Here is a 72,089-nt window from a genome sequence, read left to right as displayed (position 1 = left end):
CGCTGCAATCCAGGAGAGCTCAAAGGGTCTTGCTAGAATCGCTACTTATAGGATCTGAGATAATTGACTTTTGCCAGGTATTTTTCCATTCTGGCCCAACTCGGACGATGGAATATTCCAGTACTTTCCACCAGTTGTGCAAGTCCAGAACTTGCTAGATCTGCAAGTTCTGGTATCATCTCCCTTTGGGCCATGATCCAGGTACAGATGTACTAGGTTGTCAGGGAGTGAAAGTCCCAAGTGATAGGGGAAGCAGGAGCCAGGTGCGTTAAGGGAGTGCCTTAACGCTCTGGTCCTTTCTCTTTTGCAATTCATGCCTGACATCTCCTAGGTTGGTATGCGGCCCAGGGATCTGAAATCACACCAAGTACCAGGGGGAGCGGGGGGGTTGCACCACCACAGTGTGTCAGCAGATTACAGGTTGTTAAAGCTCCTACAGTAAAGAATTTCTGGTTCAGTATAAGTACACACCTTATAAATCCTCATGTAGGTGGGAAAAAAGTGCTTCTGTGAAATTATTCTGTTTCAGTAGGAAAGTGTCAATATCCTCTTCAAAGTGGTAATGACCTTGCATAGCCCATTTTAATGATGATAAATAGGTGTATACACACTATGGAAAAAAACGGAGAAGTTACAAAGTGTATACTAAGTGGTTTCTGAGCCAAATGTTTAATAGGCCGTAGGTTTACATTAATTTAATCTTTTCAGTTGCAACTATATGTTTAAAACTTAAGGCACTAAAATCCTTTCAGAGAGAAAGTTATCTCCAAGCCTCAAAGGAGGAAGCAAAGAAATACATCTTTTTGTAAAGAGATTAGTTCAATTTATCTTGTTGGGGCTAGTGAAGTTTAGATAAAATGGCCAGTGCCTCAGATCCTGCCCAGAAATCTTGACCCTGTGTGGCTGGTAACAACAGAGACATAATCACCCACAAGAAGCCTCCATATTTTCTGCTTTAATCAATACCCTCAATGCAATACCCTCAATGCAATACCCGCTGCATCCTCTTTTCCATCTCCCTTTCCACTTTCACCTCATCCCAAAGAAAACTGGATAAAAAACAGGAATGCAAATAGTACAAGGAGGTGTCTACCCTAGACAGCTGATAGCACAGTATATCCTCTGCTTTGAATTTGTAGTTTCAAATTCATAAACTCAGATTTGAAAATGAACCATCAAGGGAGCTGCAACCAATGACGAGTGGCGTTCCTCAGGGGTCAGTACTGGGACCAGTGCTGTTTTTAACATCTTTGTCAGAGACATGGACAGGGGGATTGAGTGCACTCAGCAAGTTTGTCGATGACACCGAGCTGTGTGGCATGGTCAACACGCTGGAGGGAAGGGATGCCATCCAGAGGGACCTGGACAGGCTTGAGAGGTGGGCCCGTGCAAACCTCATGAAGTTCAACAAGGCCAAGTGCAAGGTCCCGCACCTGGATCATAGCAATCCCAGGCACAAATACAGGTTGGGCAGAGAATGGATTGAGAGCAGCCCTGAGGAGAAGGACTTGGGGGTGCTGGTGGACGAGAAGCTCAACATGACCAGGCAACGTCGTATTGGCCGTTGATATGGCCAACCGTATCCTGGGCTGCATCAAAAGAAGCATGGCCAGCAGGTCGAGGGAGGTGATTCTGCCCCTCTACTCTGCTCTGGTGAGACCCCCACCTGGAGTACTGTGTCCAGCTCTGGAGCCCCCAACATAAGAAGGACATGGACCTGTTGGAGGGGGTCCAGAGGAGGGCTAAAAAGATGATCAGAGGGCTGGAGCACCTATGCTATGAGGACAGGCTGAGAGAGTTGGGGTTGTTCAGCCTGGAGAAGAGAAGGCTCCAGGGAGACATTATAGTGGCCTTCCAGTACCTAAAGGGGGCCTACAGGAAGGATGGGGAGAGACTCTTTATTAGGGAGTGTAATGATAGGACACAGGGCAACAGTTTCAAACTGAAAGAGGGTAGATTTAGATTGGATATTAGGAAGATATTCTTTACTGTGAGGGTGGAGAGGCACTGGAACAGGTTGCCCAGGGAAGTTGTGGAGGCCCCATCCCTGGAGGTGTTCAAGGCCAGGCTGGATGGGGCTTTGAGCAGCCTGGTCTAGTGGGAGGTGTCCCTGCCCATGGCAGGGGGGTTGGAACTAGATGATCTTTAAGGTCCCTTCCAACCTGAACCATTCTATGATTCTATGATTCTATGATTAGATGTTCATGAGAAAATGTTCTATCCATGGGGTGACTTTTTTCCCCAATTCCACTCTGACAAGTTCTGAAACAGACCCGTGTATTTGTATTCCTATGTTGTGAATGATGGTACTAAAACACACAGGAGCACTAAATTATCCAAGACAGACATTAGATAGATAGAAGAAATTATTTAATTGAGTTGGCAAAATCCACTGTTTGTAGAACAAAAGAATCTAGTCCTGTTGCACGCAGCTATGGTCTGTAGCTATGTAGCTGTATCGGACGTGATATGTATGTACAGGTACAACAATGGATATCTGTTATTGGAGGACAAGGTATGATGCAGATTAGTTATGTGATCTATTAACATAACTCTCCTAGTGATGAATGTGTTCACAATGTGCTGGGGCTCTGCTTAATGCTGAAGTACTGAAAGTGGGAAAAGAATTTGTTTGCTATGTTTAGCTTTAGATAAAAGACATCAGGGTCATGCCAAGACTATAAAATTGTAGCCTGAAGCCTGAAAGTTTCAGAAAGTTATGAACAATGAGTAGACAAAGGTGTAATGTAAATGTCTGCAGACTACAAGTATAGCTCTTGCTAGCTCTCCAGCTGCAATGCTTATGTGGAATAATATGATTTGTATTTCTTCGTTTTTTAAAGTTATCACAGATACTAAGAAGACATAGGAAAGTAACAGATTTGAAAATACACACAGAAAACCAAAACAAGTTCAGAATCACAACATGAAAATAAGAATAGACTGGAATTATAACTAAAGCTATGTAATTATCAATAGTATACTTGCAATTTATATTTTTATGTAACAATGTTAATAGCAAATTAATTTTATATCAGGATACTACTGAATTACTGTTTATTCAGAAAAAGTTGGATGGCTGGATGTGGGATTTCCTCCTCCTAACCCCCATCATAAAGCCTATCCTGAAAACCTCTCTGGGAAACCGAGAGCAAAGTCATGGAGTTCAGTAAGATTCTTTTCCCACATATCTAGCTATCTTTCTTTCTCTGAGAAAAAAAAAAATTGTTATGGTTGGGATTTATCTCACTTGAACCTCACTGCTCAGTGTATAATAGTGGGTTTTATTTCCTTTAGAGTCAGAAGTAAGACAGATGTCAAAGGGGTCTTATGCTATCTCAAAGTACATTTCTAAAATAAACTCTCCACATTTCTCTATTGCTTAAAAAGGAAAACTGGCTGACTAATTTCAACTGGACAGATGAGTCAAATCTTCTAAGTGTTAGGTGTGTTGATGGATGCAATCGCAGTAAGTGTAAAGATCAATACAATGGCATCAAGTAAACCCAAGGTAAATGAAATTGAGAAATTATACCTGAAATATCATAAGAACTAACAATGTAACTTTGCTTATGCCAAGACTATCCAGTACCATCAGCTCAAGTCCTACAGAGCTATTTCAGCTCATTCTAAAGCAACTGCTACATCCAAGAAGCCCTCTATCTTCACAGACTCAACTAACCACCCTCAGTCAAATTCATGAGAACTTAGTCCTTGGAATACATGAAGACCTCTAAATGGACTCTGAGGAGGATCCCATACTCTGTATTGAAAATCAGAACTGGAATAATCTATCACGCTAGGTCTAACCAGCTTACAATTCTATTGAAAGAGCTTAAAATGAGAGGCTACAATCAAAATATTTGCTATTTTTTGAATTGCAGAGTTCAAAACCTTTCCAGGGAAGGTGCAATTGCTGTATAGAAAATCTGAGATTCTGGGAAACAGACTTGCCACTTACCTGTCCTTCATGTTTAGTATTGTCCTTTTCTCCCAAATACCTATAGGTTACATGTTGAAAACCACTGAACTGCTAAATTTTACACTGTTTTTTCCCCTGTTAAAGCCTATAGCCTGTGACCAGCAGCTTTCAGTAATTTCTTTGTGCATTTCTTTCCTTTGACTTCTAAAAAAGAAACTTGTCAAGACAGCCTTTGCTTCTCCTACTTTTTATACAGTCTAGACAATTGAATCCTTTGAGGCTATATGACACTTCGATATTATTTCCTCACCATCACCACTGTCTCCTCATTGGAATCAAAACTAAAAAAGATAGGGGAGACCTGGACTTGATATATTTAAATGCTTTTTCAACACAGTGTATTCCAGAATGCAGAATGAAACAATTAGGTTTGCAGCATAATAACTGTTCTGTAGGGAATTTCATAAATCAATCAGATGACTTCCAGACCATTAAAGACACATTCATTTATGGCATATGTAGCATTGCTTTTGCTCTGTCTAGGATGCTCTTCCTGAGCACTAAAAAAAAACCCAAAAAGCCAGAAAGCATTCAATGAGAAAAGGTAAGTTTCTTTATGTCCTGGTTTGAGTGACGCAGGACTAATTTCTTTTCTAATGCCTGGGAAAACTGCACTTTTAGAAGACTCTGGTGTCTGAATTAGTGAAAATATTTACTTTATAGCCAGCTAGGCTATGTGGGATTCAAGGTCTCAGTGTTTTTGAGCCTTGCCAGGTGCAGGGAGGAGGAGGAGCGAGAGCTGGGCACTTGACCCAAGCTGGCCAACAGAATTATTTCATACCATGAACCTCACATTCAATATAAATTAGAAAGTTTGCTGTGTAGTGCTCTCTCTCCCTTGATGGTGGAAGTCCAGAGAACTTCTTGCCCCGGTGCCGGACCCCTGAGGCCTTCCCTTCCTCCCGAAGCAGTAGTGCAACATTTACTGTCCACTGCTGGGAGTGCATAGCTTCCTACTGATATAATTGGCTGAGTATAATCCTTTGTCGTGGTTTAGCCTCAGACGGCAACAAAGAACCACGTGCCGCTCGCTTGGGCCTTCCCAATACGGGAAGAATCAGAAGAAAAAGGCAAGACTCTTGGGTTGAGACAAAGGCAGTTTAACAGAACAGCAAAGGGAACAGGCAAACAACAACAATAACACGGATAGAGGAATATACAAACACGATTACGGAACCGCCGCTCCCCGCTGCTCACCAACCGGACCCGGGATGCCCCAGCCTGCTCCAAACAGCGACTTCCTGTCCCCTCCCCTGGCAGCCCAGAGTGGGCATGGCTCACATGGCATGGAATACCTGTGTCCTGGGGACAATTAACCCTGTCCCCACTGGAACCAGGACATCCTTGTATATTTTATATTGGTATCGGGATCAATATTGGTTCTTTAGTATTATTAATGTTAATTATTTAGTCTTATCCTATTAAATCTATTTATATTTCAGCCCTCGTGTTTTCTTGTCTTTCCCTAATTCCCCTTTGTGGGTGGGGAGGGGTCTAAACGACAATAAATTGTTATGGGTTTCTCAAACCATAACACTGTATAACTTCTTGTCTATTAGGAACAGACTTGAGTTTGGTGAACTGGGTATTTTAGCCAGATAGGGAATAACACGGAAAGCAAGAGAGTTTAAAACAGTGAAGGATGATTCTTGGGCACAGGATGGAAATGGAGATGTTTTCTCTAAATGAGTGCCTCTACTAGAGCTGATGTGAGACAAAGAGGAAAAAGGAAGACTATGACCTACTTTCTTATACAGAAGATAAAAGAATTCCATAGCCACTTTTTGAACACCAATTTTTTTTGTGGTAAACAAAAATTATTATTGCAGTGAGGTAGGCACAGCTGCAGTGGGAGTTCCCTTAAGAATGCTACACTCTGAATACTCTACCTTCTTTTACTGTCTCAAAATAAAAACAGGGGAAAAAAAAAAAATCAGACTACACTTAGAGGAGTGATTAATTAAAGGAAATAGAGGGCCACTAAAAAATAATAAGATGTAGTTTCTTTCTAGTGAAAGATTATTTGAGTATGACTAAATTGAATGTACTTGGACTATTGATCTATTTTATAGGGAAGACAAGGATTTGACTAGGAAACTGATGGAAACTCTGATTCACCGTTTTCTCCAAATATTTATTTATATTGTGCAGTTCAACTCACAATTAGACACAACATCAGACACTTTAATGAAGCTGCACTAAAGCAGGAAAATAATACTACCTTACTTAGCCAATATCTAAGCCAGTGCATTGAGAACCTCTATATGACTTTCCTGAGGTCTTTGTTGAGTCAGCAAGAAGCCTAGCTGAGAAGAGCAACAAAGAATGAATGTCTCAGCCATAACACTGGGTTTGTGGCCATTTATTTATTTAGAAAATAACAGTGGAATAGTTGAGAACTCATATAGTAACAGCTCAGTGTATATCTATCTACAACGGACACATTTATCCATTTTCCCAATCAGTTATGTAGGACACTAGCTTTCAGAGTTCTTTATTTACAAACATTAAAACCATTCAAAAACATCCTTTACTGAAACTCTTTTTGTGTTTGTTCATCTATCCAAATAGAGAGGATGGCATTAGGCCAAACACATTATCCATAATGTGTTAGTTTAATGCCAAGCACAATTTAAGCCATTTTACAGTTTGGTTCCATTTGAATTTAACACAAACATAGCTACTCTTTGCCGTTCCGATGATTTGCTTGGCTGTTATGCAGAGGAAAATTATAGCTCCATGAGTGATAAAACCAAAAATGTTAATATAGTTAATTAAGAGAGAAAATATTTCTCTTTACACCTTTTGCAACTTTGAGACTCACCTCAGCCCTTAAGATGCAAAATTATGATGTTTGCTTCAAGTAGAAAGCCAGAACGGACTTTTTGTTATTGGTGGGGCTTGGTGATTGGATATCACCTTCTGTAATAAGTTTCTTGCATATCAAATTGCTGCTACAATAAAGCCACTATGATCCCATTGTTTTTCACAAACCTATATAAGCTCAGCAAATTCCAATTTCATTATTTTATTATTGACATGTCTTTTTAGTGCAAATATACTTGTAAAATTGACAGAAATTTCAAGCACTAATAACTTTTCTGTGTAATTTTTGAGAATAATTTCTCCAGAAAAATTATACTTTAATTATATCTCCTTTGATTGTCTCTGGAACTAAGAACTGGAGTGCCCTTCTGTGGTCATTGAATGTCACTTCCCATCAAAGGCATCCCATACTGGATATGGCTTCTCCTGCTTTTTCAGCATGCTGCCTTTTATTTTGTTTATCACAACTACAGATGTTGTTATGTAGTTTCTAAATACCCCTCCTTATAAGCTTGAAAATCTTAAACCTCTGCTGAATTCCTCACTGTTATTTCATCTAGCTTGTGCAACATGGAAGGGGAGCAACATAAGGCTAGAGGTAGAGACCTGTCCTGTCCAGTGGAAAACATGACGCTTAAATTAGAGGAAGGTATGAACTACATCTTGTCCTTTGTAATACCAATTATACTCATAGAAAGAGGATCTACTTATCTTTAGGACAGTGTAGACTATTCTATGTCAACTTGCTTTTTAGTTAATAAAAGGCAGACAGCTTCATACCTCTCAACCGTCCTTGCTGTAGTATTCTGTTTCATTGCGGGCATAACTAGAGTGCAAAATGAGTCACTTCTTGACATTGCTTCTCCCAGTTCATCCAAGTAATGGCATAAATGTTGGACACATCTGATCTGAAAAAGCAGCATCTTGTCTACTCCACAAGAAGACATAAAAAAAGTGAGATACGTGCCTCCCATTAAAAGATTCGTTAGTATCATTCTGTCATAATTTAGACCAGGTTGGCCACTGATGGATGACAGATGCTCTCCCCCACCTCTTGCTCCAAGGAGAGGAAGAGGAGGGATAAAGAGATTTATGAGTTTAGAAGGAACTAAACTACTTTAATGAAATATTAACAATAAAATAATAACGAAATAGATACAATATATACAAAACCGTATTAAGCTCCCAGGATGACATCACCAGCAGGCACTGGGGAAGTCCCAGACTGGACTCAGTGACAGATGGGAACTGGATTCCACAGCTGGAGTCAGGAACCCACACAGATCGGGATCAAAGGCAGACGAACAAAGTGAGTCATCCTCGGACATCAGCCATTGAAGAAAGACAGCTTTCCCTTTCATCCCTCAGCTTTTATATTGAGCATGGGGCAGATGGGATGGAATACCCCTGTTGGTCAATTTTGGGTCACCTGTCCTGTCCGCTCCTCCCTGCAGGTGGGACCCCTCTACGCTTTTCCGTTTCCGACCCTCCAGCGGGGCAAATAATGAAATTAGCTGACCTTGGTTGTTATAGCAATAAGTAGAAGCAAGAGCCTCTCTGCATACCATTCCTTGGCGTTAACTATAAACATTGGCCTTATCACTCTGAGAACGAACCATTTTCTGCACAATATGCTGTTAAATTTGAGAGTTACAAGAGGCTTAACTAAGAAGTAAAAATACCGAACAGAAAGTTGGTCCGGTTCTACCTCAAACTAAGACATTCCACGCCTTATTCCATACCATTTGCATTGTGCTCAGATCACTAATGCTTTTATCTATCAAATCTATAAACATATATATATATAGATAGATAAACATATATATAGATAGATAGATAGATGCAGGTTATTCAGTTATGATTTATCTTTATACACTAAGTCCATTTACTCAAAAACTGCAGGATTTCATCTATCATAGCAGATTCTCAGGGTAAGAAAGATGGTATGAAATTCATTGTAGTCCGTGCCCAGAGGTAACATGTCCATCTCGAAGAGTTTTCACAGAATCACAGAATGATAGGGGTTGGAAGGGACCTCTGGAGATCATCTAGTCCAACCCTCCTGCCAGAGCAGGGTCACCTAGAAAAGGTTGCACAGGAACGCGTCCAGGCGGGTTTTGAAAGTCTCCAGAGATGGAGACTCCACCACCTCTCTGGGCAGCCTGTTCCAGTGCTCTGCCACCCTCAAAGTAAAGAAGTGCCTCCTCATGTTTAGGTGGAAATTCCTATGTTCAAGTTTGTGGCTGTTACCTCTTCTCCTGTCCCCGGGCACCACTGAAAAGAGCCACACTCTTCTTGATGCACCCCAGGATGCCATTGGCCTTCTTGGCCACAAGGGCACATTGCTGCCTCATGGTCATCCTGTTGTCCACCAGGACTCCCAGGTGTCTTTCCACAGAGCTGCTCTCCAGCAGGTCAGCCCCCAACCTGTACTGGTGCATGGGGTTATTCCTCCCCAGGTGCAGCGCCCTACACTTGCCCTTATTGAATTTCATAAGGTTCCTCTCTGCCCAACTCTCCAGCCTTTCCAGGTCTCTCTGTATGGAGGTACAGCCTTCTGGTGTGTCAGTCACCCCTCCCAGCTTTGTGTCATCAGCAAACTTGCTGAGGGTGCACTCTATCCCTTCATCCAGGTCATTGATGAATATGTTGAACAGGACTGGACCCAGTACTGACCCCTGGGGAACACCACTCATCACTGACCTCCAACTAGACTCTGTGCCCCTAATCCCGACCCTCTGAGCTCTATCTTTCAACCAGTTTTCAATCCACCCCACTGTCCATTCATCTAGCCCACTCTTCCTAAGCTTCCCTATGAGGATGCTGTCGGAGACCATGTCGAACGTCTTGCTGAAGTCAAGGTAGACAACGTCCACTGCCCTCCCCTCATCTATCCATCCAGTCATGCCATCGTAGAAGGCTATATCAGGTTAGTCAGACATGATTTCCCCTTGGTGAATCCACGTTGACTACTTCTGATAGCTTTCTTTTCCTCCACATGCCTTGAGATGATGCCCAGAATGAGCTGTTCCATCATCTTTCCAGGGATGGAGGTGAGGCTGACCGGCCTGTAGTTTCCTGAGTCCTCCTTCTTGCCCTTTTTGAAGGCTGGAGTGACATTGGCCTTCCCCCAGTCCTTAGGCACCTCTCCTGTTCTCCAGGACCTTTCAAAGATGATGCAGAGTGGCCCAGCAATGTCTTCTGCCAGCTCCCTCAGCGCTCTCGGGTGCATCCCATCGGGACCCATGGATCTGTGGATATCCAGTTGACTTAATTGATCTCTAACTTGATCCGCCTCAAGTAAGGGGAAGTCTTCCTTCGTCCAGACCTTTCCTGTTACCTCCGAGTTCTGGGACTCCTGAGGGCTGGGCCGAGCAGTAAAGACCGAAGCAAAGGCAGCATTCAGTAACTTAGTCTTCTCCCCATCCTCTGTCACCATGGCACCTGTCTCATTCAACAGCAGGCCCACATTTTCTCTAGTTTTCCTTTTGCCTCCAATATACTTGAAGAAACCCTTCCTGTTGAGCTTGACATCCCTTGCCAGGTTTAATTCCAAGGAGGCCTTGGCTTTCCTCATTTCATCCCTGCACGCTCTGACGGCATTCTTGTAATCTTCCCAAGTGGTCAGTCCCTTCTTCCACGTGCTGTAAACTCCCTTCTTCCACTTGAGCTTTTTCAGAAGCTCCCTGCTCAGCCATGCAGGTCTCCTGCATCCCTTGCCTGATTTCTTGCACTTAGGGATGCACCGATCCTGAGCTTGGAGAAAGTGGTATTTCAATATCAAAGAGCTCTCTCGATCCCTCCTGCCTTCCAGAGCCCTAGCTCATGGGATCTCTCCAAGCAGTTTCTTGAAGAGGTCAAAGTTAGCCCTCCTGAAGTCCAAGGTTGCAACCCTACTTGTTGTTTTGTGCATACTACCCATGATCCCGAACTCTATCTTCTCATGATCAATACAGCCAAGGCTGCCCCCTACCTTCATGTCCTCCACCAGTCCCTCTTTGTTTGTCAATACTGGGTCCAGTAGTACACCTCTCCTTGTTGGCTCCTGCACCACCTGAGGCAGAAAGTTGTCATCAATACACTGGAGGAACCCCCTGGACTGTACATGCCTGGCTGTGTGGTCTTCCCAGCAGATATCAGGGTGATTGAAGTCCCCCATGAGAACCAAGGCCTGTGATTGGGAGGCCACTTTCAGCTGTCTGTAGAAGGCCTCATCAGCTTCCCCATCCTGATCAGGTGGCCTGTAATTAACACCCACACCAGTGTCTCCCATAGTAGCCTGCCCCTTAGTCCTTACCCACAAGCTCTCAACTCTCTCTTCATCTGCCCCCCAGGGAGAGCTCAATACATTCCAGATGCTCTCTCACATAAAGAGGAACTCCACCACCTTGCCTGGCTGGCCTGTCTTTCCTAAAAAGGACATAGCCATCCATGACAGCGTTCCAGTCATGTGAGCTGTCCCACCACATCTCAGTAATTGCAATGAGATTGTGGCCCTGGGACTGCACACAGGTCTCCAGCTCTTCCTGCTTATTCCCCATGCTGCGTGCATTGGTGTATAAGCATTTTAGAGAGGGAGTTGTGTGTGTAGTTTTCACCCTTGAGGGGTGGTAGGCCTTCTGGCTCTCAAAAATACTGGCATGCTCCCCCACAAGTGCTGAGCTCCTCACTGGCAAGCCCAGTACCATCCCCACCTCCCTTCTAATCTAGTTTAAAACTCTCTCAATGAGCCCTGATAACTCTTGTCCTAGAACCCTTTTCCCCCTGCAAGATAAGCTATGCCCGCCCATTACCAGCAGGCCTGGTGTCTTGTAAATCAGGCCATGGTCAAAGAACCCAAAGTCCTGCTGGTAGCACCAGGCTCAGAGCCAGGCATTGATCTGCTGACTCTTCCTATTTGCCCCCTCACCATTCCCCACAACTGGGGGGATAGAGGAGAACACAACTTGTGCTCCCCATCCCTTGACCAGTCATCCCAGGGTCCTGAAATCTCTCTTCATTGTCCTCGGACTTCTCACTACCTCATCACTGCCTACCTGAAAGATCAAAAGGGGGTAATAATCTGAGGGCCATACCATGGAAGGAAGCTTCCTCTTCACATCCTTAACCTGGGCCCCAGGGAGGCAGTAGACCTCCCTGTGTAGCGGGTCCAGTCTGCATATTGGGCCTTCTGCTCCCTTCAGTAGCAAGTCACCTATGACAATGGCCCGTCTTTTGTTTTTTACTGCAGAGGTTTTAAGGCAGGGGGTGGTCGAACTAGACCTCGCTGACACCTCCAAGGTGGAAGAACTATCATGCTCATCATTGTCCAGGCTCCCTTGCAGAGCACTGTACCTGTTATACAATGACATCTGGGAAGGTGGGGTAGTTGCTAGGTAGTTGTGACTGCGGCACCTGTTGCGCCAGGCAGGAACTTCTTGCCATTGCCCCCTTTCCTCCAAGTCACCACATTCAGTCGAGCGCAGAGAGGACAGGGAGTTCTCTGTTTTGCTGGATGCCACTTGATGAAGCTAGCTCAGGTTTCAGCACCATTATGTTATCCTAAAAAAAACACTTATAGAACACTGTTGGTATAATATACCAATTAACATCATACAGCTCAGAATTAAGTATTCTCACCCAGGGTCAAATTTCCTTGAGGCACACATTGAGCTTCTCCGTTCTTCAGTATCGCCCACCAAGTACATCCAGGTCCTCGAGCAAAAACAGTCCCACCAATGGGTTTGCCTTTGCCTGAGGCAGGACAAACCCAAACAGTTTTCCCCAGCATATTCCTTTCATGCACCACAGGGACCTTATCCCCTTCTATATTATGTAAAAGGTCTGATTGAGCAGGACCAGCTCGATTGATGGATCCCCTGGTGTTAACTAACCAGGTAGCTTGTGCTAAATGCTGGTCCCAATTTTTAAAGGTTCCACCCCCCACTGCCTTCAGGGTAGTTTTCAATAGTCCATTGTATCGCTCAATTTTCCCAGAAGCTGGTGCATGATAGGGGATATGATATACCCACTCAATGCCATGTTCTTTGGCCCAAGTACTTATAAGACTGTTTTTGAAATGAGTCCCATTGTCTGACTCAATTCTTCCTGGAGTACCACGTCGCCACAAGACTTGCCTTTCAAGGCCCAGGATGGTATTCCGGGCAGTGGCATGGGGCATGGCGTAGGTTTCCAACCATCCGGTGCTTCCTTCCACCATTGTAAGCACATAGCGCTTACCCTGGAGGGTTTGAGGGAGTGTGATGTAGTCAATTTGCCAGGCCTCCCCATACTTATGTTTTAGCCATCGTCCTCCATAGCACAAAGGTTTTAACCATTTAGCTTGCTTGATTTCAGTGCATGTTTCATAATCGTGGATAACCTGCACAATAGTGTCCATGCTTAAATCCACCCCTTGGTCACGAGCCCATTTATATGTTGCATCCCTTCCTTCATGACCTGAAGCGTCATGGGCCCACAGAGATAAAATTAGCACACCATTATGTTCCCAGTCCAAATCTGTCTGGAAAATCTTAGCAGCCTCATCCACTTGCTGATTGTTCTGATGTTCCTCCGTGGCCTGACTCATGGGTACGTGGGCATCTACATGGCATACTTTCACAACTAGTTTCCCTAGCTGGTCAGCAATATCTTGCCATAATTCAGCAGCCCAGATGGGTTTACCTTTGCGCTGCCAGTTGCTCTGCTTCCACTGCTTTAATTACCCCACAGACCATTTCCACCATCCATGAGTCAGTATAGAGATAGAGTATTGGCCAATATTCCCCTTCAGCAATGCCTAAGGCCATCTGGATGGCTTTTACCTCTGCAAATTCACTTGATTCTCTGTATCCCTCAGCAGCTTCTGCAACTTATTGTGTAGGACTCCACACAGCAGCTTTCCACCTTCGATGCTTTCCTACAATAAGACAAGACCCATCAGTGAACAAGGCATACTGTTTCTCATTATCTGAGATTTCATTATATGGTGGGACTTCCCCAGCACAAGTTACCATCTCCTCAGGTGGCATTGTGAAGTCTTTGCCTTCAGACCAGTTTGTGATCACTTCCAGAATTCCTGGACAATTTGGGTTTCCTATTCAAGCTCGCTGCATGATTAATGCAACCCACTTACTCCAGTTAGCATCAGTGGCATGATGAGCAGAAGGAACTTTACCCTTGAACATCCAGCCCAGGACTGGTAATCAGGGTGCCAGTACCAATTACCTCTGAAGCAGCTCTAACTCCTTGCTTACTTTGCTCAAAGGCTTGTCGTTGCTCAGGACCCCACATAAACTCATTTTTCTTTCGAGTCCCTTCATAGAGAGGGCTCACAATCTGACTACAACCTGGAATATGCATTCTCCAGAAACGCACAACACCTAAGAAGGCTTGTGTTTCCTTTTTGTTAGTAGGTGGGGACATAGATGTTATTTTGTTAATCACATCCAGTGGGATCTGATGACGCCCACCTTGCCATTTAATTCCCAAGAACTGGATGTCTCCTGCAGGTCCCTTGACCTTACCTCTTTTTACAGCAAAACCTGCTTTCAAAAGAATCTTGATTATCTTCTTACCTTTCTTGAAAACTGCTGCTGCTGTATTACCCCACACAATGATGACATCAATGTATTGCAGGTGTTCTGGAGCTCCACCCTTCTCCAGTGCAGTCTGGATCAGTCCATGGCAAAGAGTAGGGCTGTGCTTCCACCCCTGGGGCAGTCCATTCCAGGTGTACTGGATGCCTCTCCAGGTGAAAGCAAACTGTGGCCTGCACTCTGCTGCCAAAGGAATAGAGAAAAAGGCATGAGCAATGTCAATTGTAGCATACCACTTGGCTGCCTTTGACTCCAGTTCATGCTGCAGTTCTAGCATGTCTGGCACAGCAGCACTCAGTGGTGGTGTGACTTCATTCAGGCCACAATTAGTCTACTGTTAGCCTCCACTCTCCACCAGACTTCCACACTGGCCATCTAGGGCTGTTAAAGGGTGAGCGAGTCTTGCTGATCACTCCTTGGGTCTCCAGCTGACAAATCAGGTTCTGGATGGGAATCAGGGAGTCTCAGTTGGTGCGATACTGTCATTGATGCATTGTGGCAGTAGCAATTGGCACCTGCTGTTCTTTAACCTTCAGCAGAAGGGTCATCTGAAAGGCCAGATAAGGCAGACAGCTGTGTAATGTCCTCAGTCTCTACAGCTGCTATACCAAAAGCGCACCAATACCCTTTCAGGTCTTTGAAATACCCTCTCTTGAGGAAGTCTATTCCAAGGATGCACGGAGCATCTGGGCCAGTCACAATGAGGTGCTTCTCCCATTTCTTCCCATTCAGGCTCACTTCGGCCTCTAACACAATCAGTTCTTGAGACCTACCTGTCACTCCAGAAACAGTGACAGATTCTGCCCCTTTATGATTCAATGGCAATAGGGTACACTGTGCACCAGTGTCCACCAGGGCTTTATACTTTTGTGGCTCTGATGTGCCAGGGCATCAAATACACACAGTCCAATAAATTCAGTTATCCCTCTCCTCCTCCTGGCTGGAGGCAGGGCAACCCTAATGTTAGAACATCTACAATTAGCAGATGAGTTCCTACAGGGACCAGAGAATCACTTACCATGGACTGGAGCAGCCACCCTCCTGCAGAAATTCTTTCTTTTATCTGCTTTACCTTGCAACTCACTTACTCGTGCCTGTAGGGCTGGAGTAGGTCTTTTATCCCACTTACTCATGTCCTCTCCATAGTTGCAGAGGCAAAGCCACAGGAAATCTCTGAGCAGGTCCCGTTTCCGTTGAGTCGGTCTCGTAGGAGGGCGTTTTTTCTTAATGACTGTGACATGGGTCTGTTCAGGGCAAGAGTGGGATACTTTCCCCTTCTCAGACAGTTTTTCAAGCAGTTCGGTCAAAAGTTTATCATTTTTCTCATTTTGCTCGGCTATCGTCTTAGTCATTATCTCTATTGTCTCAGCCATTTTCTCGGTAGTCTTAGCCACTTTCTCAGTTGTCTCAGCCATTGTCTTGGTTTGCTCAGCCATTTTCTCCACAGCTGCTACATTAAGGGGACGAGAGAGACTGTCTTCATACTGTCAAACCTTGTTAGCCACCTCATTTACAGTTGGTGTATCAGCATCAGATCACCCCCAGACCATTGCTGACAAAGTGTGGGAATAATTTGATGGTGCACTCTGCACAAACTTCCTCAACAAAGATTGTTTGCATGGCATTTCATCAGGGTCTATAATCCGTCTGCCAGTTGCTATGAATCACCTCTTGCACAGCCAGTTCTCTCAGGTACTTAATACCTTTCTCCATGCTGGTCCATTTGGTTGGACGGCATTCGATATCATCCTTAAAGGGATACCTGCCCTCTACAGCTGATAGCAGTCACCTCCAGAGACTGAGGGTGTCTGCCTTTCTCCCAATGGCTTTATCAATCCCTCCATCTTTGGACAGGTTTCCCAACTGCCTAGCTTCTCTACCATCTAAGTCTATGCTATCATCCCCATTGTCCCAGCATCAGAGCAACCAGGAGACAAGTGTCTCCCCTTCTCGATGACTGAAGTTCTTTCTTATATTTCACAAATCCTTCATAGTGAAGGATTTAATGACTATCTCTGCATCTGATTCCTCCTCCTGCATTAACGCTGCCTGAGAAGGACCCTTTCCTTTGTCTTCTTTAGAAGGACCCTCTCCTGGATCTTCGTCAGAGGAACCCTCTCCCATGCTTTCTGGCTTGGGCTGGTCTTTGTCATCAGAGGCAGGGGAATGAGGTGATTTCCTTTTCTGCTTCCTGGTCACTGGGGCAACTTGTGCCGGTTCTGTTGGAGTTTGAGTAGCAACAGCACTCATTGTTGGAGCAGCTGGAGTAGTGACAGTGCTCCTTGTTGGGTCTAGAGCAGCTGGTGCTATTACGGGTAGGGGAGGGGCTTGCGATATAGTTTTGGTGGGGGGCAACTGGTGCAGGCAGCAGAGTAACTTTTACCGCAGACTGCTGAGTGACTGGTGCTGGGATGGGCCAGGGCGTGGCTTTTGCCAGTGCTGGAGACGGTGCCATGGCTTTTGCCAGTATGAGCAGAGGTGTGAGTCTGGCTGGTGCCTGTGTCCTGGCTTCCGCCGGTACGGGAGGGGCTGTGGGCCTGGCCAGGGCCAGTGCCGGTGGGGGGGGCAGCTGATGCCGCTGGCTGTGGGGTGCCTTGGGCTGTGTCTGTGTCTGTGCTATCTGTGATTTTGCCAGTAGGGTTTGAGTAGCAATATCACATGTCACATAATACTCACTCCTGCACTGATATTTAACAAAATACCACCCCTGCAACATATTCAGGAAAACTAACAAAATCTTGATCTTATGAAAGTAACATGCACTCTCTAAATAGCCCGAAGGTTTTCTAGTTCTGATGGTGTCACTTTGGCATAATCATTAAAGGGTGAAGTAAACTTTCCCCAGGTAAAACCGGAAGTGTAATTAGTAAAGGAATCCATCATCTGATGCCCAAGATATGCAGGTAGAACCGTTATCCAAATAACCATTTTATACATCTGAAGGCAAATCCACACCAAAATAGCATGCTTAAACCACCGCATCCAAACACAAAGAACAAATAAACCATGCAATATATTCAGCCAGTTAAGCACCACTGCATCAATTAACTTCAAACTAGGCTCTGGTCGAGCTCCGTTACTGCCCCATGTTGGGCGCCAATAAATCTGTTGTGGTTTAGGCTGGGTTGGCCAATGATGGATGACAGATGCTCTCCCCCACCTCTCGCTCTGAAGAGAGCAGGAGGAGGGATAAAGAGATTTACAAGTTTAGAAGGAACTAAACTAATGAAATACTAATAATAAAATAAAAAGGAAATAATGAAATAGATACAGTATGTACAAAACCATATTAAGCTCCCAGGATGATGTCACCAGCAGGCATTGGGGAAGTCCCAGGCTGGACTCAGCGATGGATGGGAACTGGATTCCAGATCCGGAGTCAGGAACACAGGGATCAGGGTCAAAGGCAGATGAACAGACAGGGTCCTCCTCGGACGTCAGCCATTGAAGGAAAAGAGAAGCTGACCCTTTGATCCCTCAGCTTTTATACCGAGCATGGGGCAGATGGGATGGAATACCCCGTTGGTCAGTTTTGGGTCACCTGTCCTGTCCACTCCTCCCTGCAGGTGGGACCCCTCTATGCTTTTCTGTTTCCGACCCTCCAATGGGGCAAATAATGAAATTAGCTGACCTTGGTTGTTATAGCAATAAGTAGAAGCAAGAGCCTCTCTGCATACCATTCTTTGGCATTAACTGTAAACATAGGTCTTATCACTCTGAGAACAAACAGTTTTCTGCGCAATATGCTGTTAATTTCATAGAGTTAGAAGAGGCCTAGCTAAGAAGTAAAATTACTGAACAGAAAGTTGGTTCTGTTCTACCTCAAACCAGGACACATTCCAATAAAAGCTTTCTTTAATAGATTATCCTTGATATTTTTTCTTCTGGTATTAGATATTCATTAATTTCACAATCCCACTGAAAGAAAAAGCCCAAAGAAAACAAAGTGTCTATTTCAGTCATGACTGTAATGTCACTTCCCCTCTATGAGGAAGCTGGTTAAACATGACCTTGTAAATCTACATGAGTCTCTGATAAAAAGGTAATTTAGATAAAGGGGATCCCTAAAGGGGATCCAAATTGCACACTCATTAAAGGTAGTATAAAAACCTCTAAATAAGGTCCTTAACATTGTTCTGCAACAGCTTTGATAAAAATATTTTCCCATCTGAATACAGCTGTTGCAATGAAATATTTAACGCTTTTAATATCATTAATTCAGTATATTCATTTTAAGATGCAAACTCTCACTTTATAGTATTCTATAATCATTCTATAATATTCCTGTATTGTACTTATTATATGTTTTCTAAATATAACTGCTATGGTTCCTGTCTTTCTACTGAATTAACAATTATGTGGTTTGGTTGTCTTTATGAAGAATTCATGTAGCCATGATGACAATCATCTCAAATGTAATTTTTATTTTTTCAGCCATCACTTCAGTCAGAATCCCACTCTAAATGGAGCTAATTTTCAAAGTTATTAATTTATGGTGTGAAAAAAAATGAAACTGTTCTTAAAAACAATGATAACTTGCAATATCATCCTTTTATTGCTTTACCAAGTGTCTTTTATAAAGCTGTTCCTAATTCCCTTTCAAGTACATCATTCTGGAAAATAAATGTAGTATTTTTGTTAAATATTATCAATAGATATTTTGTAAAGCCAGGAAAATATGGTTTTCTATTTGATTAAAACATCAAGCATTATTTCTCATACTGAATGGCACCCAGTGTATCTGTTATCTGTCTAGCAAATGAGAAAGAAGATTCATCCAAGATGCAAAAGCAAAAAGATTTTGTCTTACTTTTCTGATGCATTATATAGACAACTACCCTAACTATTCTGTCTGATGTTAGTGACTGGGTTATAGTTGAATTCCTTCTCTGAGCAGGGGGTAAAGAATGAATGAGCTTATAAAGAGAACTTAATTTCCAAATTGGCATTGTCTTAGTCTCCTGTGATTACTGGGAACACTTCAAATGTACAGAGACCTATAAATTCATGCAGAAAGTCAGCAGAGGAAGTTGAGAAGTTTGTAAATTAATTTTAATGTTGTACTTGTGTTTAAGTGATAATGAGCTACAGAGAGTGAGTAAGTGTATTAGGATTATGAATGCTTTCCCTTTTAAATTTCATAAAAATAGGAGATTTCCTACACACTCTGTCTCTAATGACCAATAACTTTCAGGCTCGCAGTTGCCTAATGCATTATTCTTTCTAAGGATCTGTTCTGATGATATTAAGGGAGAGCAGTGTCCATATATTTGTGGTAAACTTCAATGATGTTGCCTTTTAATAAATGAGGGCTAATAAAGTTTTGAATTGCCAGACAGAAAGACCAAGAGAAACCATTGTTTATGTTGCTTATTTTGCTCTGCAGTGCGCTTTCTTTCTTCTATTCAGCTCATGTTATCAAATCCATAACTGTGGCAATCAAGAATGTCTGCATTTTCCTCCTTGAATAAATTTTTGTATATTGTATAAAAATCAAAAACATTAATGCAGCAATTTGGGAGCCCAGTGTTTTATCAGAAGTAACAGTATAGCCCCATGTAAGTAATGTTTCTTTCTGGCAATGAGTTGATAGCATACACTGTATTGTTAAAGTGCTATATCTGAGAAAAGAAACAGTAATCCTTCATTTTGAACTCTAAAATGAAGAACACTCCTGACAATCCAAAAGCACCACCTGAAAAGTTTTCAGTTATGTTTTCAGATAACCATCTGCTATAGCTCTGCTGACTTCTATTCATCTACTTCATGATATAGTGATAGAAATGTATGTGTATTACTGCTGTATTATATGAAGGAACATTGCATAACAATTTAATGTTAACTCCTATCTTGCATCCCCTGAGGCTCCGAGTCCTGTTTCATCACCTTTTTGAAGGGCTGAACACAGGGACACCATAACATCTCTTTGTTAAGCCACTGGGCTTCAAATAGTCAAGACCATATGTTCAGGAATCCCTGAAAATTTTGCAGAATACTTTATGTCTCAGACCCCTTTGCCCTTAAGGAGAAGATAAGAGAACAGTTAGGTTTCTTAACCACGACAGCAAAACAAGCTTGAGTTCAAAGACACAAATAAATAGCAGTGTTCCAGCCCTGAACTCTGCAAGTGATATCTGTGTTGCCCCTAGGAAACACACCCATCAGAAGAGTGGTCTATAAAGGATGGGGCTGTAATCACTTTAAAAACGTGAGCTTGCCCCAAAATTGTCTATTCCAATTTTTACTACATACAGGACAAAAGATAAGAAGGCTTGTAATTCGGATGCTGTTCTTTTCCCTTCTAGACCACAGTGCACTAATATGTAAAAATGCTCTTGGAAAAGCCCTGGAAACTAAGTAGTTCCTTGAGGCTGTTTACATCTATACGCTGGGGTTCATTGATCTTACTTTAAACATGTGTCGTGGTTCAAGGTAAAACAGAAACAATTTTCTGTTCAGTCATTTTACTTTGAAGCTAAGCCTCTTCTAACTCCATGAAACTCTCAAAATTAACATCATATTGTGCAGAAACTGTTAACTCTCAGAGAGGCAAGCTCTACACCGCAGCTGGGGACAATGGGCCTACCTGGAGCCTCTGGCAGAAAGCACCAGGGGAGACTCGAGGTTGACCCCTAGGACTCTGGAGTTGAGGATACAAAGGCTCTGAGGCCCAACTGACAAAAACATCTTGGCAGCATATGAAGGAGTTAGAGCTGCTTCAGAGGTAATTGGTACTGAAGCACAGCTCCTCCTGTCACCCCGATTACCAGTCCTGGGCTGGATGTTCAAGAGTAAAGTTCCTTCTACTCATCACACCACCGATGCTACCTGGAGCAAGTGGGTTTCCTTAATCACACAGGAAAAGTGGACAATACTGTATCTCTATACCGATTCATGGATGGTGGAAATGGTCTGTGGGGTAATTAAAGCAGTGGAAGCAGAGCAACTGGCAGCACAAAGGTAAACCCATCTGGGCTGCTGAACCGTGGCAAGACATTGCTGACCAGCTAGGGAAACTAGTTGTGAAAGTATGCCATGTAGATGCCCACGTACCCATGAGTCAGGCCACGGAGGAACATCAGAACAATCAGCAAGTGGATGAGGCTGCTAAGATTTTCCAGACAGATTTGGACTGGGAACATAATGGTGTGCTATTTTTAGCTCAGTGGGCCCATGATTCTTCAGGTCATCAAGGAAGGGATGAAACATATAAATGGGCCCGTGACCGAGAGGTGGATTTAACCATGGACACTATTGTGCAGGTTATCCACGATTGTGAAACATGCACTGAAATCAAGCAAGCTAAATGGTTAAAACCTTTGTGCTATGGAGGACGATGGCTAAAACATAAGTATGGGGAGGCCTGGCAAATTGACTACATCACACTCCCTCAAACCCTCCAGGGTAAGCGCTATGTGCTTACAATGGTGGAAGGAAGCACCGGATGGTTGGAAACCTACGCCATGCCCCATGCCACTGCCCGGAATACCATCCTGGGCCTTGAAAGGCAAGTCTTGTGGCGACGTGGTACTCCAGGAAGAATTGAGTCAGACAATGGGACTCATTTCAAAAACAGTCTTATAAGTACTTGGGCCAAAGAACATGGCATTGAGTGGGTATATCATATCCCCTATCATGCACCAGCTTCTGGGAAAATTGAGCAATACAATGAACTATTGAAAACTACCCTGAAGGCAGTGGGGGGTGGAACCTTTAAAAATTGGGACCAGCATTTAGCACAAGCTACCTGGTTAGTTAACACCAGGGGATCCATCAATTGAGCTGGTCCTGCTCAATCAGACCTTTTACATAATATAGAAGGGGATAAGGTCCCTGTGGTGCATGAAAGGAATATGCTGGGGAAAACTGTTTGGGTTTGTCCTGCCTCAGGCAAAGGCAAACCCATTGGTGGGACTGTTTTTGCTCGAGGACCTGGATGTACTTGGTGGGTGTTGCGCGAAAAGGGGCAAAGCGGTTTTGGCAGAAAATAACCCCCCTTGCGTTCTAACACTCCTCACCGAGGTGGGAGGCCAGGTGCGGCTAGGTTTAAATTCTGAGTGATGCCCAATTTAGCACTATCAGTCCAATCGCATTTAATATGTATTAAACTATTACGATTTGGATACACTAATAGTGGACTGCACCTTCAGTCTAGTCGTGCTCATGAACTAGCACGGCCACTCTCGAGTCTTTGGTCGCGTTCAGTGAGAAACCAAAACAACTAGCTACTTAAAAAAAAAAGTGCAGTTTATTTAAACAACAGGTATATAGGTTCTTAGGATTGCCGGTGATAAATACACTGTCTGCAAAGCACGTGCAAATGAAAGTATTGTTACATATAGAAAACGCGCGACAAAGTTATAAACGATACAGCCTGGCTATAAATGTAGCAAAGAGAGTCTCTAGAGAAATTTCTAAATTCCTCGAGGAAGCACTCGGTATAATCTAAGTCTTACCCAAAGGCGTCCCTACGAGGGGGAAGAGAGGCTCAGCCCGTCGACTGATCCCAGAAGTCAGTGATGGAATTCTTTGAGATGGTGTCTTCCCTGGGTATCCCCCCTCTCTCGGGCTATTTTTATACTATTTGTTATCTTCAAGGTGGAGTTTGAGTGACTGTAGTCATACATACTTTTATCATGATTGGTGTAAATTTTTCTCGCTTCACTATTAAAGGTATAGTTGACGAGAAATTCAGGGCGCAGACTCAAGAAGGAGTGGTCGCACCTTGGAGGCGGGTAGCCTTCGGGATGGAGGTGTGTTTTGGTATTATAATGACATTGTAATGAGCAAAGTTCGCACAAAGGACAGCATTTCATCAAAATTTGACAAAATGTTGGCTCCGAGTATCGAGCAGGCAGCTAATTGGCAGCTTATCTGTTTCATGGTATCATCCCATTCCCGTATCCGCTATACATCATAAGGTAAAGCCGCGGAATAATTGCATCCCGTCCTGTACCTCATGTAGCTTATCAAGGAACCACAGGTGGTGTATCCTTCATGCCAGCTGCGGCTATTTTCTACCTCAGAAGCCTCTTGATTTTATACTTTTCCTTAATGTGTGAACAATGCTGTACTTTTGTATTTTTTAGCCAATTTAGTATTTATTCCATAGTGGGCGATACTGAAGAATGGAGAAATTCAATGTGTGCCTCAAGGAAATTTCACCCTGGGTGAGAATACTTAATTCTGAGATGTATGATACTAATTGGTATATTGAGCCAGAAAAGCAGCAACAGGAGTCCAATATTCAGTACTGGGCCATCCTGGAATATAGGAAGTCATCTCAGTTTCCCCCCCCAACCCACCGTTTTTTCCTCAGCCACGGCATGATTGTTCCTGGAGCTGCCAACTATGCCAAATGTGTGAGCTGATGCAGGCAGGATGCAGGAACAACCACAAAACCACAGATGAAAGGCAAAGAACAAGTTTAATCTCGATACCTCACAGACCGGGGAATCTCCGAAGCAACACCCGGGTAGAGGCACGCAAGCAGGGGATGCGGGCACTGTGGAGTGAGAGAGAGTCCTTGTTAGCAAGAGTCCTTGCGGTGAGAGAATCCTTGTTAGCAAGAGTGCGCGCGGACTCCCTGTTCTTGCTGGTATTTAAAGGGTTCAAACAGGCATAGTTTTCCCACTGTGCTTTGATCTTCTTCCACAACAGGCCAAGATTCTCAAGTGGCCAGATAAGGTGTGCCCGAGTCCATCACAGACTTCTGTTATCTAAGTGCAAATGTTTTACTTGCAAGCACCCAAGACTGAACAACAATTAGTGTGATATATGTTTCCCAGCACCCTAGGTGCAAGTCACTTGAGCATATTTACAATCCTCCTCGCCAATCTTCCTTTGCTTCCCCACACCATATTCTTGCTTTTGTTATTCTGGTTTCTAAAGACTGCAGTGACAAACTTCAATATAATCTGATTTTACTCTCTGTTCTGAACTAAATACTCTAAGAAAGGTCTGGTTTTGGTGTGGGTTTTTTTTGTTTTGGTGTGGGTTTTTTTTGTTTTGGTTGTTTTTTTTTTTACTTGTGTGAATTGAACTATTTTCTTAGCCCACAGCATCTTCAGACTGTTACTTTTCTGCATCAAAACATTTGTCATCTTCTAATTCTTATTAATTACTATTAAGTTAAAAGAAGGGGGTAAGAAAATCTTGTATCATGTACTTAGGCACTTTTCTGAGCTCTGGGTGGCCTAGGCCCAACTCTCTGCTCCTGGGAAATTTCGGGGAAAGTTTTGAGTAGTTCCAGAGCAGAGTACCATACAAAGCACAAATATGAAGGTGATGCCTCTCTAAGTATCCAGTGATCTCAGAGATAGGATATTTACCTGAAACCGAGGCAGACAGATTAACAACTTGAACCAACATGCTTCAACTCAAATGCCTTAACCATTCAATTAACATAACAGACATTAAAAAATCTAATTTCCCTGCTTCAATTTAGGTCTAAATAACTCTCCCTCTGAAAGGTCTATGAAAACTGTTTCCTTTCCACAAACTATACTGGTCTTCTAACAGGAAAATAAAAAAATCACAGTAAAATTTCCATCCCTAGAATACATTTCCTGAGCTTCATATAATTTTGGTAACTGTTTTCCACTCAGAAAACTGCCTCCAGTAGAACGGTGTGTGAAGCTTGCCTCCACAGGCAAGGAACACAACCCCTTGGGACAGAGACAGGTACAGAAATCAGGCATACTATGTGACAAGATTTTTCTATCCTGCATGAATGTGAATATTAAAAAATATCAATTAAAACATTCTGCTCACAATGAAGCTGGTGAGCAAGATACTGCCTCTCCATAAAGGATATTCTTATATCATTATTCAAGGGACAGTCATTTGGTCACTTCAAGGTGCCTTACTCTAAGATTAGGCACAAGTTTGGTTTTACCTTAATTGCATTTTTATAGTTTTAATCAGAGATGGATGAACTTTCATTTGTGAAATCTCAGAGCTGCTCCAGCTTTGTGGACGAGGACTTTCCACTGAGTATTGAAGGATCATTTGTATCTTGATCTCTGGCTATGTAATGTTAGGGAGACAGGTAGAAAACAGAAGTTTGCTGTTGAATATGTTACAGTAAGTAATGTATTTTTTTTCAGAATCTATGCATTAACTGCGATGTAACAGAGTTCATCCAAATTGAGAATAAAGTAATAAATATAATTCAACAAGGACAGGCTAAGGAAAGATTCAAGACAGGTACAATTTGAGCCACATAAATGAAGTGTTAAGAGATACTGTAGCTTTATATAAATGCCTCTCAAGGTATCTCTCAAGGCCCTAAGGGCATGAATAGGCCTTAGTGGCCCTAACCAGTCTCATCTAGGAGCCTCACCCACACAGACCCGTGGCTGATCCTAGCTGCCATTGGCAGGCTTGCCTTGCTCAGAACTTCAGGGACTGGTCCCTGCCCTGCTGACCATGTTCCCGTGCTCAGATGCCCCATACCTGAGGGCACAGCTGGCTCTTGCTGTTTTCTGACAGTACCTATGGACTAGACTGAGGGCCACAGTGTTTCAGAGCTGCATCCTGGGCTGCATCAAAAGAAACTTGGCCAGCAGGTCGAGGGAGGTGATTCTGCCCCTCTACTCTGGTGAGACCCCACCTGGAGTACTGCGTCCAGCTCTGGAGCCCCCAACATAAGAAGGACATGGACCTGTTGGAGTGAGCCCAGAGGAGGGCCACGAAGATGATCAGAGGGCTGGAGCACCTATGCTATGAGGACAGGCTGAGAGAGTTGGGGTTGTTCAGCCTGGAGAAGAGAAGGCTCCAGGGAGACATTATAGTGGCCTTCCAGTACCTAAAGGTGGCCTACAGGAGAGATGGGGAGGGACTCTTTATCAGGGAGTGTAATGATAGGATGAGGGGTAACGGTTTTAAACTGAAAGAGGGGAGATTTAGATTGGATATTAGGAAGAAATTCTTTACTGTGAGGGTGGAGAGGCACTGGAACAGGTTGCCCAGGGAAGTTGTGGATGCCCCATCCCTGGAGGTGTTCAAGGCCAGGCTGGATGGGGCTTTGAGCAACCTGGTCTAGTGGGAGGTGTCCCTGCCCATGGCAGGGGGGTTGGAACTAGGTCATCTTTAAGGTCCCTTCTAACCCAAAACATTTTATGATTCTATGATTAATGATTTAGATCAGAGCTAAAATGGTGCCTAATTTTCTCCTTTTACTAAAAGGCAAGACAAACTAGCTAGTCTTTTAACACAGATATCTTGGACACCAAGAATCCAGGCCTAATTGTTTAACATAACTTTCTATCCTACAAAAGTGTATGAACACACAAGGAACATAACAGTTAATGTTAGGACCACAGGCGAATAATTGGCCAGTGACTAGGCCTTGGTCTGAGGTTTAGCCAATTTAACAGGAAAACTACTGAACATGACATAAGAAATTGCTAAATACAACCAATGTAAGAAACTGAGAAAAGTTGCAGATAGCATTGTGAGGGAGGGCTGGACTTCACAAGCGATTAAGGGGGAGTTATAGTCAGAAATGGCTAAACTTCACAGACAATTGAAGGAAAGCACTGGAGACCTTTGCGGGAGTCAAGTTTTGAAGTGCCAGCTGTATCCAAGAAAAAGTATCAGTAAAAGTATGTAAGGATTAGGTTACCTGGATAACTGTATCAGAAATTCCAAATTTTGCTATGGATATAGCAAAACTGGGACTATTGAAAATGAGGGTGGAGGGAGTAACAGAGGTAGGTTGTCTATTTGGGTGAAGATGTAGGCAAAGAAAAGGATGTACCAGGACAGCAAAAACAAGGGTTGACAAACGGGAAAAAGAATAATAAAGGTATGCAGGTACTTATTCAGAAAACCTAGAGCACAACAACAAACCAAACCTCTTGTTCTGACCATACCTGAGGTCAAAACTCCCCTCTTTGGTCCTCCTGACCAGGAATGAAAGCAAAATGCTTTCCCTGGATAGCAGAGGAACACCTGAGACAAACAGAGCTTCCTGGTATCACCATATCAGTCCAGACCTGACAACATCACCCTTGTCCCAAGCACTTCCTAACAGCAAAGCCTTGGCAGTTCTTAAGACAATTTTTGTACATATAAAGAAATGCAATACTCAACCCTTGCAGCCCTTATTCAAATTCAAGACCAATCACACATAGTGAACTTAAAGTTAGAACAAATGCCCATTAACTGATGTGAATCAAAGCAGGCTAAAATAAGAGTGTATTGCTTTCATTGAAGGAATAAGGGGGAAAACAATGATCACAAAAGTGTATGAGAGGCCAACTACATCTGTTTTTTCTTGTTCTGAAGAAGTATCAGACTTCTACCTCCTTTCCTCTGCTGACAACATTTTACTCGTGCACTTTCTGCACATTGATTTACTTATCTCTAACTTTTACTGCAGCTTAATATCACTTCTGATTTTAGCCTGGGATAATTCTTTATTGTTATATGCCTATTTGTGATTCACAGCTATTTTCTTCTCCATATATATCCATTGTGGCATACAGCTCTGAGGTATTTATCTCAAGAAAATGCAGTCCCCAGAGCAGCGTTACAACCCTGAAGAACAGTGAAAATAATAATTCATAACAAAAGTTAGTACCTACTATTGATGTTGTTAAGCTTTATCCCATGCTACTGAAAAGAAAATTGAGGCTAGAATACTGTTTATTTGCCCCACAAATCGATGTACATAGGCACCTAAGATGCAGACATACAGAGGTTTCCCAGTCCATCTATTACCGTCCAACTAGAAACTTTCATTCACACAATCCTAAAGGCAATCTCATTTGGAGAGTATTACTGAAACGTAATCAATATTGCTAGTGATACTGTGAAATACTTCTTATTTGTTTCCATAAAACCAGTTGTTTTTTCAGAGACATGTAAAATATTTACAGCATCTGTCAGAGAAAATTCATGGCTATCCCTGTGATTGTCTTCAAGACTAAATTAAATCTTGCAGCCACCATACAGCACCCTTGGCTGGTTAGAAAAAAGAACTGTAACAGCAATGATATTGTTTTAAAATGATACTTCTTCTCTAACGATTTCCAAAGAAAATAATCTTAACATGCTGCTTTGTGCATTTTGACCTTCTGCATTTTGGATTTTGTGGTTTTTTTCTGTATTCTACTTTTTGTTAGAACTAGAGCCTTTCATAACACAGTATTTCTTATGTGGAGGAAAGACAGGGATCTTTTTGCAACATTAATTTTTACTGCAAAAATTCTATTCTAATTTATATTTGCCAATTAACTCATATTCCAGAATGCTATAACTCAGAACTACTACACACGACTACTACCTCAATCCTATGCGCAACCACAGCCCTAGTGAAGCTGCTTGCAATAACATAGCACTTACCTGTCACCCAGTGGAACCTTAAATTCCTGCATGTTTCACTTAAAACCAAACTCCATGCCGCATCGTCCACTTACAAAGATGTAAAACCACGTGTCTTCTTACAGTTCAGTCACCTAAAAAAAACCCTTGAGAGACTGCCCAAAGAGGAAGAATAATATTCAATAATGAATGAAACCTCCTTCATCAGGACAAGAGGAAGCTGAGCATTTTCCAGTCAGGCTCAACCTGTTCTTTAATGGCTTAAGAGCATCTTACTGTCAGAAAGGTTCATAATGAGAGATCCCACTGGATCTACAGGGTAAGTGACATCCTGCTCTCTAAAGAGAAGCAGGTTAACAGTTCCAGGAACTTTACAATACCTGGGAGCTCCATGGCTGGGGCTGCTGCAGCTTCAGGCACAGCAAGGGTGGGGAGTGGCGCACGCCTGGCCAGGTTTGCAGACTTCTGAGAGGAGATGCAGATGGGCTGGGGGGGACAGGAAGCCTCACCTTGGAGCAGTGACATTTGGGGGCGGCTGTGGAGGAACTCCTCTGGAGGGGCTCCTCAGGGTGCCCTGTGGCCTGGGGACTGCAAAAAGAGGTGCTGCCATTAGTGGCACGGTTAAAATAGGCGGGTGGCTGCTGACAGCTGGTGGTCTCTGAGCATGCAGCAGTAGTTCTGGGCTCTGCTCCCAATGATGGAAGTTGCCTTTGTGTTTGGGCTGCTGCTGGGGAAGTTTGGTACCTTACAGGGGAAGGTCAAGCAGCAGAGGGGGACACGGGAGTCACAGCAGCAGTTAGCATAGCACAGTGTGCTGAGGCCCCACCCTTCCCCACAGGACTGGGTAGGGCTGCTGGGAGGTTGTGCAGCAATGGTCTCAGTACACCAAAGAGCATGCTTTGCAGCACTAAATGGTGCTAATTATCTTGGCCTAGATACAGACAGAGCTGGGGAGGGGTCTGGCATTTGTTGGAGAGTGGCTTTCAGAGTGGGGGAAGCTGGAAGCTTGTGACTTCTGGCAACAGCCACAAGAGCAGGTGCAACTTCAGAACAGGTACCTTGCCCTGGTCACTGAGAGGAACAAACAGGGATTTATCAGAGCCAGCTGAGTTCAAAACTTGTGTCTTCACAGAGGAGAAAAGGAGTGTGATACTTACTGGAGACACCCTCCACCTGGGAATGGAGGTCCAATCTTCTGATCTGCCCTGATGATGTGTTGGGTCTGGTGTTTGTCATGAGGCCAGGATCAACCCAGGATGTTGCCAAGGCTTGTCCAGCCCTCGAACTATTACAGCTCTTCCATGTGGGCACCAACAGTACTGCTGGGTAACCCAAGGCATGTCAAGAGTGACTGCAGAGCTCTGGGAGCAGGGGGAAGGCATGGGGGCCTAGGTGGTGTCTCCTTGGTCCTGCTACTGAGGTTGAAAGGCTCAAGCAGAAGTCAACTCATCTGACAGGACAATGGTTGATTGTGTTGCTGGTGGTGTAATCAGAGCATTCACTTCTGTGACCACAGGACGTTCTCTGGTCATGCACAAAGTACTTCAGACACACAATAGCAAAACTAGCATAAGAATACAAACGAAGGGAAAAACTTCTTTACAGTGAGGGTGACAGAGCACTGGAACAGGCTGCCCAGGGAGGTTGTGGAGTCCCCTTCTCTGGAGACTTTCAAGACTCGCCTGGATGCAGTCCTGAGTAATGTGCTCTAGGCAATCCTGCTTTAGCAGGGGAGTTGGACTAGATGATCTCTAGAGGTCCCTTCCAACTCTGAAGTTTCTGTGATTTCTGTGATTTCTGTGAAAATAACATAGCAAAGAAATTAACTCCTCCCATTTCTCTTCTTATTGACTTTGATTCTTTCTTCTGAACTAAAAGGTGCTGCCATGCTGCAACTATAATCAGTGGTCAAAGCCTTTAGACCCAAAGTCATGTTGCAACAGCTTTTTAGTGATGGAAAATAAAAGATATTATAGAGAAGCCTATGAGAACTGGGTAGAAATTTTTGAATGAAGGCAATTGCTCAGGAGTCATCAGCAGAGCAAAGAAAATAAGCGTCAGTACCAGTCACAGCAGCTGTAAGAGTGCCATGAGTTGTTCAGCAGCTTCATGAGACCCCATGAAGCAGAGAGCACAGATAGAAGGTAGTAGCTTACATGGAACATATTTGAATCTTGTTTGAGGAAAATAAATATTGTTCACAATCATCTGTGGTTAGGTGTTATTACTGTGTGTGCAGCATGTTGCTATCTGTGATATTGTATAAATACAAGGGGCTTACAGAATAGCGTTACACCTCAGGAATCACATCTCCTGCAAGCAGGAGGACGTCTGTAAGGGCTTCTGTGAGGTCTCACAGGACTTGTCTGTTGCAGCAATTTGAGATACAAATAGCAATCAGGACAGTAGCCTTGAGACTTCCCCTGAGGCTCAGCTGCATTATAGTTGGAAAACCTACAGACATTCTTGATCTCTGTCCTGAAGAAAGTGGTCTGAAATGTGACACATGTGAATCACCATTGTTTGAGGAGAACTGTACAATGTAGGGAAGAAAAAAGAAGTGACTGTATAGGATGGAAAAGAGCAGTCTTTCACACTTGATACTTGTCTCTTGGGGACAGATTTGCCAGGGAAAATATGCCAGCTTATACCCATGGAAGATGTTCTGTGTCATGCATTTGGCAAGTGGATCCTGTCATAGTTTTTATACATTGATTTCTGTGACAAGGATCAGGGATCCCTTTCAGGCAATCGGTTATAGGCTCACAATGGGAGTCATTAAATGGCAATGTGTATCCCAGATGCAACTGCCTTCTTCCTTCCCTAGCTTTAGGTTCTGTGATGGTAAAATACTCTAATAACCTTAGCAGCAAAGTTCGTATCCACAAATAACCACAGCAGCAAAGTTTGTATCTGTGTATAGCATTTGAAGGAATGCTTTCTCTACCTTAACTTCCAGACTCACCTGACAAGTTGGTGCCTGACATGACTTCCTTACATCAAAGAAAGTAAGAGTGATTGTCCAAGGGATAATTTTTGCTTATGGAAAATAAATGGATTGTCACCAGGATTCCAATAGTAATGTGACTTGCATTTTCCTTTTTACATCTAATATGCTGGAATCCATTCTTATTTACTTCTGTATATCAGTCCCTGTAGGGCCTATGTAGGGCTCAGATTTTCTATCATGGACCATATCTCAGGTTCTTGTCTGGGTGTACAGTATGATTCAAGACAAATGTAAGTATGCAGCAAGAAGCTATGAATAAAGAACATGTGATATGCCCAGGTAGTATTTGGCAGAAGTCTAGTCCATCTCTGTGAGAAGAGGAAGACTTTGCAAGGCAAATGTTTTTTTGATAGAAGCATGAGAGAGTAGACCATGAACACAAACAATAGCAGAAATCTCTGGAAAAGATACATTGGTGGGATAATTGTTTTGGAATGAGATGAATGAAAGCAGCAGTTTATTCTTGTCTTACACACATGGCACAACATACAGAACCAGCACAAATAACTTACAAAATCTCATACACCATGCTTCCTCTCAAATAGCTTCTATTAAGTTACAACACCATAACGAATCAGGTATTTAGGTACAGCAGATCTCCAGACGTGGATAATCTCCCATTCAAGGAGTTACTATTTTTGTAAGCTACTTAGACAAACATAATTTTTTTACATGTTTAATACAGTACAACATCCTTAACAGAGTTCAAGATATTCACAATGAGAATTGAATTCTTTATAAAACAGCAGAATTTCTCATCTCGGTACAGGTCTACATTCACTCCTGCCTCATCTGGCTTACAGATATGTTACAAGTCGTCTTTACTCAGTTTTCCAAGATGAACATTGTTTTAAATGAAAAAAATTTCTATTTACAGGGTTTTTTTAGATTTAATAAAAATTTCTTTGCTTCCCTTTCCCATTCCTACCCTCTACCCCCACCAACTGCCATTTAGCTGGTAGAAATATTAACCCTCAAGCTTTTATAGAAACTCGAAAAAAAAATTGATGACAACTTGTTGGTTGCAAAATGAAAGATGGTCACAGCCCATCATTAGTTCAAAAAGGTGGATTTTTTACTCCTAATGTTAGAATTTGTGTACATTGGAGACAGATGACTCCTGTCATCTCATTTGTAGAGATAATGTACTACTTATGGGCCAATGTACAAAACCTCAAATTTTTTTTTAAGTTCAAGCTGTTCCACTCTCTTTCATGCAATCACTTTCAGTGTAAAGTTCTTTCCTTACTAGGAATTGTAACGACTCTGGTTGTGTGGTAATAACTTAAACTCTCCCAGCGTACATCAGATCAAACTGTGTCTCCCCTTATCCATGGTCCCATTGATATTGCTGGGTTGACTCACAAGAAAGAGTTTTGCTCTGTGATTGCACTTCAAACCCCACTGAAGCCTGTGGGCATCTTTCCTTCAACTTGGTGCCTTTGGATTAGCTCTGCTTGAATGTGGCTGGCAAACTTTAGCCCTTAAGCAGTTAATTAGCTTTCTAAAGAAATAAGCAAAAAAGATTCCTCTTCTTTATACATACAATATGCAGGTTTTTTACATTGAGCATTATCATAAAAAGCATGTTTATGTTATTTTGAAAATGTATTTTTACAGAACTTTATAAACACTGTTATATCAAACACATTCTCAAAAGCTGTAGAAAATACTGACACAAAATCTGGAAGAGCCTCAATAGAATTCTTCCAATACTATTTGTCTACTTGCATATTTCATATTTCAGTGTCCTTTACTGCGAACGTAATTTGGCCATATGAGAACAGGTAAAGTCGACAACAAATCTCCAACAGTTTTGAATAAGACCTGTATCTGTTGCTTAATGAGACTAATTTGACATCCAACGTATGGTTTTTTTACCTGGTGTGCCCGATCTGTTACCTTTATTCACATTGAGCAATATCTTAATTCTCAAATAGTCTCATTCACTTCAGTGGGATTACACGTGACAAAATGACATATGCAAAAATACTGAAAATGGTTTTCCACTTTTTAAATCCTTCTTATGTCAACAACTAACGTCATTATATTCTTCTTCATATATATTGTATAAGAAAATGATGTAAGATAAATATTTGCAAACAATTCTGTATCAGAAATCAGTGTACAAACTTTAGGAAATAATCTGCTTATAGTTGTGCTATAGTTCTGACAGCCTAAAAATCTATCGGGTGTGACCAAGACTAAATTTCACAGGTCTAAATGCTTTATTTATATACTTATTTATGTTACACTTGGTATTGCCCCAGCCTAGCACAGTTAAAACATAGATATGTCACACTAATATGAAATCAGGATGTTATTTTCCCTTACCACCACCAATTTTCAGTACTATCAGCAATGGACAGTAATGCATATAATCTAAGTGAAATGCACTTTTCAAGTAGTTTGTCTAACACAATATTGGATAAATTATAATATGAACTTGGTTTCCTATCCTGCAAAAGTTTAAAATGCATTAAACTTTGTATGTTGGGAGTAGTCTTACTGACTGTAATGGCATTACTCACAGTTCAGGAAGTTAAACAGAATAAGGTTTTGTTCTCTGTCTCACTATTCCGTTTGTTCTTTAATGAAACAAAAGAAGAAACAACTTTTCTTTAAGTAGTACTGAATGGCTTAAAATATAATTGGTGAAAGGTCACTGACTGTAATGTCATGTATGTTACCTCATCTCAATAGAAATGTTTTCCCATGGCTTGAAATGCTTCAAATGTAATCCTTGCTAGAGGAAAAACATGCAAGCCATATCTAATACCAAATTCTAGCTATACTGTAACATGTGCAGTTACCCATAAAGGAGCCCTTTTAACAAAACAATGTATGTTAACTTGCTCAACAATTTATAGAGTATATCTGTTTCGGTCACTGTAATACAACAAGTTATATATATACATATTAAAAAATCCATGTGTAAATAATTATATAGTATTTCCACACATAAAACAACTAGTTGCACATGATGTGATATATAAAGCAAATTGCTGAAAATCTCTTCAGTCTTTGGGTTGATCAAAGTATAAGTAACCAAAACTTACAAATAATTATTGAATTTTCATAAAAGAAGGTTTTTGATGAAGGGGCAGAAAGAATTCCCCTCCTACTCACCCTCATTCCCCGTGGCTTTTACAGACTCAGCCCCTTCCCACAATAAGACACAGATGGTTTTTTTTAGATCTAGCAATATATTTTAATGAGGTTATCTTCTTCTGTATAACAGTACTAATAAGGTTTCCAGTGACTTTTTCATAAAACATAGTCTGTTCTTATTGAAGTTTATACTGCTTCAGAAGTTTCAGGCTATTTAAACTCCAGAAGAAAATGAATCTCATCCAATTATATTGAAATCTAATGAAATAGAAGTTCCTTTATTTACTGTGAAAATTTTGTTACCTTCTTTTCTGATAATTCAATCCTTTTTTTATTCCCTCACCCCCTAAAAAAAAAGTCCTGCAGTCACAAGCCTGTAATTATACATAGCAAAGAAAGAAAACTGCTCCTTGCCTATGGAAATATACGTAGTTTTTCAAGTTCCCACCCCTCTCTAAGCTGCTAACCATCTCACAACATATGCCATTTGGCAATTTGTCTCCTAGGATATTCACAAATTTCTTTCCAGTGCTCTCTACCTGTTCCTTCTGCTGAAGATCCCAAGGTTAATCGGCCAATGACCTCATTCCTTGACCCCCTATCTGAATCTAAAACCAAAAATTCAATGCTGATATCATCAAGGCCCTCACAAGGAATGTCAAAGACAAACAATTCATTGAACACTGCATTGGGGGTGCATTTCTTTACATGGGTTTTCTTTTTAGAAATTCTCTTCTTAGCATGGTACAGGTTCACTTTGATGTAAGGGTCTGGAATGAAAAGAGAGAGCACAGATTAGTTATTGAACAGTGTCACTTAGAAATTCCTTGATCTAGTTAATGGTAAATTTTATCATTTACCAACATAATTATATCACAATGAGGAGATGTTTCAAATTATTAAAGATGATTCATCTCATCCAATTTTTGTGCTTACATCTGAATTAGTCCCTTTAAACTCTCTTTATGGTCACCAGCGATGTAATCAAGATAGTCAGTGAAGTTTAGGGCATGATTCATCTGACCAAATACATGTGTCTCCTTCATGAGATAAATCCTGTCCTGTGGGAATAGAGAGCAGCATAGGTCTGTTCAACCTTGATGAGATAAAGCTGCGTCCTTGAGAGAGGGCTTGAGAGAACAGAAAAACAAGTAAGAATCAGCAAGAAACAGGACATGAGAATGAAGTTGTTGCTCCTCGTGAACAGACAGCAGAAACCAATCGGAAGAAGTAGAGAAGCGCATGGCAGTTGACCTTCAACCTATCAGCAGGACACAACTTGCGCGTGGAGAGTGTGTAAAGCTATAAAACCTGTCAGATTGTTGCAATAAAGGTCTTTGGTCTGTACCCCGCCAGAGTCCGTGAATCCATGCTCCACAAATGGCGCCCGAACAGGGACAAAAATCGTAGGAACATACGAGGGACTTGAATCGTAGAAATGTACGACTGGTGGAGCAGCCCGGCTGAACGAGAAAAAAGCAGCGGTATCGGAGAGCTGCAGTCCAGACAAATAATCACCAGGAAAAGGTGAGCAGCCGGGGATGTGTGAGGATGGGATCAAGAGAGTCCTCAGAGGAAAAGGCAATTGTATGTATATTAGAAAAGTTTTTAAGTAGAAGGGGTATTCAATACGATGAAGGAACTTTTCAACTTTTACTGGCATGGCTAAAAAGCAAGGGTCTTCCCGCTGATTCTACAATGGCTTTCCAATTATCAAGTTGGGAGCAAGCGGGCGAAACTTTATTTGAGACTGCAACAAAAGGGGATGCGACTGCCACAAAGGTCTTGACAACCTGGAGGTTGATTAAAGATACTTTACAGCAGGTAAAATCCGAATGAAATGCCACAGCAGCCGCTGCTGCAGCTGTGGCACCGGACAGCCCGATTACTACTCAGACAGAGGGGGGAAACCTGAACCCCCGAGCTGTCCGTCTGCGCCGTTAGCACCCCCGCTAGATGTGACGTTGATACCACCGTGGTCTCCTGTATTACCGGGTTGGGGCGATTCCTTGACAAGTCCGGCACCAAGTCCGGCAGTCACTGCAATTTATAATCCTGATCAACACTGGCAAAATTTACATAAACAGGCATTACAGGACAGCGATATGGAAGCCGCTACTGCCATCGCCTGTCCGGTACTGCTTTATCAAAATGGACCAAACACCTGGGAACCGATAAGGTGGGAGCTGGTTAGAGAAATGCAGAAAATGATTATGCAGCATGGACTAACCTCCCCTTATGCACAAGGACTATTAAATAACATTATGAAAGGATACATACTGACTCCGTTCGATATCAAGCAGCCAGCTGAAGTTATTTCTACCCCAACACAGTGAGTTCTTTTTATGGATCACTGGAGAGATGTGTGCAGCGTCGCCGCAGTAGATAATTTGTCAAGAGGGGACGGCGATCCGTTGCAGGGAGCAGGCATCCCTCAATTGTTAGGGGAAGCGCCTGTTGATACCCCACAGCTGCAGGTGAGATTAATTCCAGAGATACTAAGACAGTCAGCAGACCTTGCCTTACAAGCTATCGTAAAGGTTCCTGACACGGGAAAGGCAACTCAAGCTTTTAGAACTGTCAAGCAGGGTCCTAATGAACCCTACATGGCATTTATTGACCGCCTGCAGGAAGCTATTCATAAACAAGTGGAGAACATAGAAGCCAAGGAAGCACTGACGTTAAAGCTTGCGGTGGAGAATGCTAATGTCGATTGTAGGTGTATCTTACAAGCCTTAAAGAATCCAGGCTTAATAGATATGATAGAAGCTTGCAACGGAGTGGGATCTATCTCTTATCAAACCGATTGGCAGCAAATTCTAGAGATGATACGGAAACAGGAGGATATCAGACAAGCTGCGAGCAATGAGGATGCTGCTCCGTCTGGGGCAACTGCCGCACCTCCTAATTTTAAAGCAGACGATTGCCCCCCAGTCTTGCTGAGATCAGAACATGCCGAAGGGAAAGGAGGCACTCAAGTTCACTCTACCCTATTCTGTAATAGCCCTGAGGATGAACCTGGGAGCCCCTTTGATCCTGGTCCAATAAATCCAGAGACTGAACCTGATTTATATCCACCTTTAACGCAAATTAAAGCTATGCCTGCATCTGCTCCAACTGCGGAGATTTTACAGCAACAGCGACGAAAGTTGTTATCGTGCTCCTCCATTCTTAACCCTTCTCCATTTGCGCCAGGTACTGCATCTGTTCCTCCTTATCAACCACTTATACGTGCACAGCCGGAATCGGGGTATTGTGGTGTATTGTCAGAATGTCAGCAGAGAAGGACGGAGACGGAGCTGTTTTGCTCCTGCCATTGCCCGCCTCAGCCCCTCCCCTCCCCAGTCGTCTCCCTGAGATAGAAGCGCTGGTTTTGTATGTCTGCTGTGTAAGTGTGTGTGGGCGCCAGCTTATACCTGCTGATCAGCATGTGTGCTACTGTTTGTTTTTTGTTGTGTGCAGTGTCGTTAGGTGACTCCCCTTGAGCAGGTGTTCTGCCCGGTGTGGTACTGTTCTCGTATGCAACTAGGGCTGACACTCCATCAAGTGAAGAAGTTTGTGTATACACAATGTTTAGACGTAAGGCGAGCGCGCCCCAGGTAGATACACCAGGATGGGCTGTAGAACTGATGGAAGTCCTGAAATATTGGGGGAGTCTTCACCAGCCGACACGTTTACACTCTCGGGAACGGCTCGCCCGTGCAGTGCGTATGGCTGGTTGTTTGTTGTTTGCCTATAAGATCATGGTTGATTGGGAAAAGGAGTTGAGCCAAAATCTATAGGATGCTCTGTAGGAAAATGAGAAACTTAAGGAAAAATGAGAAACTGAGCTCTTGTTGCAAAGGCAGACTTTTATGTCAGTCGGAAGTGATGGGGGAAAAAAAAAAGAGAAAAAAGAAAAAAAAGGAAAAAGAGAAAAAGAAAAAAGAAAAAAGAGAAAAAGAAAAAAAGAAAAAAAGGAAAAAAAAGAGAAAAGAAAAAAAAAAGAAACCAAACAGGAACAATTAGATGGGAAATGTGCCACGTTAGCACAAAAGTATGCCATACGCGCTACGAGAAAGCATCAGAAAAAGAGAAATAGGACACCTGATTCAAAGCAGTACCATAGAGATATGTTTTTGGTTTTTTCCTATATGTGTATATGTTATTGCATGCCTTAGTAGATTGCTCTGTGTTATACCCTGCGAGACTAAAATGAACCCCAGCAGAAGCGGTCTCTTGAGCAAGGGGGTGCAATATGGGAAAGCAACGGCAGATCGGTGAGGAGGATTGTAAATACACTCAAGGGACTCGCACCTGGGTGCTGGAAAACACATATATCACACCAATTGTTATTCAGTCTCGGGTGCTGGCAAGAAAAACATTTGGATGACATAAGCCTGTAATGGACTCACAGACACCTTATCTAGCTGCTTGAGAATCTTGGCCTGTTGTGGAAGAAGATCAAAGCACAGTACCAGCAAGAACAGGGAGTCCGCATGCGCTCTTGCTAACAAGGACTCTTTTGCTGCCAAGGATTCTTGATAACAAGGACTCTCTTGCTGCCAAGGATAAGTTTAGCAATGCTACTAGTACAGCTATTCCTGAGGTATTGCTAGATGTAGATAGTATTCGATATGCGACGCTGCAAAACAGAACTGCTACTGATTTTTTGCTTTCAGCTCACAGACATGGTTGTCAAGATTTTAAAGGACTGTATTGTATGAATCTAAGTGACCACTCCAAATCCATCCATGCCCAGCTGCAGGAACTGCACCGACCGAACCAGCAACTTGTGGAGACCACTGGGTGAAATCTCTTTGCTGGATGGACTTGGGGGTGGGGTTGGTTGAAGCAAATTATACTCATCGCCTGTGTGGAAGGAATTTGTCTGTTATGTTTAGTATGCTGTTTGCTGTGTCTAATAAGCATTATACAATCAGTTGTAGATGCCGCTTTGCATCGTACCCTTGTACGAGTAGTAGAATATGTTGCTCTAAAAACTGTGTGTGTATCCATGAGAACCTGACCTTCACAGAAGAAGATAACAAGAAGGGATTACAACAATGTAGTCACGTATCAGACAGCTGCTGTTAGCAAAGCTGGATCATGAGTTTGGTGAGACTCGCTGCATACACTGGCCACGTGTGCAGTGACTCTAGCCTGTACTTTTCTACTCAGTCCAGTGCAGGAGAGTCTGGTGGGACTTGCTGCGTGCACTGGCCATGCGTGCAGCGACTCTAGCCTGTACTTCTCCACTCAGTCCAGTGCAGGATATAAGGGGGCTGTCTCGGGTCAGAGAGGGGGAGAGAGACATGAGCGCACTTTGAAGATACAGGGGATGCCCTGAAGCACTGTGTCTGGCCCCCCCTCCCCCCCCCATAAGTTCTATGTTCATTAACCCCAACAGCTCAGAAGGCATTACAGCATGTTGCAAGATAAGATAAGATATAGTCGACTACTGCTGCAAGACACATTGAACACCTTCCTACAAGAATTTCAACTTTATGCCCTGATAGGACAGTGGGATGATGCACTCGCAAAGAGCCTGACTGCATTAGAGTGGGTATTTTTGCCACATACCTTTTCAGAACCAGTAACTACGATGATTGAAATGTTACCACGATTGTTTTTCCAGGGTCGTTTGTGCTGTCAGCAGCTTTCTGCAATGGATCCAAGCCACATACATGTCCCCATCAAAAAGGACGACCTTGACCCTTGGTTATCACAAAGTCTTAACCTACAAATTGCCTTAGTACATTATATTGGGCAAATAAATTATTCTTTCCCCTAGCACAGACTATTACAGTCACTTTCACAAGTTCCTTTACAGCCACGCATCCTGCTAGCACCAAAGCCTCTTGCTGGCACCCGTACGGTGTTTGTAGATGGTTCAGGGACACAGTAAATGCTTTTGACTTATTTCAACAGGAACCGTTAAATTTAGTGGCAAACTCTCAATATGTTACTGGTATTGTTCAAAGACTTGAAGGAGCATTTATAAAACAAGTAGAGAACCAATTGTTATTTAGTCTCTTACTGCAATTAATATTGCTTTTATGAAAAAGACAGTTTCCTTATTTTGTTATGCACATACGCTCTCATGTTTTAAATTTTCTAAACATGTCTTCTTTGTCATCCACAGCAGTAGAGCGACATTTTGTAAGAACCGTTGAATGGCCTGAACAACCGAAGGTGTATTATAAGCACCTTAAGTCGGGGTGCATGCTAACCACAGATAACACTGCAACAAATAGAAGTTGTGAGTAAGACAATTCTGTAATGATTTGTACTTCTCATCCATATGTTTGCTTCGGCTCAGAATGCAAGTATCCAAGAATGTAATCAATCTTATTGTGTAAATTTAACACAAGTAAGGTATAAAACAGCAGTAATATGGATAGGGAATCAACAAAATGCATTAAAAACACGTCTTTCTCTGTATTGGGATTGGGAGTACAACTCTTGAAGACTTTGTGTTACATCTCTCCCCTGGAATATGTTGCTACATGGCTGGGAAATGGTTAAACACCATCTCCAAGGTGCTTTTGACATGTCATTGCAACAAAACATTTGTCCTTTACATGATCAGCTAAAAGCTCAAATACTAAATATTCAAGACTTAATGAACCACAATGTATTTGAAATATTACAAAAGGATTTCTCGTGGGTAAATCCAAAGAAATTGGCTTTCTGGGCTAAATTTAGGAATCTGGGTATTTATTGCCTTAGCAGGGTTCTTTTTGATTCTGTTTTTAATTGCGTTTAGTATATAACCTGCTAAGAGCATCACAACGAGTAGAAGCACAAGTCATGGCGACCTTGTTAATAAATGGTCTGGTGTTAAACAAAAAAGGGGGAGATGGGGCAGCAGAGGCCTGCGTACGGCCAAAGACACAGTGAGCAGAGCACACAGTAAACACAGAGCCAAGAGAACAGTTCATACCTTCACTCCATCCTGTGACGACCATATAACATTCCCGAATCTTGGACAAAGAATAGGGCTAAGTAGTCTCCCTTCGCTAGGAACAGCAACGGCATTAAATATGCTGAATAAAATAGGGTGTTGTCTGGCTAAACAGACCAATGCCACATAATTAGCATTAAGTGGGTTATTAGCAGATGTAGACTCTATTCGGCATGCTACGCTTCAAAATAGAGCTGCCATTGATTTTTTGCTTTTAGCGCAAGGCCACGGGTGTGAAGATTTTGAGGGTGTGTGTTGTATGAATCTTTCTGACCACTCTGAGTCTATCCATAAAAGCATCCAGCAATTGAAAGAAGGGTTTAATCAGCTACAGATTGACAATGAATGGGACTGGCTAAACAACCTGCTGCGCAGTTGGGGTATTTCTGGATGGCTATCATCAATTGTAAAAGCTGGATTGTTGTTGCCATTCTTTATGTGTGCCTTAATGTTTGTTGTGCCCTGTATCTTAGGCTGCCTACAGAAAATAATGCAAAGAATGATTAATCAAGCTTTTGTAGTAGAAAAACAAAAAGGGGGAATTGTGGGAATAGAGAGCAGCATAGGTCTGTTCAACCTTGATGAGATAAAGCTGCGTCCTTGAGAGAGGGCTTGAGAGAACAGAAAAACAAGTAAGAATCAGCAAGAAACAGGACGTGAGAATGAAGTTGTTGCTCCTCGTGAACAGACAGCAGAAACCAATCGGAAGAAGTAGAGAAGCGCATGGCAGTTGACCTTCAACCTATCAGCAGAACACAACTTGCGCGTGGAGAGTGTGTAAAGCTATAAAACCTGTCAGATTGTTGCAATAAAGGTCTTTGGTCTGTACCCCGCCAGAGTCCGTGAATCCATGCTCCACACTGTCCATTAACCCTAATAATATCTTTACTACATGCAAAGGTGGTCTGAAAGTATGCAAAATTCTAATGGACTCTGACAAATATGTATCATTACGTATTTATGTATAACAGAAATCTGCTTTTCATGCTTTCTACCAGTAGGGTATAATCATTTGTGTTAATAAGACCTGTGCAAAGAAAAGCCTCAGAAAGGAAAGAATAAGCTCATGCTGAGAGAATGGATGAATGGAAGCAATTAATTTCTGTTGTGGTTCTACCAAAGTCCATTAGCTTGATTAAATTGTTCAACCAATTTTTATTGAACTGAACTTTAAATGTAAGGGTACATTTGTTGTTAGGATATGTACTTGACTTTATGTCTGTACTGTATTACCGTTGAAGAATGGAAGGAAAAATGTCCATATTTTTAGCTGTCAACCAACACTGAGTGTTTGTATTCCTCATAATTACTCAACTGTTGCAACATTACTTTGCTGTAGTCTTTATATACAAAATCCTTTCTACTGAACCCAGTCAAACAAAATAGCCTATGTAAACAATCAGCTAATAAACATCGAGAATAGTTGAATACTTTTTAAAAAAGTAAAATTAAAACTGAACCGTATTTAGAAATGCTATGCCAAACTTATCAGACTGAAATGGTCAGATGATGAAAAGGTTTTTGTTTCCTTGAATGGACACTAGTTTAAGAGGAGTAAGGTATGATAGAATATATCTTCACTTTAATACTCTATCACCATAATAAACATTTTAAAAATAGGGTTTAATGTTTCTAGATGTTCATTGGCTTTTAAATGACTATATGCCACACAAGCATTAAAAATATCAGGATCAGTATCCATCAGTGGATTCACATTGTTGCTCATTTCTGTTTAAAGGACATTTTTTGACTGTTACTTCTGGCCATCTACTAGATAAGGCTAGAATGATCCTCTTGATTTTATTAGGTCTATTAGGAGACCTCAACACCAGTGATCAAGGAAACCAAGGAGATTGTGGGAATGGAACAGCTTCTGAGTAATAAAGTTCCCATCTTCTGAAGGAGATTGAGTTATGCAATTGTTTAGCTGACCCTATAGAAACACCATTTCATCTCCTCCTTGTTCAAGATTTATGTTGGGCTGAGGGGAAAGTCACAGAGGAAATAAGGACTGTTGTGAGCGCAGTATGTTACTGACACCCAAATATCTAGTGAACCTGGCCTTGCTGATGAACAGCAAATAATGAAGAACTGTCTAAATGAACTAGGTGTCCAGGTTTAGCATAGCTGCCTGTATCTCTTAGAAATATTATATTCCTTTTATAGTTAGCAAGGTCGTACTGAGGGAAGTGGAAAGAGCAAACAGAATTTATAGTTTTACTCATAAGAGATACAGTAAACAAATGCGTAGTTTGGATGTGCTATAGGGTCCAAGTAGCTGCTGAGACTAGGAGGGCTTTTGTCTTCAAGTTATTTTCCCACCTGGGTGAACCTCAGGCAGATTTGGTCTGTTGAGATCAGCTTGCTGTCATGCTGTCTTTATGAAACCTCTACTATCTGCTCTGAATTTTGTGTTGATTATTAAAAGTACATATTAAAAGTACATAGTGGAATAAACTGTTGGGCTCCATTTATATCCTCTCTCCTTATATGAGAATAGAATTGAGATCAGAAGGAGGATTTCAATGGAATTCCATCATGTAAATGGGAGCTACCTATAGTTTTGTTGTGTTGGATACAGGATGGGTTAACTTTCTAGGTAAATTGCAGTATTTCTTGGTATGAGAAGTAGAAAGACTGTTATTGTCTGTAGTAATTATTATTCAGTGGTTCCCAAAACAACTTCTTCTGCTTCTTTTAAAAAATCCTGTGAAATGAGAGAGTGTCAGTCCTATAATCAACAGCAGATGTGCTAGTGTTTGTATAGTCCTTTGTACTGTTCTTTTTGGGTGATTGTCTTATCCTTTGTATACTGTACATTAAATTTTATTCTGTTATTATGTTATCTAGCATTAATGTGCATCTAAGTACAATTCTAGTATTGGCTTCAAAGGAGGTTCCACGGAATGCAAAATAGCCCAACAAGACCAGGAGAAGGGAGTGCAAAAACTGCTCCTTCTTAGTGCACCCCAATTACAGCTCATGATAAAGCACAGGTGTAATGTTACAACCTGCTTCCAGCACTGGCATAGTTCACCTTTTCACCTTGCCAAATAAATGTTAGTGCTCAGTGGGCCAAATTCAGCACAGATGTAACTGGTTGCTTTTCTTGGTGCTCAGCTGAAATAAACCATATGATGATCTCACTCAATACTGATCTTCTACAAATAAACTGATTTTTTGTCATAAATAAAAGCTTTTAGTATCTGCAAACAACATCCCATACTTATGGCAGATGGGTTCTGTTCAAGACAATCACAAAACTCATTGGTTTCCACTGCTAAGAGATGTCATGGTTTTTAACATGTGATTGAAAAACAAATTTGTAAAATACATACCCTGGAAAATAAAGCATTGACCTAGATATGAATAAATGAATAGGCTGCAAATAATAGAGACACCATTTATGCATTTATGGACTATTTTTAGTCTTTGAAATGCCACATTTCAGCTGTCTCCTGTCTGTTTGTTTTATATTCTTAGGGCATATTCATTAGTAAAACCATTACCTGATAATCCTGACACATCAGATTTAGGTAGATGCTTGGCTTTTAAAACAACCACAGTGAGCGTGTTTGTTGTAGACTGATAACACAGAGAGATCAGTAATTCTCCATGCCCAGATGATTTCTGAGGAAATGAAAGAAAAAAGAAATAAGGCTATTTATAAGCAATTATATTGAACAAGCTTTAAACCAGAATTAAGATTTATAAAATGCCACATAACTGTATGTTCTGAAATGGTGTAATGGTTAAATAACAGTATTAGTTATAGGTATGTTGTCTGGTAGACATTTATTTGATTTGGCAGCATGCTTGCTCTTTCAAAATAATCAAATTGAAAGTCAATACACATTCCACTTCCTTAGTAGAGATTAAGAGACGTGTGCGTGATGCATGTGCAATTCTGTAGTTCAGCTGTGATGGTTGTAAATGATCTTTACATTCTGAAATGAGAAAAAATGGTATGAAATATTTTTAGCCCAGTGAAGTCAGTATGTTTTGCCATTGACTTCAGGAAGGCTTTGGCTTCTCCCTCATGTCTTACTATCCTTAGTAGGGCTGCAGCCTGTGTCACAATTCTTGAGAGAGAAGGTAGTAACAGCACTGAAGTGCAAGAACATACTACTACATCAACAATATGGTCTCTAACAGGTTCCAATTCCTTAACTAAAGACTACACTGCATTCTTTAAGAATCTGCTATAAAAACCATGTAGTTGAAGTGAAAGATTTAAATTGACTTCAATAAACTTTAAGAAAGAATGATTTCAAACAGAAAAGGAGAGGGAGGAGATGGGGAATAATATATAAATCTTTGCATTCTTTCCTTTTAAAGCAAATTAATGTGGACTGAGGCCACTTGACCTAATGTAAATGGGTCCAATCGAACCTGTTGGACCAGATGAATAAGCAAATAGAGTTTAGGACGTTAACAATCTCTTGCAACATGCTCATTGTAATGTTCTTTTATTACATTTGTGTAATTGCATCCTCATACTGCCATTATGAAAGCATCTCAATGACTTTCATGATGAACTTGTTCCCTTTTCTTTCCAAGATGCTAGCAGCATTACACAAGAATCATAGCTAACACTAGCACAACACTTAAAATTTAAATAGCAAATATGTTACCCTAACATTTCTTTTGATGATCTCTCTGTCCATTAGCAGCCTTCCTTCTGACAATTCAATTCCTGTGAGGGGAATGAGGACTTCTCCAATGACATCATCTCTGGAAAACCTGTCAAAGCTCAGGATCATGAAGTGAAGTGTTAAGTCTTGAATTTGGCTATAGGGGATTCCATAAAATGTGAAGGTCTCCTTGAAAGCTGGATCTAAGGTTTTTCTCAGCACTCTGGTTTTCACCTTGTGCTTTTTCTCAGGCAGGATCGTCATTTTGATGTAGGGATCAGAAGTCATTGACTGTTCATCCATTGCTGGCAGACCACGTGCTTCTTTGATGTTCACTACAAATGCCTTTTTCTCAAAGTTGTACTCTAAGGAGAAAAAGAGAGTTCCTAGCTTGTCTTGTTTATCGTCAGATGACAGGGAAGTGATGGATTTTAAACTATCAGGGGATACTGAATCTTTCTTCCTTTCTGCAAAGTGCTTAGGAGTCAAATTTTCAAGATATGGAGAGCTCTGGATTTTAGGGGTTGTTTTGGGGAAGTTGCCATTTAGATCTCTCTTCTCCAGGTCAAGATGGAGAGAATTCTTTGGCATCGCTGATTTGTTATTTGCTTCACTTTTATCATCTGCTCCAAACTTCTTCTTACTGTTGAGATTCTCAGGGTAAATATCAACCCCCTTCAGAACATGGACAAACTTATATGGAGGGGTCTTATTGGATTTGGAGGATTTACGTTGACAGCAGATCCAAGCAAAAAGGGAGACAGAGAAGACAAGGCCAAATGCACTAAAGATCCCAACCACTGTAGTAATTTCATCTGCAAATCAAATAAATAGCAACAAGCACATAAGCAGCAATGCCTTGGACTCTTTGTGATATTTAATAAAGTAATAATTTAGTAAAACAAACTGATACGAGATGATAATAGCAGCAGAATCGACACACTGAAAGTGCTTTGCATTGTACATATTGCTCACCACCTGCAGGCATGAATGTGTACTCCCATCCTAAGGCATGCTTGTTATGTTAGTATTTTTCCATATACAGAGTGTTTGGGAGGAAAATACTATTCCCATCCTAAGAGTAATAACCATTAGTAATTGCTCGGTTATCTCATCTCTCTGTGTGTAGTTTCTGAGTTTGTATGTCTGTGAGTAATACCATCTCTCAGAAGGTTTCAGCTTTGAGTTTATGGAGCTTTGTTGGTTAGATAAAACAGGTTCTTAAATATGCATTACTTATAGATACATCATCTGCTTTTCACACTGCTTCCTAGAAAACTTTGTACACTCAGTTAACTCATTTTTTATGGTCTGATCCCATAATTTCCTGGAGGTATCTCATACACTGATAACCGATAACCACTAAGATTTGCATTTAAGACACTATGAATCAAAGCTATGGGGAGTTTACAGGAAAGGTCACTACTTTTTAGGAGTACATAAGAAAAACATTAAAACATAATTTCCTTCTACTTTAATATGAATCCTAGACTTAAACTGAATAAAGAGAAAACTGAGCAAGTGTTACAACCTCAATTGTCGTGTGGATACATTAGTTACATATAGAGTATCATTAGCCCTTCAAAGCATACATTGAAGGAGCAAATGAGCACAACTAATTGGAAATCCAATTTTGCCCATAAGTAACATTACTAAGTGAGTTTAAACCTCCCACAATGTAACAATCAGAGCTTAATCTTTATTCCCTGCAACAGTGGAAGACCAGTAGAATATTAATGGGATTCCATTGTTTATGCATAAAGGCAATTATGTAACAGTTCTGGTTCTCTCGCAAGTGATTAGTAGATCATTCTGGGTAAGAAAAGCAAAATTATCCCCCTCCATGTATTACTAAATCAGCTTCATCCAGGTAAAAGCTGGGCAGATAGATGTGCTGCCACTATACCTTTGCTTTTTAGTGGGATGATTCAAAAAAATCTACAATACTATCAGAGCAAGGTAGGACATAATGTTCCAGCACAGAAAGGATCGGGCCTAGCTATTAATTTCTTCTGATAATATTCATGTCACTTTCCCTTTGCTGTATCAGTCTACATACTTAATTGTAAGAACTTAATGAAATGACTGAAAATTATGTACATAACCAAAAAGTATTTTTTCAAAGTTAAGCATGTGGCTCTGAGTTTCAAGAATTCCCTGGGCTGCAGAAATTTACATATACATGATATAAAGTTACAAAGCAAGGAGTAATTGAAAACTAATCAGAATACTTTATTAGCTTTTAAAAATGATTTGCACATTTACAACACTTTTTCATGAGATGACAGACTTTTTATAGTAATGGAAATTATGCTATATTTTAATTCTACAACTACTGAAAGCAGTGGTAGAATCAATTTAGTGTTTAAAATATTAACTATCTTCCTTAAATAAGTAATTAGATAAGCATGATGTCACAAGTGGGGTTAGAAACATCAAGTGGGTGGGGTAGGAAAGAAGATGAAATGATAACAAAAATGGTTTTATATTTACAACTAATTATGTTGCAACCTGAATTTCTTGCTGTTGTCATAATATAAATCAATTGGTTAACATTCAAGGCAGTGTATTAATAGGAAACATTACCTATTGATCCTGGGTGAAGTTATTATTTCAGTTACGTGATATAAATCTGGAGTCGCTTCACTTAAATCAGTGGAATGATCCTTGAATTAAACCACTGCTAAAGTAAATATAATCTAGGCTAGAGTCAAAATTTGTAAAGCAGAGTTCAGAAACATTTCTACTTACTGCTTTTCTGAGTAAAGCTATTTATGTACCTATTTTATAAGTGCACATATATGACTGTTTCTGAAACTTCTGGTATCACAGTTAATCACCCTACATCCAGTGCATAGAAATGACACAACTGAAAAGTTCATTGTTATCATTGTTATTCTCAGTGAACCCATATTAATCAAGATGCAGCTGTTTAGCTAAAAGCACAGGGATCCTGTATTTTCATCTTCCTAGCAATGTCCTTTACAAGACCACCTTTCACTTTAACTAATGGTTGACAAGTCTTTCTTTACAACAAGAAAAAAAATGAATGACAATTATTCCAAGAATTACTTGAACAAAGATTTTCTCTGTGGCACAGGATGCATTTACATCATTTAACTCTGAAGCCACACTACTTTAACCAAGACAGAGAAAACAACCCCAAAACCTCTCTCATCCGAAAACGCACCTACACAAACCTCTTCATCTCTCCCGGAGCATTACCGGGGGGAGCAGGTAGGGAGGAAGGAAAAGAGAGACAGAGAAGGGAAAGAAAGCAAATTCACACAACTTCTAAGATCGAAGAGAACTGGGGGAAATCAGGTTCCTCCCAACAAGCTGCGTGCGCAGGGTGGCTCAGCAGAGGCTGCCCGCGTGCACTTCGCCTGGGGAGGGGAGCAGCCCCCAGCCCCGCGGGCGGGGAGTTGGGGCCGGGACGTGCTTACCGATCTGCTGCCGGCTGGCCGCGATCGGAGCCATGTTGGCGGCGTGCTCTGTACACGGTGCTGGAGACGCTGTTCGTGGTGCTGGAGTTTCTGTCCGGGAAGCGGTTGCCGCCTCCCCGGGTACCTAGCGACCTGACCGGGGCCCCGAACGCGTTGCGCTGCTTTTCCCCCGGCTCTCCGCTCTCACAGCACCCGGGCAACCGTCTTTTCGAGCGTGGTTTAAAAAAAAAAAAAAAAGAAAGAAAGAGAAAAAAAAAAAAAAAAACAAACAAAAAAACCCCAACCTGAAGACACGAGCGGTGGGGAAGGTGGAGGAGGAGGCTGCGAGGGGACTGGAGGAGAGGGGGGAGGGGAAGCTTCGGTCCTCCCCTTTGCACACTGATTTGCAACTCCCTTCCTGTTCTGGCTCTTCTGAGTAGCATCGCTCCGAGACTGAAGACGTGGTTGAAACTCAAATTGACGCAATTCTGATGCTACAGGGCTGAAATCAGCACCTTTCCTACCTCCCATCCCCCCTCCCCAACCACCACACCCTCCCTCTCTCTCCCTCCCTCCCTCTCACCCCCCTGTCATCTTTCTGGGGATTGAACATGCACTCATCGATTATTTTAACTGCCCTACTGCAGGATATGAGCTCCCATCCTCCATCAGACAGACAGTGAAATGCTAATGTCTGTGATTCAGTGCACTTTGTGTAATACACAGGTGTGTCTGTTTTTCTGAGACAAGATTTATTTATTTGATTATTTATCTATCAGCTGGACAGACAACGTGAAGGAGATGCCAACTTAGATGGTCCTTGGCTCCAACTGCAAGGCATGCATTTCTCCTATGACTGATGTGATACACTTACTGGATTTGAGTCATGAAAACTCCTGATGTGCCTTCTCCCTGTCCCTCCTCCCTGTCCCTCCTCCCTGCTTCTTCCCACCATCCACCCCCACAAAAACACTCAGCCCCCACTTTGGAAATCCTCTTGACCTTCCTGTAGGTCTAGGAAAGAGCTGGATCTACCTAGATACTTCTGGATTTTACCAGATTTAGATGTCTGTCTCCCAGTCTGGACTGAGAACATGGGGGGAGGCAGGGGGAGGCTGGCAGGCAGAAGGAATGGGGGGAAACAGAACAAGAAAGAAGGGCTGCCTGTAACTGGAACTGATATAGCGTATAATAACCTGAGCTAAACCCTGGTGCAACAGAATCGCAAAAGCCAGCACCTGGCATCTGACTCCTCCTGAATTCAGAAAGAATCATAGAAACCAAGTTTGGAGCCCAATTGCTAATTCTGATGCATAAATGGAAAACAGGTGTTGTTGCTCTTCTAAATAACAAAATCTAGATGCAGGCATAGTCTGGCATGACCCTGCTCCACAATGGGCCACTTGGAAGTTAGTATGTCTTGGCCCACTTTAAAGCATGTTCTTGTTTCACAGTGAAGCCATTGAAGCTCCTTGGATTTTAGAAAAATTAAAATAGGAAGGCCAAGGAATCATGGCAAGCTAGTGTCAAAACACAGCTGAATGAAATGCCTGTCTTATCCTGAGAGTTGAAAACCTATTGGTTAATATCGTTTTTGCTTATCTGCTTCTGTTACACCTTCAGCAACTTGGCCTTGGTATGCACCTTCACAATTCTTCCAGGAACAGCCATATCCACTACCCCATTCTTCATCACAACCCATCCCATTTAATTAAACACAGAGAATAGCTTGACACCACTGTTCCTCTTACAAACACCTGGACTACAATGAACTCAGGTATTAGAAGACTGCAGAAACTGTTGTTTAGCTCTTGTTTGTATTTTGGCAGCACAGTTTGATTTGGGATGTTTGGGTTCACATGTTGGCACCAATCCAAGCCAATCTGGCTCAACTTCTCTCTTCTTTCTGGCAGTCCTCCTTTCCCCCAGTCCTGCTATCCACTTCCCTTTCTCTGTCCAAAAGCCAGCCTTGCTCAAAACGGGCATCCATTAAAAGTAATTACTTTTTAGACCACATTCCAGGCATACAAGCCTCCAGACATGACTGAAATAAGCAAGATCCTTAAACAAATTGAGAGTTAAACATGTTTAACTGGGATGTTAAACTACTGTGAGCTGTTACTGTGTCTGGACTTTAAAAATGGACCAAGAATCAATATATGGTATGTCTTGGTAGTGTGTTTATCCTATTTGAGCTGGGATATGGTGAGAATACATATTATGTTGACACTTGAATTATTGTCAATAATTTTTGAAGCTTTTTATTTTTATTTTTGAGTTAAATCCAAGACATCCTTTGTTGATATATACAAAATTTATGTAGCACCTGAAAATATAACAATGACTGATTCAGGTTTTCTTCCCTTTAGTTTTTCAGATGCCCAAGGATATATAAAAAGCTTTTACACAATTTATATGTCTTTATATAGTGCACAGAGATAATTTTCTTCAGCATTCAGGGTTTTCTTTTTCCTTTTCTTTTTATTTCCTGTGACAATGCTGATGAAATGGGGAAGATACATGTCCTTCTTTTTTTCTTTTTTTCTTTTTTTTTTCCTTCTTCTTTTCCAAAATTACTGGTAGTTCATGCTAGATTTTAGACACTGGTTAAGACCTGTATGGTGCTGGGTGCTGTAAAAACATATAGAATGGAGCCTTTCCTTTCATCTCAGTTCTGTGCATATGTAGCTCTTTAAAGCAATATAGAAAAGGTTTCAGGATACCGGCTCTCTGTCTTTGGAAACTTGGAGCTTCCAAGACTGTGTATATACATAAGCATGTGTGAACATGTATACAGATATATGAATGAATGCTTTTATCTCTTTATTGTATTGGTCAGTGAAATAGAAAATAATATTTTTTTTTTTACATCACTCATGAACCTTCTATATTTAATTACATGACTCCACTTAATGGAACAGAGCGCACATCACAGAAAACACTCGGGGAGTAGGTGGAACATTGAGTTGCTGACACATCTTGAGACAGACTCACTTTTTGCTCCCTGTGCTGTGCAAGCACCATCTAGTGTACGTCTTAGACCCATCAGCACCAGATGACAAGTGTACACCCATGTAGGTAGTACAAACACAAAGATACATAACCAACTCACTGCTGCTTCATTACACTTCTAACAAGTGGCCAGAGGAAAAAAATCATCATGTGAACCCTATGTGTTTCTCAACCAATTAAATGACTATGTTTCAGTTCAGTCCCATGCAACAGTAATGACTCTCCATTTTTGTGGCTATATGTTCTTCACATTTCCCTCTGTTGTCAGAAAACATCCTGGATACTTTAGCAAGACTTCACACAGTTTGCAACAGACTCTTCAGTAAAAACTTGGACTAGGAACTCACTGCAGAGGTAATATTCCCTTATTTTTCCCAGCAAACAAGATACAATGATCTCAAATATTTACAGCACAGAGACTGAACATTAAAAGGAGCTGGTTCAGATTTTGCCTGTGCTGACTTGAAATGGACAGATCGTCTTCAAAATATCTCTGTATATGATCTGTCTGACTATCACAACAAGGCCTTCTGTGGTCTGAAAACCAGATTACCAGTGCACATGTATGCACAGAGCATCCTCCTGCTACTCGGAGAAGAGGGACAGTGGTTGCTAAGCGACAGAGTCCATACACTTCCCAAAGCAGATAGTCCTCAAATAAACCTATGGGGCTGGAAAAGGTGGTCCCCCACCTGCAAATGAACTGTCACTGTTCTTCAGATCCCAAAGCCTGTGTGTGAAGAAAACCTAATCCTCTCTTTTTAAAAAAGAAAAAACAAAGTTATTCTAAACAAGATCTTCCCCTGCCACCTCCTCCTCCCCCCCAAGTCGACCAACATTTAAAAATAAAACTCAATGATTTATATGTATGAGGTGAAGCTGGTGAAACAGCCCCTTTCTATCTCTGTTAAATGTTTCCCTGGAGCTTTAAGACAGAGTTTCACATTTTCAAAAATAGCATCTAATTTTGAGTTCTGCACTTGCCAGGTGCCAAACTAGAGGCATTAATTAATACTATTCATCACCTATAAAAATCAAGCCCTCCAGCCATGCTTACAAAATAAAACCTCAATGAGAACACAGGTATAAGTCCCTGATTTTGGGAAGTGCAGAGAATTCAACACTTCTGAAAGTCAAACAACTTCAAAGTGATCTACAAAGGGATTTAGGTAGTTACACTCTGCTTAATTTCCACTTCAGTTAGCTCTGCAATTAACTAGTGGAAAGGGGCTAGCATCCCACCCTGTCTCATCTCTCAGCCTTTGACACTCCTTAAATGCCTAAAGGCATGTCTTTGGGTGCCACACACACCCACAAGCCTGGACTATTCACCTGAAGACAGTCTGCTGCCTATTTGGCCTTACAGACTTACTGTTCCTCCCTACGTTGTGACTGACTTCAGCTTCACGCATTTTAATGTCCAGTGCCATGTGAAATACTTCAGCATGACCTTCAGTTTCTGCTGCAGAATGGTGTATGTTTTCTGGACTATTATTTACCAGTCCCACATGGATATATCAGATACCACAGAGTTCCTGAAAAGGCACAAGATATATAGATTTAGGTAACTGAATCATCCTCTAGCTCATACATCACATCTCAGCATCTAATTTCAGGCTTACAAATCTAGAGGATAATTCCTCTCGCTCTGAGGCTTGTTTGAATTGCCTCTGAACATGTGTCTAGAGTCACTGAAAAGCCCTAAACTTCCATACAGAAATAGTGGATACAAGACAGGATGAACAGGAGACCAGAGCAGCAGCTGAAGGTGAGGTAGAGGTGCCTGCTAGAGTGTTTGGGCTAGGTAAACTGCCTCAAATGCAATTATACAACTTCATTTGTGCAGCTGAATAAATTCCCTAGCTCACCTACAGATGTGTAGAAGTCTAAATTAATGTTTTAAACATGAAATTGAGTGATGCCCCAGGGATCAGCTTCAGTCTGAGCAGAACCTTTCTCTCGATTCCACTGGCTGTACTGACCAGACACTCATTTTCTATAGTAGGAATTTAGAACACCTATTGCACATACAGACATGAAGTTTGGTATGCTAGTTTAAAGGGTTGACCTCCATTCTTAGGGTTAGGTGAGGTGACTAAAGTTACTGCTGCATTTACTCATTTAAAAAAAAATTAAAACCAAGTATTTTTCTTCTCTATAGTGACACTGTGTAGATCAGTGTCTTGATGAGATTGTAAGATTGGGTGAAGGATACAATTTCAGTAGTTTAGTGGTGATGTTTATATTAAGAAAGCATCATTGGTTGTTTGACTGATGACAAGGTTCTTCCAAGAATGAGAATATTGCTGTTCCTTCAGAATTTGGGTCAGCTTGCACAATGTTTTGCTAAGTACACAATGGCATGTATTTTGTTTTCCTTTTTTTTGTTGCAAGACCTCCCTGCAATTTCACATGGTGGATAAAGAGAGGGAAAAAAAAAAGCCCTCATTGTTGAAATTAAATTTTTGCAGCAAAGGCTCCAGAGTGATTTCAGTCCATATGTACTGGCATGTACAGTCTTTCCAAAGTGTTTGCAGATCAGGTCTCTGGGGATTCCAGGCACATTTATGTAATAAGATATCAAGAAACAGACTTTGATTTTGGAGGCAGCAGCTACTAATAATTCCTATGAAATTTCTTACCTTTTTTCTTTATTTTTAAGATAAATTTTTCCAGGCAATATATAGCTTCAGGAGACAGTTTTATTTCAATAACAGCTAGATTCTACTGGTTTTAATGTGCTAAGTTTCATGAATGGTAATGTGTGTGAGCTGCTAAAATTACTGTGTCCATATATGTTTTACAGGCTTTGCAATCCAGGTGAGTCAGAACAACTCTTACGCTTTCAATCAGGGCTATAGATACTTCTGGAGACAGAATACTCTTTCATCTTGGTAGCCTCTGCATGTTGAGGAAAAGACAATTTTATTTGCTCTTCAAGTATGGGTTTTGATACCAACAATGGTGAAAATAGGAAAGAGAATCAGAACCTTATTTATGTCAGGAATCTCTTTTGCCTTTTACTTAGCATTAGCAGTTAAATTATAACTCAAATAAAGAAAAAAGGTACCATTAGGGAATTAGGCTGAGATTTTAGAGCAATATTATGGTAGTAGAAGCTCAAATTGATTTGAGTTTCTTACCTAATTCATTCAGACATCTTTAGAAATCTCAGCCTTAATTAACAGACAGGGTTTTTATGGTTTTTATTTAATTAATAAATATAAGGACTGAGGACTATGCCAGAACAGGTATTTAGGTGCTTAAGCCACACCTAACTCCAGCTTTATGAGCTTTAATCTAAAATTCAAACCTTGAAATCCCTGCTGAACTTATGTTTAAGACTGGGAACATCTTCAGAAACCTTAGAACAATAAGAAGCACTTCCTGTAAAATGTTTTCTTTTCTGTCCATACTCAAGAAAACTTCCCCTGGTATGTGAAGAAGTCAAATACCTAGTTAATTTCTTCATCTTGCTCACCTGTTTTGTATCCATTCTCCAGACATGCCTGATAGAGCAGGTGCCAGACAAAAGCATCTAGAAAGTCTTATTTCTTTCTAGGACACCAGAGATTAGAGCATTCCACCAGAAAGTTCATAACCAGGTTCAAGTCTTTCCTGTGCTCTTATTTCTTGCAGGAATATCCTAAGCATCATTTTTTAAAGGAAGAAATTGACTTATTGACATTTTCCCAATGTAATGATGTACCGAGACAGAAAATAAATATGCAACCTGAGTGCAGCGTTTAGAGTAATCCACTGAGGATGGAGGCCTACTTTCTCATCTTCCTTCCAAGCAGTGTTTTAGTATAGTATCTATGGCAGCTAAATATCACATATACAAGGGCTTCACTCCAGAGGGAGGTTCAATATTTTGAGGCTCAAACAGTGAAGAAATTCTCTAAAGCTCAGACTAAAGACTGCACTATAGAGGGATTTACCAAGGGCAACTAATTTGTTATATACCACATTCTTTCTTAAGGCTGCTTTTTGAGTAAAGGCATTACTGTTAACATTTGTAGAGTTTAATTGTAGAAATGCTGCAACATTAGATCTTAAGACTTGGAAATATCCATTAATTTACCCAGGTTCCCTGAATCATTTTCAACCAGATCCTTAGAATGAGATCCTATGCTCATGGAAGCTTATGAGAAAAACTCTTAATTCCCATTTTGAAATTTAAACAATAACTAGACAAAAGACTCTTAGCAAATCTTGCACACTCAGCACTCAATATTCAGACATTCAAGAGCTCAGGTTATCTGTGTACCTGAATTTACTTGTCTTGTAATTATGTCAATCCACAAGACCTTTGGCTCATTTAGAAAGGGCACTGCTCATTTAATGAGCAGTAGTTCTTGGTTAACGCTCATTGTTCCATGTTTAGCCCCAGGTCTGTCTTACTGGATGCTAATCAAACCTTGTTCTGAAAAAAAAGATTCCTTTTCTTGGAAATTTTACTCAGGTGCTTATTATTACAATACCCTGCTACTTCTCTAACATTAATTATTTTCTCAAAACTCCTCTATGATAGATTGCCTTGGCTTTTCAGGTCCAAAGGAGAGGCATAGAGGGACTTAGCAAAAGGGCTTATATGTTAAGATGCTCTGTTGTTATGATACTCAAGATTTCATTGGGTTCATCACAGATGCAATGAAAAAAAAAGTCAGTCAATACCAAAAAGGGCCAAGATTTCAGATTATCACTTATTTAGGTGCTAATCATACCTTTCTGAAGCCAGAATGCAGATCTGATTTAAAATATCTGGATCATTTGTTTTTAAACTCACAGCAAGAGGCCGGCATGGCTGAGTCAAGACCTGCTGGTCAAACTAAAGGGCAAGAAGGAAATGCACAGGCAGTGGAAGCAGGGACAGGTATCCTGGGAAGAGTATAGGAACACTGTCCAGTTGTGTAGGGATGAGGTCAGGAAGGCCAAGGCACGGCTGGAGCTGAACTTGGCAAGGGACACAAAGGATAATAAGAAGGGCTTCTATAGGTACGTGAATGGGAGCACCTGGCCAAAACGGTTTCAGAACACAAAAGGTGAGATGCAGGGAGCTGTCATTCGACTCAGCTCCATCTCGCCTTGGCAGATGCTTACTGATCCCTATCTATGCAGAGATAACTTGGGGGGAGCTGTGGAAATGGCTCAGCCCCGAGTCGTGTCCCACCACTATTCAGTGAGTGTGAGACCAGACATCACAAAATAAACATTGCTATCTGAGGGGCCATCAAACCACCAGAGATAACCATCCCAGATAGTGTAATCCATTCAAGCACAGTCCCGGAAAAAAGATATTTAAGTCCCAAGTTTTGGGGAGAAAATTGGGGGAATCTTCCAAAGATACAGCTGGCCTGTAGGAGATTCTGCCCCCCTTGTCCAGGACGCCGTGCAAGGTAACTTCACGGGAATGAGTGGCCTTACCTGAGAAAGAGAGGGTAAGTGATTTAATAACATATGTATGATGTCTATCATGCTCTAAGACTGTGATTTGTGCGCTCGGTTAAGGTATTCATATCTAGCGCGCTGGTGGTTTGTGTTGTTACTTTTCGGGATCACTTGTTAGGTGGTAATAGTCTATTCTGTGAATTGTTTTGTTCTTTTCCCCTTAAATTGCAATAGTGCATTCTTCCATTGTATCCATAAGAACTTGCAATAGTGGCGTATCGGACCTGTGAGTGAAGTCCAAATAAATTGTTAATTTGAACCTCTCAGTGAAGTCGTCTTCTCTCCGTCACAGTATGTCAGCCAGAAAAAGAAGGTCAACTTTTTTGCCTCCATCTCCACTGGCAACCTCTCTCCCCATACCTCTCGAATGGATGGCCTGTGGGGCAGGGACTGGGGGAACAAAGTCCCTCCCACTGTAAGAGAAGATCAGGTTTGTGACCACCCGAGGAACCTGAACATACACAAGTCTACGGGACCTGATGAGATGCACTCCAGAGTCCTGAGGGAATTGGCTGATGTAGTTGCCAAGCTACTCTGCATGATATTTGAAAAGTCATGGCAGTCAGGTGAAGTCCCTGGTGACTGGAAAAAGGGAAACATTGCATCCATTTTTAAAAAGGGTAGAAAGGAGGACCCTGGGAACTACTGACCTGTCAGCCTCACCTCTGTGCCTGGGAAGGACCTATTGGAGTGGGTCCAGAGGAGGGCCACGAAGATGATCAGAGGGATGGATCACCTCTCCTATGAAGAAAGGCTGAGAGAGTTGGGGTTGTTCAGCCTGGAGAAGAGAAGGCTCCAGGGAGACCTTATTGTGTCCTTTCAGTACTTAAAGGGGGCTTCTAAGAAAGATGGGGACAAACTTTTTAGTAGGGCCTGTTGCGATAGGACGAGGGGTAATGGTTTTAAACTGAAAGAGGATAGATTTAGATTGGACATAAGGAAGAAATTTTGTATGCTGAGGGTGGTGAAACACTGGCATGGGTTGCCCAGAGAGGTGGTAGATGCCCCATCCCTGGAAACATTCAAGGTCAGGTTGGACAGGGTTCCAGGCAACCTGATCTAGTTGAAGATGTCCCTTATAGCGGCCTTCCAGTACCTGAAGGGGGCCTATAGGAAAGCTGGGGAGGGGCTGTTTGCAAGGGCATGTAACAATAGGACGAGGGGCAATGGTTTTAAACTAGAGCAGGGTAGGTTTAGATTAGACATTAGGAAGTTCTTTACAATGAGGGTGGTGAGACACTGGAACAGGTTGCCCAGAGAGGTGGTGGAGGCCCCATGCCTGGAGACATTCAAGGCCAGGCTTGATGAGGCTCTGAGCAACCTGATCTAGTTGATGTCCCTGCTTACTGCAGGGGGGTTGGACAAGATGACCTTTAAAGGTCCCTTCCAACCAACACATTCTATGATTCTAAGTAGACCTTGAGGATTCATGGACTACAGCTCAAAAAAACATTAGAACCAAGATATATGTTTTTCTACAAATACTAAGAAGTAGTTTATAAAAATTTTTGTCTTTCAAGGACAGTCTAGCTTCCAACCATAATGAGTCTGCATTATAGAGAATCACTCATCATATAAGATTTTTCATCACACAAGAATTATCCTGAGAGTCTAGGCAAGGGTTTTAAAACTAGATAAAACCCAGGGATAAGGCTTAGACATGGGTATTTCTTCTCTCATACACACTGAGACGTACTGCCACCTATGCTGGTTTTACTATTTGTCCTTCTTAATCTCTCTTAACACTGGCTCAGAGGTCAGGCTTTGAGAAGCTGTTATTCTATATTACTTTGCCTTGTAGGCAAGCAGGTAGGAAGGAAAAGCGGAGACTTATTATTACTTTGGGTAGGAGTGCAGAGAAAGTGAGGAGCAGCATATGATTATTTCCACCAGCAAACAAGATGGAAACAGGTAAGGAATCATGACTCACAGACTGGCACTGACTTGCAGTCAGAGCTAAGAAAAAATATTAGTCTGACTCGACATGTGTACTGTTCCTGCTGGAACCAAAGTTCTTGGATTTTATTGTTGTTCTGCTTTTCCAAGGGAAAATGAAAGAACTATTCTCAGTCTGAGAGCACTATGATGGCATCCACATCAGCAGTGGGGTGGTTCTCCCTGTAGGAAGGATAAAATTCTCAGTGTTACTGTGCATTGACTGAGGTCTCCTGAGCCTCTGTATAGGTTATAAACCAGAACAAGATTTGTTCCATATTTTAATGATTCACAGGAGGAAGAGAGAAAGGAGAAGACCACACTACAGTCAAGATAAAGAGATGCAGCTCTGCTGATTTTGGTGGTAAAGCAGTGCTGTGACAGATGAGGATATCCAGGAAAAGTGACAAGTGGGTGTCTACAGGATGTTAAAGATTCATAGACTTTGGAAATAAGTTAAATAAATTATGGCAGGCAGATGAATGTTTGAGGAAAACATGCTTTTCTTCAATATTTAGTAACATAAACCCACATACCCTAAACTCATAACTACCAAACAATGCTATTTATCTAAAATGTGAGACATCTTTATAACTGAGCAATCTTGTGCTTCACACTGCTCTTTGTTGTGTATGTGTGTGAGGGCTGGAGGGAGCAAAGAAGGGTTATTTCACATAAATAGCTTAGAGATGGATGTAGGGACAAAAGCACTGATATTTCTGGGTTGAGAGGAGAGAAAGAAAAAAGTTATGCCTGACCACACATGAAAGATGAAGAAATGCACACTGGGAAATGTAGTTTGTGTGACTCTTCTTTTGTATTAAAGGTGTAGGACAACTGAGTTTCCCATATTCTGCACGTTTTACAGCTTATGCCATTTTAAAAGAAATGTATCAAACAATGTGTGTGAGACGATGCAGGCAGGACACAGGAACAACCACACACCAGGGATGAAAGGCAAAGAACAAATTTAATCTCAATACCTCACAGACCGGGGAATCTCCGAAGCAACACCCGGGCAGAGGCATGCAAGCAGGGACCGCGGGCACCACGTTGCGAGAGAGAGTTCTTGTTAGCAAGAGTCCTTGGCAGCGAGAGAGTCCTTGTTAGCAAGAGCGGGCACGGACTCCCTGTTCTTGTTGGTATTTATAAGGTCCAAACAGGCATAGTTTTCCCACTGTGCTTTGATCTTCTTCCACAACAGGCCAGGATTCTCAAGGGGCTAGATAAGGTGTCCCTGAGCCCATCACAGACTTCTGTTATCTAACTGCAAGTGGTTTTTTTGCAAGCACCCGAGACTGAATAACAATTAGTGTGATATATGTGTTTTCCAGTACCCCAGGTGCAAGTCACTTGAGTGTATTTACAATCCTCCTCGCGATCTTCCGTTGCTTTCCCACACAATGTCTAACACATTTTAAAAAAAAAACACCAACCCTCTCAGTCAAGAAGTTAGTAGAATTTTAGGTTCTTTCCTGCAAGAAATTATTAGTGAATGATTTAATATTATGCTATTTCCTGCAGTGGTATGAATAAGCTATTGGATCCATTATGTTACATTCCCTGAATAAAACTTGCTTATTTTTTAAGCAGTAAATTAAAATTTTAATCTGTACTCATGCTGCTTCCATATATGAAGGTTTTGATTAAATAATTTTTTCTAGAGTAGGCAGGTTATTTTCTGAATGCTGTTAAATGCCTTGATTTGGAAAATACACTTTCCAGAAGTAGCCCATGATAAAATTATATATATAATTACTGCAATACACTTGAGTGGAAACATTGTTTTATTTAATAATCCTTCTGGGTCAGATAATAATTTTCACTGTGGCCAGCTTACACTGCTCTAAATAATTTAAACCAGCTCCTTCTGCTATTAGGATATAAGCAAATATTGTATCTTATGTAAAAAAAATTCCCAGCCATCCAGCATCCATGTCTCCAGGATCTGCTTTTTACCTTGAGCTGTGACACGGCAGATATAAATTAGATGTACTCTGGCAGGGGGGTTGGACTAGATGATCTCCAGAGGTCCCTTCCAACCCCTATCGTTCTGTGATTCTATGAGTTATGTTTCTCTGCTTTATGTTTTTCTTATATAATGTCAACTTCTTCACCAGAAACTTCTCCCATTGCTTTTTGAGTTCATGAAGATTGAATTTTCTGTACTTGCATGCTCAACAGTTTTATTTCTTGGGACCTTCACCACCACTTGAAATTCACTCTTAGCCCAAGATCTTGGTCTCCATTCCTTGGAGAGTCTAGAGATCTGGGATGTACCTTTGGAGTTTTGAAACTCCCTTGAGAAGTTCTAGATGCTCTCACCATCTATCTGTAGTTCATTCTTATGTTCATTCTTACGTTGCTGAAGATCCCAAAAAGTGGAAGGGAAGTGGTGCTGGGAAGCTTCCCTGACTTTATGATCCATGACATGCAATCTATTATCTCTCTTCCATGACTAACTAGTCTTACCCATTCCAATTCCTCCATTTGACACCTTTACAGTCTTCTCCCTTCATGACCATTTATACTTAGTGTAATTCCTGTAAAGCACAAATACATTAGTGTAGCCTTAATTGCCTCTCTTCCACCTTGTCAAATCAATCTTTTGTACACAATTTTTTAATTTTCTTTCCTTAATTCTACATTTATCTCCAGTTGTATTCTCCATAAATAAAATGCAGAATGGATTTTAGCAAGGCACCAACAGTTGTTCTCTGACAATGTTTTTCCTTTTTCCTCAAAGATGTGTGAAATATGTAGAGTTGAAACATGTACTGCAGTAAAGCCCAGACTGCATGTCTTATTGAACTACCTGGAACACAGCAGAACTGACTGATTAGACTTTCTTCCTCTTCCCACCCAAAGTAATAATAAGCCATTAGCCAAAACAGTTTTTAAAATATGTTTCCAAACTGTCTTTCTGAAGGACTGTATGAACTGGGATACATTGGAAAGGAGGTAGACAGAGCTACTGGGCTGTTAAAAAGAGTAAAAACATCAGAATTTATTAACTATTTTATATACACAGACACATATTAAAATCCTATATTATGTATATTCACATACATGCATATATTCATATGTATAAATATATAGAAAATAAATATGTATATACTATACAGTATATATCTTTCACTTTTGGGAGGACTTTGCTTCAGGAACCCTTTTTCTAAACTCTGAATTCTGCTTGCATCTCTATCAAGTTTTAAGACAATCCTGTCAGTCATCCAGACTGAAAAATACCTCCAAAGGTTCCCAGAAGACATAAATTCTTCTTCAGCCTAGCTATAGGAAGTCTAGTTCTCCACTGTACTACTATATAGAATTAATCACAAAACACTGCTTTTGCCATAGTGACATTGCCAGTATTGAAAAAGGGATTTCTAAAAGGAAGGATGAAAGCAAAGTGCTCTCCGCATCCATCTGTAGTTTAGGAGGTTCACAGAAGTGTGAATTGGCCAATTCATCTCCATGAAGTATTCCCAGTTGAATGAGAAAACTGCATGGAGATGAATTTAGTCTGAAGCAGCAGCTTTTAAATGTGTGAACTGCTTCAGTCACCTGAGCTGTTTCTATTATTGCTGCCTCAGAAGCATCAATGCTTCTGTTCCTATGATGTGCGCCTTGCATATGCCCTCTTCACCCTGCCCCTGTCTGAATGCGGGATCCTTGATGGATGAAGTTTCAGTCCAGAGGAATGGGTTTTGTCTTCTACCTGGGAGACAATGTACGGAGAAAACAGGAGGGCTCAAACCCCTTTCAGAGGTGAAAGATGCCCCAAAGCCAGTTGGAATTCGGTACTGGGGGGGAGTGCGGAAACTAGGGAAATTAGATGCCTTCATAGAAGGAGGCATTCCCAAACTCATGGTTCATGCAAGAGTTGAAACCAACAAGGATCACGCATACAGTGACAGATTCATATTAATGTCCCTGAAATGCGTAATTTCACATTCCCCCTCTTTTTCTTTTTCCTATCCCTGCTCCTTCCTCCAACCTGAGGCTGCAAATCCATTTGTTTCTCCCAGATCCTTTCTTCTCTTATACTCCTGCTCACCTGGCACATTTCCATAGCAATGTGATGAGTTTCTGCAGAACTATCTGCAATACTCCTAATATATTCTCACCACAGGCACACACACTACCCTGAAACAGTCACCCAAGTCAGTCATTCTTCTAGCATTTATGCTAGAAGTAGACATTGAAATTATCACCCATGAGCATTCAGCAATGATAAATGTCCAAACCAGGTCCTCTTAAGCCAGAAATGTCAAATTGAAACTGAGTGACTTTTAGCCAGAAATTCTACTTTCGTGAACTTCATTCTGTTCAATATATTGAATATCTGAGACAAACCTACCAAAACCCATCTTTTCTTTTAAACAGTATTTCCAAGATTCCCTACAGAATTGAATGCTTGTTTCTGCACTCTGGCTTGGATAAAAGTTGAGTATGTAAAAAAATCAGAGTGTTGTTTTAAGCTCCAAGGTAATTAAAATAAATCTTACAATTTGTTAAAATAAGAAGAAAAGCTCTATTCAGAGAGAGGAGAGCTATCTTAGGAACTTCTTGCTCAAGTATCTGCAAATCTGAACCACAAATCATCCTTTGCAACCATAAAGGAACACAAAATTTCAAAGGTGTATGAGCAGTCTTTTCTATTGTAAAGATCAAAGAATAGACAACCTCTAAAAATAGCTTTTCAGCTTCAGTCCCAGCAGGGTTAGTTTACCTCAATACTCCTGTTTGGAGATATCCAAGACTGGGAACAAAGGCAGAGAATTTAAGAAGGGAGGGCAAGCACATCCACTTTGGGGCACTGAATTTCAAAAGAAAAGTTGAACAGCTGAAGGGAGTCAAGGGGAAAACAAGCACAATTTCAGAAAACATTTGCTAGGAGGAAAGACTGAACAGCTTGCAGTTGTTTTGCTGGAAGAGTAACAGCAGAAAGAGCTGATAACCTTCAGCTATGTAGACAGTGCTGCAAAAATGAAAGAAATGATTTATTCATGGTGTCAGAGATCATAATAAGGCAATATTTTTGAAACCTTGGCAAAGATTACCTAGGAGTCAGTGATACTTTCCTCACTAGAGACCTCTGAAAATAGATTACACAAAAAGCAATGAGGAACAACATATATACTGATAATCTTGTTTGTATAGAAAAATGATGAACTAGATAATAAATTAAGATCTGTTCCTTCTCTCCTGTAAGTACCTAAGGCAAAGATGGAAAAGCAAACATCACAGTTAAGTGAAAGACTGCGTAAAAGCAGAAAGGAAAAGGATGCTCAAAATATGTACAGTTCATCCATTTCCAAATATAAAGCCACAAAGTAGGAACAAAGATAGAGTCATGACTCTGAAATGTGGTGAGAGATGAAAATTTGGGAACTGCTGTAACATGCACTGCTGTTTGTGTCCTGAAAAAGTGAAAAAGCACGTAGTACATGCAGTTACCAGAAATGCAAAAGCTTCCAGGGAAGGAACGGTAGCTGCAGCATAATCTTGGTAGATCCAGAGACTCTCCACATGCACCTCCTGCAAAAGAGAGATGTCAGTCACTGAGCAATTTTTATCTGCTCCATGGGGACAACATCCCTTTCTACTCCGGATAAATTGTGTTGCCAGCCACAGTACAGTACCAGCAACACTGTTAAGCAGCAATATTAGACTGGCAAAATGAAAAAAAAAAATTGTGCTGTTCCTGAGATCCTATTTTTTCCTCTTGTGCTTTGAATGGCATTGCTGTACATCAGTGCAAGATCTACTCCTGCTGAGATTTTTATTTGATACTGACAGTCAGTTCCTGAATATCCTCAACCAGAGTGAGGAGAGACAAGTCATTGTGGACTCTTCAGCATTCAAAGAGAATATGAGAACATACTTCACGAAGATTAACCGCTAGAAAGAAAGCTGAATGTAGGAGTACACTTGAAAAGAGAATTAATGGGGAACAGCTACTATAGGCAGAACACCGTAGTGGTGCTGGTCACCTTGTGATTAGATGGAGGATTCAGTGACCTTGTCTGTACTTTGGCCAGCCATAAGTTTGACATTGTCTTTGAAATACAGAGCTAAAGTAGTCCCAGTGTATTCACTGAAGGAGAACTTAACAAATGCAAGAAGAAGGGCAAATGCAATCAAAGAAAGCTCTCAGTGGTAAAGTCAAGGAAATAAAGCAGTAACTAAACTGAGAATCAGTGTTAACCCAAAATGGAACTCTGAGAATGGAAATATCCTGTAATCAAAATCAAAAACTATCCTGGGATAGATGGATCTGTCTCTCAATACAGTAGAAGTTTTATCCTGGATTTGAGAACCTTTCTTCTTAAAACTATAGCATACTTTCCTGTGAAAACTTTACGCCCTCCTTTAAAAAGGTTTTGTTTTAAAACATCTGGTTGGGAGTTCTGACTGCAAGCTCCAGGTTACATCTCATACCTACACAGACCAGGCTCAAAACTTTATTAAATGAACCTTTATTTTATTAAATGTCAAAGTGTGAGAAGAACTCTTAGCAGCAGTATAAGGCCAGTGGACAAAATAAGGATGGAACAGAAGGGAAACAAATTTCTGACCAAGCAGCATGAGGTTAAGACAGCTGGTTTGAAAAGTATTTTTGGTATTCGTGGGTGTGTTGAGGCACGGGTGTTAGTATCCTTTGGCCCAGAAAGGTATTAGAGTCTAAAAAAAGACACTGAAGTTAAGGGATCATTTAATCTAACTTTGGCATCTGAAGTTAGGTGCTTAGTCTAAGCCATCTGTCCAGTGCCTAGAGAAATACTTCTAGAAGGTGTATTGTGTTGTTGGTTGGAGAACCTTGGAAGAAATACTTTGCCCTCTGTAAGAGAATCACAGAATGGTAGGGGTTGGAAGGGACCTTTGGAGATCGTCTAGTCCAACTCCCCTGCCAAAGCAGGGTCACCTAGAGCAGGCTGTACCGGAATGCATCCAGGCAGGGTTTGAATGTTTCCAGAGAAGAAGACTCTACAGCCTCACTGGGCAGCCTGTTCCAGTGCTCTGCCACCCTCAAAGTAAAGAAGTGCCTCCTCATGTTGAGATGGAATTTCCTGTGTTCCAGCTTGTGTCCATTGCCCCTTGTCCTGTCGCCGGGCACCACTGAAAAGAGTCTGACCCCATCCTCTTGACACCCACCCTTTAGATATTTATAAGCATTGATGAGATCCCCCCTCACAGGCTTCTCTTCTCCAGGCTAAACAGACACACATCCCTCAGCCTTTCTTCATGAGAGGTGTTCCAATCCCCTAATCATCTTCATAGCCCTTTGCTGTACCCTCTCCAGCAGTTCCCTGTCCTTCTTGAACTGGGGAGCCCAGAACTGGACACAGTACTCCAGGTGCAGCCTCACCAAGGCAGAGTAGAGGGGGAGGATGACCTCCCTTGACCTGCTTGCCACACTCTTCTTGATGCACCCCAGAATGCCATTGGCCTTCTTGCCCACAAGGGCACATTGCTGGCTCATAGTCATCCCGTTGTCCACCAGGACTCTGTCGCGTTAAAAGGACTGTAGTTTCGATATTTGTCTGTCAGAGTCCCAGGACTTCCACTGATTTACTATCAGAGTCCCACCAAAGGACTTTCACTGAATCAGATTCACAAATAATTGAAATTAGTTACTTTATTGAGAGCGACAGTCGCAGATTCAAGATTGCCATTGATAAATTCACTAACTACAATAGCGCTAATTACTTAAGGTTAATATTGCTAGCAAAAATAATGACAGTACAACAACCCGGGGTAACATTCACCAGAGGGTGATAGGCGCAGCGCTTACCCAGAAAGGCATCCCTGCCTGGGGTGGAGGAAGAGAACACAGCCCGTCGACTGGTCCGTCAGGTATCAAGTTTCTTCTCTCCCAATTTAACAGTCATTTTCTCCATCCTTTTATCCCCAAAATGACAAGGTTTCCCTCCCCTAGGTGACGTGTAGTATGATTTGGGTGGAGAGATGAGTGCTATAGTCATATATGTTTAGCATGATCTCTAAAATCTTCATTAGCATATACAGGGGTGTCAACTTTAATATGCATTTCACAGGTAATGAGGCAAAGGTCAATTACCAGGCATGGCAGCCTCTCAAGGAAACAAAGAGCTACACAAGATCTCTGTTATCTTGATTTTACTGTCTTTGCTGATGAAAAGCAAGGCTGTCCTGGCTCCCCAAGGCTACCCCGTTATTTATGTATCCTGTGATAGCCAGACAAGCCTTCACTCCCCTGGGCTGCACAAGAGATAGCAAAGCCAGTCTTAATTGCTCTTTGAGCACAGAGACTTCACCTCATTATCCAAATTCCACAGACTCCCAGGTCTCTTTCCACAGAGCTGCTCTCCAGCAGGTGAGCCCCCAACCTGTACTGGTGCATGGGGTTATTCCTCCCCAGGTGCAGCGCCCTACACTTGCCCTTATTGAATTTCATAAGGTTTCTCTCTGCCCAACTCTCCAGCCTGTCCAGGTCTCACTGTAAGGTGGCACAGCCTTCTGGTGTGTCAGCCACCCTTCCCAGCTTTGTGTCATCAGCAAACATGCTGAGGGTGCACTCTATCCCTTCATCCAGGTCATTGATGAATATGTTGAACAGGACTGAACCCAGTACTGACCACTGGGGAACACCACTTGTCACGGACCTCCAACTAGACTCTGTGCCCCTAATCACAACCCTCTGAGCTCTGTCATTCAGCCAGTTCTCAATCCATCTCACTGTCTGCTCATCTACCCCACACTTCCTAAGCTTACCTATGAGGATGTTATGGGAGACAGCATCAAAAGCCTTGCTGAAGTCAAGGTATACAACTTCCACTGCTCTCCCCTCATCCACCCAGCCAGTCATTCCATCATAGAATGCTATCAGATTGGTCAATGTTGCAGTTTAAGTCCAGGTTGGCCACTGACAAGATGACAGAGGCTCTCCCCCACCTCTCACTCCAAGGAGAGGTAGAAGAAAGATAAAGAGATTTGTGAGTTTAGAAAAAACTAAGCTACTTCAATGAAATATTAATAAAATAAAAAGGAAATAATAAAGTAGATACAATACATACACAAAATAGATACACAAAACCATATCAAGCTCCCAGGGAGATGTCACTCACAGGCACTGGGAAAGTTCCAGACTGGACTCAGTCACAAATGGGAACTGGAACACACTGACCAGGATTAAAAGGCAGGTGAGCTGATGGGGTCCTCCTCAGACATCAGTCATTGAAGAAAGAGAGCCATTGAAGAAGAGCCCACTGGAGAAGACAAAAAGAAGACAAGCCCTCAGAGAAGAACCCACTGGAGAAGAACCAACCCAATCCCTTTGATCTCAGCTTTTATACTGAGCATGGCAGATGGGATGGAATACCCTATTGGTCAGTGTTGGGTCACTTGACCTGTCCACAGGTGTAACCCTTCCATAGGGTAAACAACCAAGTCAGCTGACCCTGGTTGCCACAGCAACAAGTGTAAGCAAGAGCCTCTCTTACTGAACAGAAATTTGGCTTTGCTTCACCCCAAATCAGGACAGACAAGCATGATTGCCTCTTGGTGAATCCATGCTGACCACTCCCAATGACCTTCTTTTCTTCCACATGCTTGGAGATGACATCCAGGATGAGCTGTTTCATCATCTTTCCAGGGATGGAGGTGAGGCTGACCGGCCTGTAGTTCCCTGGGTCCTCCTTCTTGCCCTTTTTGAAGACTGGCATGACATTGGCTTTCCTCCAGTCCTCAGGAACCTCTCCTGTTCTCCGGGACCTTTCAAAGATGATGGAGAGTGGCTTCGCAATAACATCTGACAGCTCCCTCAGCACTCACAGGTGCATCCCATCATTGCCCATGGATTTGTGGGTGTCAAGTTTCCTTAAATGATCTCTAACCAGATCCTCCTCGATCAAGGGAGAGTCTTCCTTACTCCAGGCTCTCTCTCCTACCTCCAGGGTCTGGGATTCCTGAGGGCCAGCCTTAGCAGTAAAGACTGAAGCAAAGAAGGCATTCAGTAACTCCACCTTCTCTGCATCCTCCATTACCAGGGCACTTACCTCATTCAGCAGTGGGCCCACATTTTCCCTAGTCTTCCTTTTACTGCTGGTGTACTTGAAGAAACCCTTCTTGTTGTCCTTGACATCCCTTGCCAGGTTTAATTCCAAGCATTCCTTAGCCTTCCTCATTGCATCCCTGCATACTCTGACAGCGCTCCTATACTTCTCCCAAGTGGCCAGTCCCTTTTTCCACATTCCATAAGCTTCCTTCTTCCATCTGAGTTTTTCCAGAAGCTCCTTGCTCATCCACGCAGGTTTCCTGCCTCCTTTGCCTGATTTCTTGCTCCTAGGGATGCACCGATCTTGAGCTTCGAGGAAGTGGTGCTTAAATATTAACCAGCTCTCTTGCACCCCTCTTCCTTCTAGAGCCTTAGCCCATGGGATTCCTCCAAGTAGGTCTTTGTAGAGGCCAAAGTCAGCTCTCCTGAAGTTCAGGGTTGTAATTCTACTTTTTGCCCTGCTTCTTCCATGCAGGATCCTGAACTCCACCATCTCATGGTCACTGCAGCCAAGGCTACACCTGACCTTCACATCCCCAACCAGACCTTCTCTGTTTGTCATCACAAGGTCCATCAGAGCATCTCTCCTTGTTGGTTCCTCCACCACCTGTGTGAAGAAGTTATCATCAATGCTCTGCAGAAATCTCCAGGACTGTACATGCCTGGCTGTGTGGTCTTCCCAGCAGATATCAGGGTGATTGAAGTCCCCCATGAGAAGCAAGGCCTGTGATTGTGAGGCTATTTCCAGCTGTCTGTAGAAGGTCTCATCAAATTCCCCATCCTGATCCGGTGGTCTGTAGTAAACACCCACAACAGTGTCTCCCATATTAGCCCGCCCCTTAATTCTTACCCATAAGCTCTCAACACATTCTTCATCCACTGCTAGGCAGAGCTCCCTACATTCCAGATGCTCTTTCACATAGAGAGCAACTCCACCACCATGCCCTTCTTGCCTGTCTTTCCTAAAAAGTACATAGCCATCCATGACAGCATTCCAGTCATGTGAGCTATCCCACCATGTCTCTGTAATTGCAATGAGATCATGGCCCTGAGACCACACACAGATCTCTAGATCTAGAATCCCTTTGTCTACTCTGCTAGGAGCTTCAATAATAACTAATTTACACTAAACACCCTCCTTTTAAAATTAAACAAGAGGAATCACAGATAAGCAACTTGATCATTACCAGAAAGTAATTCTGTGCATAACCAGAGATCAACATTTAGATCCCGAAAGTCCCTAGCTCAAGTCCTCACTATTTCCTTTGGCAGGCTAGATGGTCACCTGGTTTTAACCCCAGAAACTTTAAAATTAAAAAAAAAAAAAGTCCTTTAGAGTCTACATTAAATTACTTAGCTGCTTAAATAACTAGGAGACTTGAATGACAGAGATAGCGAAGAGATAGCAGAAGACATGACTGAAAGGTCTAATATGGAGATCCTGGTTACAAAGTCTCTCCTCTATCACAAAAGAGGAAAGACAGAAGAGTTTTCATTGGAGGAGAATAATTCAAAACTATGGAATTGTTCTCCAAGGAGCTGTGTTAGTAGTTAGTCAGTACGCAGTTTCATGATACTCTTGTTTTAGTGACAATCACTGTTTAAAAAGAATTATTTCATATCCAAAACCCCCACAAGAAAAGATATTTTTTTCTTAATTTCATATCCAGTTAATTTCATAGATCCAGTTGTAAGAAAGGCAGGTATTGCTTTTGCAGAGGAGAAAAGCTGTTTCCATCAAAGGTGACATGATAAGGGAATGACTAGGGCAAAGAGGCTCCAGCAAAGGCTTGTAGAACATCTCTTATCA

The 72,089-nt window shown here is 41.8% G+C and overlaps 1 protein-coding gene across 1 annotated transcript; it reads right to left on the bottom strand.

Annotated features, from left to right (window-relative positions):
* Positions 1-35,308: 35,308 nt before the first annotated feature.
* LOC128902010 (synaptotagmin-4-like) lies at positions 35,309-49,897 on the bottom strand. Its single transcript, XM_054184269.1, has 4 exons — positions 49,864-49,897; positions 46,418-47,232; positions 45,293-45,413; positions 35,309-35,607 (listed from the first exon to the last, which is right to left on the bottom strand). Exons 1-4 carry the CDS (start codon positions 49,895-49,897, stop codon positions 35,309-35,311), a joined length of 1,269 nt encoding a protein of 422 aa, XP_054040244.1.
* Between the last annotated feature and the right edge of the window lie 22,192 nt (positions 49,898-72,089).

This window comes from Rissa tridactyla, chromosome W, assembly GCF_028500815.1.
Source record: "Rissa tridactyla isolate bRisTri1 chromosome W, bRisTri1.patW.cur.20221130, whole genome shotgun sequence".
In the NCBI taxonomy this organism is placed as follows: Eukaryota; Metazoa; Chordata; class Aves; order Charadriiformes; family Laridae; genus Rissa; species Rissa tridactyla.
This window is presented reverse-complemented; position numbering and strand designations above follow the sequence as displayed.

What these genes read in the sequence shown, in the direction of transcription:
- LOC128902010 (XM_054184269.1), bottom strand. Translation starts at nt 49,897, where the DNA reads ATGGCTCCGATCGCGGCCAGCCGGCAGCAGATCG. An exon ending in GGCCAGCCGGCAGCAGATCG is followed by an intron (nt 47,233 to 49,863) that starts GTAAGCACGTCC and finishes TTTGATTTGCAG; the next exon opens with ATGAAATTACTACAGTGGTT. An exon ending in TCATCAAAAGAAATGTTAGG is followed by an intron (nt 45,414 to 46,417) that starts GTAACATATTTG and finishes TCATTTCCTCAG; the next exon opens with AAATCATCTGGGCATGGAGA.